Source organism: Neofelis nebulosa, chromosome 10 (assembly GCF_028018385.1).
Source record: "Neofelis nebulosa isolate mNeoNeb1 chromosome 10, mNeoNeb1.pri, whole genome shotgun sequence".
NCBI lineage: Eukaryota > Metazoa > Chordata > Mammalia > Carnivora > Felidae > Neofelis > Neofelis nebulosa.
The window spans coordinates 4,604,548-4,676,636 of record NC_080791.1 but is presented as its reverse complement, the minus strand read 5'-3'; the positions used below and the strand labels follow the sequence as shown (position 1 = coordinate 4,676,636).

At 40.1% G+C, this 72,089-nt stretch overlaps 1 long non-coding RNA gene across 1 annotated transcript; it reads right to left on the bottom strand.

Annotated features, from left to right (window-relative positions):
- Positions 1 to 42,025: 42,025 nt before the first annotated feature.
- Positions 42,026 to 71,384, bottom strand: LOC131488476 (uncharacterized). Its single transcript, XR_009250225.1, has 3 exons — positions 71,277 to 71,384; positions 44,802 to 45,085; positions 42,026 to 42,914 (listed from the first exon to the last, which is right to left on the bottom strand). It is a non-coding gene; the product is annotated as an uncharacterized LOC131488476 (long non-coding RNA).
- Between the last annotated feature and the right edge of the window lie 705 nt (positions 71,385 to 72,089).

The window sequence follows — 72,089 nt, the reverse complement described above, 5'->3', positions numbered from 1 at the left end:
AAATCAACAACAGGAAAAAGTCTGGAAAACCTCCAAAAGCATGGGGGTTAAAGAACACCCTACTAAAGAATGAATGGGTCAAACAGGCAATTAGAGAAGAAATTTAAAAATGTATAGAAACAAACGAAAATGAAAATACAACAATCCAAACACTTTGGGATGCAGCTAAGGCAGTTCAGAGAGGAAAATACATTGCAATCCAGGCCTATCTCAAGAAAGAAGAAAAACACCAAATACAAAATGTAACAGCACACCTAAAGGAAATAGAAGCAGAGCAGCAAAGACACCCCAAACCAAACAGAAGATAAATAAAATAGATCAGAGCAGAAATAAACAATTTAGAAGCTAAAAAAACTGTAGAGCATATCAATGAAACCGAGAGTTGGTTTTTTGAAAAAATAAACAAAATTGATAAACTTCTAGCCAGGCTTCTCAAAAGAAAAGGGAGATGACCCAAGTAGATAAAATCATGAATGAAAATGGAAATATTACAATCAATCCCTCAGAAACACAAGCAATATCAGGGAATACTGTGAAAAATTATATGCCAACAAACTGGACAACCTGGAAGAAATAAACAAATTCCTAAGCACCCACACACTTCCAAAACTCAAACAGGAAGAAAGAGAAAACTTGAATAGACCCATAACCAGGGAAGAAATTGAATCGGTTATCAAAAATCTCCCAACAAATAAGAGTCCAGGAGCAGATGGCTTCCCTGGGGAGTTCTAAAGCAGAGATAATACCTATCCTTCTCAAGCTTCCAAAAAATAGAAAGGGAAGGAAAACTTCCAGACTCCTTTCATGAAGCCAGCATTAATTTGGTTCCTGAACCAGAGACACAGCAAAAAAAAAAAGAGAACTACAGGACAATATCCCTGATGAATATGGATGCAAAAATTCTCAATAAGATACTAGCAAATCGAATTCAACAGCATATAAAAAGAATTATTCACCATGATCAAGTGGGATTCATTCCTGGGATGCAGGGCTGGTTCAACAGTAACAAATCAACGTGATATATCACATCAAAAAATATATATATAAGAACCATATGATCCTGTCAATTGATGCAGAAAAAGCATTTGACAAAATTCAGCATCTTTCTTAATAAAAACCCTCAAGAAAGTCAGGATAGAAGGAACATACTTAAAACATCATAAAAGCCATTTATGAAAAGCCCACAGCTAATATCATCATCGATGGGGAAACACTGAGAGCTTTCTCCCTGAGATCAGGAACACGACAGGGATGCCCACTCTCACCACTGTTGTTTAACATAGTGTTGGAAGTGCTAGCATCAGCAATCAGACAACAAAAGGAAATCAAAGGCATCAAAATTGGCAAAGATGAAGTCAAGCTTTCACTTTTTGCAGATGACATGATCTTATACATGGAAAATCCAATAGACTCCACCAAAAGTCTGCTAAAACTGATACATGAATTCAGCAAAGTTGCAGGATACAAAATCAATATACAGAAATCAGTTGCATTCTTATACACTAATAATGAAGCAACAGAAAGCAAATAAAGAAACTGATCCCATTCACAATTGCACCAAGAAGCATAAAATACCTAGGAATAAATCTAACCAAAGATGTAAAAGATCTGTATGCTGAAAACTATAGAAAGCTTATGAAGGAAATTGAAGAAGATACAAACAAATGGAAAGACATTCCCTGCTCATGGATTGGAAGAATAAACCTTGTTAAAATGTCAATACTACCCAAAGCTGTCTACACATTCAATGCAATCCCAATCAAAATTGCACCAGCATTCTTCTCGAAGCTAGAAAAAGCAATCCTAAAATTCATATGGAACCACAAAAGGCCCCGAATAGCCAAAGTAATTTTGAAGAAGACCAAAGCAGGAGGCATCACAATCCCAGACATCAGCCTCTACTACAAAGCTGTCATCATCAAGGCAGCATGGTATTGGCACAAAAACAGACACACAGACCAATGGAATAGAATAGAAACCCCAGAACTAGACCCATAAAAGTATGGCCAACTAATCTTTGACAAAGCAGGAAAGAATATCCAATGGAAAAAAGACAGTCTCTTTAACAAATGGTGCTGGGAGAACTGGACAGCAACATGCAGAAGGATGAAACTAGACCACTTTCTTACACCAGTCACAAAAATAAACTCAAAATACATAAAGGACCTGAATGTGAGACAGAAAACCGTCAAAACCCTAGAGGAGAAAGCAGGAAAAGACCTCTCTGACCTCAGCCGTAGCAATTTCTTACTTGACACATCCCCAAAGGCAAGGGAATTCAAAGCAAAAATGAACTATTGGGACCTCATGAAGACAAAAAGCTTCTGCACAGCAAAGGAAACAATCAACAAAACTAAAAGGCAACCAACGGAATAGGAAAAGATATTTGCAAATGACATATCAGACAAAGGGCTAGTATCCAAAATCTATAAAGAGCTCACCAAACTCCACACCTGAAAAACAAATAATCCAGTGAAGAAATGGGCAGAAAACATAAATAGATACTTGTCTAAAGAAGACATCCAGATGGCCAATAGGCTCATTAAAGATGCTCAACATCGCTCCTCATCAGGGAAATACAAGTCAAAACCACACTCAGATATCACCTCACACCAGTCAGAGTGGCCAAAATGAACAAATCAGGAGACTATAGATGCTGGAGGGGATGTGGAGAAATGGGAACCCTCTTGCCCTGTTGGTGGGAAGGCAAACTGGTGCAGCCGCTCTGCAAAACAGTGTGGAGTTTCCTCCAAAAATTAAAAATAGACCTATCCTATGACCCAGCAGTAGCACTGCTAGGAATTTACCCGAGGGATACAGGAGTATTGATGCATAGGGGCACTTGTACCCCAATGTTTATAGCAGCACTCTCAACAATAGCCAAATTGTGGAAACAGCCTAAATGTCCATCAACTAATGAATGGATAAAGAAATTGTGGTTTATATACACAATGGAGTACTATGTGGCAATGAGAAAGAATGGAATATGGCCCTTTGTAGCAACGTGGATGGAACTGGAGAGTGTGATGTTAAGTGAAATGAGTCATACAGGGAAAGACAGGTGCCGTATGTTTTCACTCTTATGTGGATCCTGAAAATCTTAACAGAAACCCATGGGGGAGGGGAAGGAAAAAAAAACAGGTTAGAGTGGGAGAGAGCCAAATCATAAGAGACTCTAAAAAACTGAGAACAAACTGAGAGGTGATGGGGGTGGGAGGGAGGAGAGGGTAGGTGATGGGCATTGAAGAGGGCATCTTTTGGGATGAGCACTGGGTGTTGTATGGAAACCAATTTGACAATAAATTTCATTTATTAAAATAAATAAATAAATAAATAAATAAATAGAAAAAAGAAAGAAAGTCAATAAAACATTATGTACAAAACAACTTGGAAAAATTTTAAACTTTGAATATGAAAAAAAATTTTAATTATTAGGCAAATATGAAACAATTTTGAAAGCAATATTGTTATCTGACAAGATACAAGGAAGACAAAAAGTGGCACAAAAGAATATTACATGCTGGCAAAGGGAACAATAGAGCAAGATGACATAGCCCTTATTAACATCATTGCACCTAAGAATGGTGCTTGAAAATACATCAAGCAGCAACTGACATAAGTAAAGATATATATATATATAGATATATAGATATATAGATAGATAGATGGATAGATATCTATAGATATCTATATATAGTTATCTATATCTATATATAGATATATAGATAGATATAGATCTATATATAGATATAGATATAGATAGATATAGATATAGATATAGATATCTATATATAGATATATATCTATATATCTATAGATATCTATCTATCTATCTATATATCTATATATATATAAATGAATAATAGTAATTGGAGATTTAGCACACCCATTTCTGCAAATGATAGATGGAAGAGACAAAAAATAAACATCAGGATTTGAACAGTATTATAAGTATGCGGGTGCTAACACACACACACAGGCACACGCACATAGAAAAAACACACACACAGGCACACGCACATAGACAAACATACACACACACACACACACACACACACACACACACACACACACAAAGAGAAAGAAATCTATACCTAACATAAAGAGTACACCTACCATATGAGCACTGAGTAATGTATAGAATTATTCAATCACTATAATGTATACCTGTAGCTAATAAAACACTGTGTGTTAACTATAATGGAATTAAAATGTAAAACTTAATTTAAAAAAAAGAGAAATCTATACCTAACAAAGTAAGATGCTCATCGAACATTTAAAAAATAGACCGTATGTTAAGAAAAAAAAGAAATCACCAATAAAAGCCAAAGTATTAATATTATGTAGACTATATACACCAACCATAATGCGATAAAATTGAAAAATAAAAACAAAGTAGAGCTTAAAATTTATATATTTGAAAAAACTAAATAGAATATTTCTAAAAAAAAATAAAAACTAAAAAGGAAACCGTATAGGAAATTCAATATGTTGATGTTAATGATTATGGGTTTGTTTGGGTTTTTTTGATGTTTACTTAAATTTGTTTATTTGTAATATCTAAAAAGGCAGGGAGTAACAAGTAAAATGATACACATTCTGATGCTCATGTTAATGATTATAAAAGCAATGTATTAAAATTGGGGGGACAGAACTAAAAAGTAAGATGTCTTACCTCACAGAGCCAATTTTCACCCTTTTAGGGTGATATCACCCGTGTTGAGAATGCACATCCTAAATAATCTACCAATTTACAGGAATTGAAGCACACAGAGGGTCATATTAAAATAACACCACAGGGATATAATCAGCAAAAGCTAGAGAGTGCTTATAAATATATACGTAAATGGAAGGATAAAGCAAGAACATTTTTTAAATTTTTATTTATTTTTGAGAGACAGAGAGAGAGCAGGGGAGGAGCACAGAGAGAGGGAGACACAGAATCTGAAGCAGGCTCCAGGCTCTGGGTGGTCAGCACAGAGCCCAACATGGGGCTTGAACCTATGAACTGGAGGATCGTGAACCAAGCCAAAGTCGGACATTTAACTGACTGAACCACCCAGTCAATTTGTAGAATTGACTCTTTGCAACTATTAATTTTCATAATTAAAAGCAAAGTTAAATTTAAAGATGAATGCCCACAATATGAAAGCAAGAATGAACAAATTAACCTACAAGGCGATTTAAACCATAGGGACTACTCAATTTCTTCAACAAGCATTTGCAAGAAAAAAATCAAAGAGAAATGTTTAGACAATAGTAACTTAAAAGATAGCTCACAAATTGTGGTGTAGGGAACATTTTTTCAATACTGATTCAGAAAAATCAACTGTACCAAAAACTTCCTCATCCAAGGGCAGAAATCTAATATTAAGATATTTAGTTTTGATGCCACAGAAATAAAAGGGATCATAAGAGATTACTGTGAATAATTATATGTCAACAAATTTGATAACTTAGAAGAAATAGACAAACTCCTAGACACATACAAGCTACAAAGACTGAACCATGAAGAAACAAAAAATCCCAACATGTAAAGAAGAATTAACAACAACCTTTCCCAAAAGCTTCCAAAAATTAAAGAGCAAAATATATTCCCAAACTCATTTTATGATATCAGCATTACCATATTAGCAAAGGCATAAAAAGGCTAGAAGAAAAGAAAACTCCTCATCAATATCTTTGATGAGCAGAGATGCAAAAATCCTCAACAAAATAGTAGCAAACCAAATTCAAGAGCACATTAAAAAAAACAATATAGCAGGACCAAGTAGGGTTTTATTCTTGGGAATGCAAGGAATATGGAAACCATTCTATCTGATATGCCACTTAACAGAGTGACAGATGGAAATCACATGATCATCTCAATAGAAAAATTATTTGACAAAATTAAACATCTTTGAAGATAAAAACTCTCAATAAACTTGGAATGAAAGGAAATTGCATCAACATAAGGAAGAGTATATATGAAAACCTACAGTGAACATGATAATACTCAATGGTAAAAAATGGAAAGCTTTTCCCCTTTGGATCAGGAACAAAACAAGGACGTCCACTCTCACCATTCCTATTCATCATAGTATTGGAAGTCCTAGCCACAGAAATTGAGCAAGAAAATGAAATAAAATCAAACAATAGGAAAGGAAAAAGTAAAACTACCTTTGTTTACAAATGACATGATCTTATATGTAGAAAACTCTAAAGATTACACCAAAGGACTGTTAGAACTAATAAATAAATTCCATAAAATTGCAAGATAGAAATCTACATGAAAACAACCAGTTATGTTTTTTGTTATTTTTTTAACATGTCTTTATTTTTGAGAGACAGAGAGTGGGCAGGGGAGGGGGCAGAGAGAGAGGAGACACAGAATCCAAAGCAGGCTCCAGGCTCTGAGCCGTCAGCACAGGACCCAACACTGGCCCGAACCCATGAACTGTGAGATCATGACCTGAGCTGAAGTCAGATGCTCAATCGACTGAGCCACCCAGGCTCCCCATAACCAGTTTTTTAGACTCTAATAATATATTATCCAAAAAAATAATAAATTAAGAAAACAATCTGATGGATCATTCACCAAAACAACAAAATACTTAGAAATACTAACTTAAGAGGTCAAAGACTTGCATATTGAAAAATTACAAGACAATGATGAAATAAATTAAAGACACAAATAAATGGAAAGATATCCAATATTCATAGACTAGAAGACTTTATATTGTTAAAATGTCCAAACTACCCAGATTCTAGATCTGATGCAATACCTATTAAAATTTCAATATTTTTATCTGAAATACAAAAAGCATCCTAAAATTCATATGGAACCCCAAAGGACCTCAAACAGCCAAAACAACCTGGAGAAAGAACAAAGCTGGAGACATCACATTTCCTGATTTCACAATATATTACAAAGCTATGGTACTAAAAAAAATATGGTACTGTTATAAAGACAAACACATAGACAAAGTGAACACACTAGAGAATCTAGAAATAAACCCATCATATTTAGACGACTAATCTTCAAACAGGGGTGCCAAGAATACACAATGAAGAAAGGGTGATGTCTTCAAGAAATGGTGTTGTGGGGTGCCTGGGTGGCTCAGTTGGTTAAGTGTCTGACTTTGGCCCAGGTCATGATCTCCCAGTTTGTGAGTTCGAGCCCTGCATTGGGCTCTGCACTGACAGTTCAGAGCCTGAAGCCTGCTTCAGACTCTGTGTCTCCCTCCCTCTCTGCTCTTCTCCTGCTCATGCTCGCTCGCTCTCTCTCTCTCTCTCTCTCTCTCTCTCCTTCAAAAATAAATAAAAATATTTAAAAATTTTAAAAAAGAAATGGTGTTGTGAAAACTGGATATCCACATGCAAAAAAATGAAATGGGATTCTTATCCTATATCACACACAAAATCAAATCAAAATTGATTAAAGACTTTGATGTAACACCTGAAACTGTAAAACTCCTAAAAAAAAAAAAAGGAGAAAATCACATGACATTGGTCTTGGCAATGATTTCATGGATATAACAACAGAAGCATAGGCAACAAAAGAAAAATGAACAAGTAACACTACATCAAACTAAAAAGCTTCTGCACAGCCAAGGCAACAATCAACATAAAGAAACAGCAACCCATGGGATGCAAGAAAATATTTGCAAACTATATATTTGATAAGGGGTTAATTTCTAAAATATATAGGGAATTCCTACAACTCGCTAGGAAAAATATAACAATTAAAATAGGCAAAGCACTTTTGAATAAACATTTCTAAAAAAGACATACAAATGGCTTAGGATGAATCTTCTGCTATACCAACAGATAGAAGATAAAATGCTCAATATCACTAACCACCAGAGACATACAAATGAAAACAAGGCGATGCTATTTATAAGCATATTAATTGGGTAGATTTCATGCGAAGTATCTTTTCTGAAGTGAAATAATACAATACAATACAATACAAAAGATACTCAGTTTTTAACATTTTAGGTAGGATAATGGCATTGTGGTTATACTTCAAAAAAGAATCCGTATATTTGGAGATTACAGTGTGGATATCTATAAGTTAAATTCTAAAATGTATGGGTTTGCTGCAAAATTATCTCGAGGGAGAGAGAGGTAGACAAGGTAAACGGGAGATGAGATGGTCCAAACTGTACCTGCTAAAGCTGCGTGCAGGCATATGGAACATCACTGTTGCATCCTACTTAAATAAATAAATACACACACACACACACACATAAATATATAATGTTTTATAAACTATTCCATATTTTAAGTTATATGATATATTTCATGTATTTTATTTTAAAAAATACAAAATTGCATATAAAATAATATATTGCTATATAAAATATTCAACATATAAATATTAAATTATATATAAAAAATATGCATGAAAGTTGCAAAATAAAAGTTTTTTTAATGAGTATTATTCATCTCAAAAATTTGGACTTAGAACAACCAATCATAAGTGCCCCCCCCAAAAAAAGAAACAAGCGGGGAGGAAATAATAAAGTTAAGAGCAGAAGATGAGCAAAACTAAATGCTAGTTCTTTGAAAAGATGAACCTAATAAGCAAGAAATACCTATAGTAAGATTAAGAGGAAAGGGGGGAAGGATACGGTTAAATCTAATTTAATTTAAAAAGGAAAATAAAAAGATATCAGTTATTTAAAAATGATTTAAAAAGTTACTCTAAACAGCTTACACTCATAAATTTGAAAACAGACAAAATGAAAAAAGTTCTAGAAATGTACAAAACACAAACATTGATGCAAGAAAGAGAATGGGAAGGGCCCCTGGGTGGCTCTGTCAATTGAGCATCTGACTCTTGATTTCAGTTCAAGGTCATGATTGCACAGTTTGTGAATTCGAGCCCCACATCAGGCTCTGTGCTGACATTACTGAGCGTGCTTGGGATTCTCTCTGTCTCCTTTCTCTCTCTCCCCTTTCCACATGCTCTCCCACTCTTTCTCTTTCTCAAAATAAAAAATAAATGAACTTAAGAAAAACAGAAGTTTTATAGGGCAGTAAGTATCAAAGAAATTAAAATGGTATTAAAGACTATTTCTCCCCCCAAATCCAAGCTATCTTGGCTTTGCAGGACAATTCTACCAATTTTTCAAGGAATAATTCTTTATTATTTTATATAAATTATTTCAGAAAAAATTGAAAAACAGATGCCCAATTCTTTTTATGAGGTTAGTGCAATGTTTTGGGTTTTTTTCTCAAAATTTAATTTAAATTCTAGGGACACCTGGGTGGCTCAGTTGGTTAAGTGTCTGACTTCAGCTCAGGTCATGATCTCACAGTCTATGAGTTTGAGCCCTGCACTGGGCTCTGTGCTGACAGCTCCGAGCCTGGAGCGTGCCTCAGATACTGTGACTCCCCCTCTCTCTCTGCCCCTCCCCTGCTTATGCTCTGTCTCTCTGTCTCAAAAATAAATAAAAACAGAGAGAAGCTTCAGGAAAGATGGCGACGTAGGAGGACTGGGCTCACCATGTCCTGCTGATCACTTAGATTCCCCCCAAACTGCCTAAATAACCCAGAACACTGCCAGAAGACTAGCAAAACGGACCCTCCAGAGCCAAGTGTAGAAAAGAGGCCCACAGAAAAGGGTAGGAAGGGCGGACAGGTGGTGCGCACTACACAGACTGGCAGGAGGGAGCCATGGCAGTGGAGGGGCAGCCCACCCAGCAAGGCATAGCCCCTGAGTCTGGCTTGTAAAAGCAGAGGGGCTGGACTGCATGAGTTCTGACAGCCAGCAGGACTTAACATCTGGAATGTTAAGAGTCAATAGCTCTGCTTTTGGAGAGTGGGGAGGGCGAGAGGACAATGGGAGGGAGAGGTGTAGAGCTCAGGAAGACAGAGATCAGCTCTGCAGGGAACAAAGGTGCTGGACAGCTCCATCTACCTCTCCCATTCCCCAGACAAAACCCCAACGGGAACCAGTTCCCATCACCGAACTTGCTTGCACTGTGCACACACCCAATGTTATGCTTCAGTGGATCCATCCCTCTGACAGGTTGGCCTCCCTGCTGGTGCTGCAGGGCACCTCCTGAAGGGGACCATTGAAGGCAAAGTGAGCGGAACCTGCTCATCCCGCCCATGTGCTCCTTGTGGATCCACCCTGGATAATACGCCCTTGGCCAGATCCCTTCGAGCAGCACCACAAGCTTCACAGTGTGCAAGTAGCCCAGACAGGGGACACACCACTCCATAGTGAGTCCTGCCCCTAGCAGAGGGGAAGATAAGGTACACACCAGTCTGTGGCCCCAGCGGTGGGCTGGGGACAGACATCAGGTCTGACTGCGGTTCCACCAACCAACACAAGTCTCTCCAGACAGTGCAGGGGAAGTGCCCTGCAGTTTGGAGCTACCACAGGGACTGTGGTAATGATGAAATGGAAGAATTCTCACAAGAAACTTCAGGAAATAGCAACAGCTAACAAATTGATCAAAAACGATATAACAGAAAAAGAATTTAGCATAATAGTCATAAAATTAATCACTGGGCTTGAAAAAAGTAGAGAGGACAGCATAGAATCTATTACTACAGAGATCACAGGACTAAGAAACAGTCAGGAGGAGCTAAAAAATGCTATAAATGAGCTGCAAAATAAAATGGAAGTGACCACAGCTCCGATTGAAGAGGCAGAGGAGAGAATAGGTGAATTAGAAGATAACATTATGGAAAAAGAAGCTGAGAAAAAGATTTAAAAAATCCAGGAGTATGAGGGGAGAATTAGAGAACTAACTGAAACAATTAAAGCAATAATATATGCATAATTGGGATTCCAGAGGAGGAAAAGAGAGGGAAAGGTGCTGAAGGTGTACTTGAACAAATCATAGATGAGAACTTTCCTGATAAGGGGAAGGAAAAAGGCATTGAAATCCAAGAGGCACAGAGAACTCCCTTCAGATATAACTTGAATTGATCTTCTGGACAACATATCAGAGTGAAAGTGGCAAAATACAAGGATAAAGAGAAAATTCTGAAAGCAGCTTGGGATAAACGAGCTCTAACATATAAAGGGAGACCAATAGGGGCGCCTGGGTGGCGCAGTCGGTTAAGCGTCCGACTTCAGCCAGGTCACGATCTCGCGGTCCGTGAGTTCGAGCCCCGCGTCAGGCTCTGGGCTGATGGCTCGGAGCCTGGAGCCTGTTTCTGATTCTGTGTCTCCCTCTCTCTGCCCCTCCCCGTTCATGCTCTGTCTCTCTCTGTCCCAAAAATAAATAAAAAACGTTGAAAAAAAAATTTTTTTTTAAAAAAAAGGGAGACCAATAAGACTAGTGATGGATCTATCTACTGAAACTTGGCAGGCCAGAAAGGAATGGCAGGAAATCTTCAAGGTAATGAAAAGAAAAAAATAGGCAGACGAGAATCCTTTATCAAGCAAGTCAGTCATTTAGAATAGAAGGAGAGATAAAGGTCTTCCCAAACAAACAAAAACTGAAGGAATTCATCACCACTAAACCAGCCCTACAAGAGACCCTAAGGATGATTCTATGAGTGAAATGTTGCAAGGACCACAAAGTACCAGAGACATCACTACAAGCATGAAACCTACAGACATCACAATGACTTGAAAACCCATATCTTTCCATAATAACACTGAATGTAAATGGACTAAATGCTCCAACCAAAAGACATAGGGTATCAGAATGGATAAAAAAACAAGACCCATCTATTTGCTGTCTACAAGAGACACATTTTAGACTTGAGGACACCTTCAGATTGAAAGTGAGGGGATGGAGAACTATCTATCATGCTACTGGAACTCAAAAGAAAGCTGGAGTAGCCAAGCTTATATCTGACAAACTAGATGTTAAATTAAAAGCTGTAACAAGAGATGAAGAAGGGCATTATATAATAATTACAGGGGCTATCCATCAGGAAGAACTAACAATTATAAATGTCTATGCGCCAAATACAGAAGCCCCCAAATATATAAAACAATTGATCACAAACATAAGCAACCTTACTGATAAGAATGTGGTAATAGCAGGGGAATTTAATACCCCACTGACAACAATGGATAGATCATCTAGACACAGGATCAATAAAGAAACAAGGACCCTGAATGATATATTGGATCAGATGGACTTGACAGATATATTTAGAACTCTGCATACCAAAGCAACAGAATATACTTTCTTCTCGAGTGCACATGGAACATTCTCCAAGATAGATCACATACTGGGTCAAAAAACAGCCCTTCATAAGTATAAAAGAATTAAGATCATACCATGCACACTTTCAGATCACAATGCGATGAAGCTTGAAATCAACCACAGGAAAAAGTCTGGAAAACCTCCAAAAGCATGAAGGTTAAAGAAAAACCTACTAAACAATAAATGGGTCAACCAGGCAATTAAAGAAGAAATTAAGAAACATATAGAAACAAATTAAAATGAAAATACAACAATCCAAATGCTTTGGGATTCAGCAAAGGCAGTCCTGACAGGAAAATACATTGCAATCCAGGCCAATCTCAAGAAACAAGAAAAACCTCAAATACAAAATCTAACAGCACACCTAAAGGAAATAGAAGCAGAACAGCAAAGACACCCTAAACCCTGCAGAAGAAGAGAAATAATAAAGATCACAACAGAAATAAACAATATAAAATCTAAAAAAACTGTAGAGCAGATGAGTGAAACCAAGAGTTGGTTTTTTGAAACAAACAAAATTGATAAACCTCTAGCCAGGCTTCTCAAAAAGAAAAGGGAGATGACCCAAATAGATAAAATCATGAATGAAAATGGAATTATTACAACCAATCTCTCAGAAATAAAATCAATTATCAGGGAATACTATGAAAAAATACATGCCAACAAACTGGACAACCTGGAAGAAATGGGAAAATTCCTAAGCACCACACACTTCCAAAACTCAAACAGGAAGAAACAGAAAACTTGAACACCCCTAACCAGAGAAGAAATTGAATCAGTTATCAAAAATCTCCTAACAAATAAGAGTTCAGGTCCAGATGGCTTCCCTGGGGAATTCTTTCAGACATTTAAAGCAGAGATAATACCTATCCTTCTCAAGCTGTTCCAAAAAATAGAAAGGGAAGGAAAACTTCCAGACTCCTTTCATGAAGCCAACATTATATTGGTTCCTAAACCAGACAGAGACCCAGCAAAAAAAGAGAACTACAGGACAATATCCCTGATGAATATGGGTGCAAAAATTCTCAACAATATACTAGGAAATTGTATTAAACAGCATATAAAAAGAATTATACACCATGATCAAGTGGGATTCATTCCTAGGATGCAGGGCTCATTCAACATTCCCAAATCGATGTGATACATCACATTAATAAAAGAAAAGATAAGGACCATATGATCCTGTCAATCAATGCAGAAAAATCATTTCACAAAATTCAGCATCCTTTCTAAATAAAAACCGTTAAGAAAGTCGGGATAGAAGGAACATGCTTAAACATCATAGAAACCATTTATGAAAAGCCCACAGCTAGTATCATCCTCAATAGGGAAAAATTAAGAGCTTTTTCCCTGAGATCAGCCACAAAACAGGGATGTCCACTCTCACCCCTGTTGTTTAGCATAGTGTTGTTAGTGCTACCAACAGCAATCAGACAACAAAAGGAAATCAAAGGCATCAAAATTGGCAAAGATGAAGTCAAGCTTTCACTTTTTGCAGATGACATGATATCATTCATGGAAAACCCTATAGACTCTACCAAAAGTCCACTAGAAGTGATACATGAATTCAGCAATGTTGCAGGATACAAAATCAATGTACAGAAATCAGTTGCATTCTTATACACTAATAATGAACCAACAGAAAGACAAATAAAGAAACTGATCCTATTCACAACTGCACCAAGAAACATAAAATATCTAGGAATAAACCTAACCAAAAACGTAAAAGATCTGTATGCTGAAAACTATAGAAAGCTTATGAAGGAAATTGAAGAAGATATAAGGAAATGGAAAAAATTTCCATGCTCATGGATTGGAAGAATAAACCTTGATAAAATGTCAGTACTACCCAAAGCTATCTACACATTCAATGCAATCCCAATCAAAATTGCACCAGCATTATTCTCAAAGCTAGAACAAGCAATTCTAAAATTTGTATGGAACCACAAAAGACCCCGAATAGCCAAAGTAATTTTGAAGAAGACCAAAGCAGGAGGCATCACAATCCCAGACATCAGCCTCTACTACAAAGCTGTCATCATCAAGACAGCATGGTATTGGAACAAAAACAGACACATAGACCAATGGAATAGAATAGAAACCCCAGAACTAGACCCACAAAAGTATGGTCAACTAATCTTTGACAAAGCAGGAAAGAATATCCAATGGAAAAAAGACAGTCTCTTTAACAAATGGTGCTGGGAGAACTGGACAGCAACATGGACAAGGATGAAACTAGACCACTGTCTTACACATTCACAAAAGTAAACTCAAAATGGATGAAGGACCTGAATGTAAGACAAGAAACCATCAAAATCCTGGAGGAGAAAGCAGTAAAAAAAACAAACAAACAAACAAAAAAAAAACCTCTCTAACCTCAGCCACAGCAATTTCTTACTTGACACATCTCCAAAGGCAAGGGAATTAAAAGAAAAAATGAACCTTTGGACCTCATGAAGACAAAAAGCTTATGCACAGCAAAGGAAACAATCAACAAAATTAAAAGGCAACCGACAGAATGAGAAAAGATATTTGCAAATGACATATTGGACAAAGGGCTAGTATCCAAAATCTATTAAGAGCTCACCAAACTCCACACCCAAAAAACAAATAATCCAGTGAAGAAATGGGCAGAAAACATGAATAGACACTTCTCTAAAGGAGACATGAGCTGGACCTTCAAAGTGAGTAAGATTTGGACATATAAAGGTAAGTATGGGACTAAGAGAGGTACTCCAACGGGGGGAAATAATGCGATCATAATGAACAAGAAGAAACAAGTTTCATTTGGTTGACATATAAAAGCACCAAAATGAAGTAGGAAAACTCACAGGACAAAGGAGTTTGAGGAATATTTCGCTGAGAGTTGCAAATGCTTGCAATTAATTCCAGAAGCAAGAGTGACCTACTGAAGTACTCTGAGCTCCAGAATGACACACCAAACCTCTATTTCAGGAAGATTGAAGAGAATTACAGGAAGGACTAGACCTTCAGAATTGTTGTCATCTGCTTCAGTGAAGAAGAAACATCAAAACTGTCTTTCCCAGGCACTTTCTTTAAATGGTGCACCAAATAAGCAAGGCCATAGTTTTTCATGAGACAATCCCTTTTCTTCCCATTGCATCAGTATTTCAGTCGCAGATTCTAATCACCCCTCAAATAGACACTGTTTATAATCAAATTGTATTTTTTAGTAATTAATCTGATCATATACTGTAACCACTAGGAAGAGCACAGGGGTCTCAATCACTGATACAGCCCAAGATCTAGTTAGGGTCAAGAACAAAATGGAGACCCAGAAGAGACAAAACTAGCATCACAAGGAGTCACAAAGGTGATAGAGGAATGGATGAGTAACCATGGTGCCCCCAAACTTGTGGGAGAAAAAAATGTACTATCATGGGTATGCTAGAAAATTGGTAAGTATGTTTCTTAAGTAGGTCACCATTCTTTTATTAATGTAGTGGATAAAAATAAAAATAGACCAAAACAAAATAAAAAAGGACACTCTAATTCAGTGATGATGACACTTCAGTGTCTATGTGTAGTGGTTAGACATACAGTCTCTGGAGTCACATCCAAAATACAACCTGTATTATTTGTCCAAATTTCTGGACAGCTCTATACCTTATTTTTCATTTGCAAAATGGGGTCACTAATTGTATCTGCCTTCAGGGTCTTGTAAACATTAAACGAGTTAATGTACACCCTTACAAAGTGCCTGGAACAAAGTAAGAATCCAATAAATGCTAATGATCATCATCATTACCACCACCCTTATCATCATTATCATCATCATCATCATTACCATCATCACCACTATCATCATTGTCACCATCATCATCACCATCAACACTATCATCAGAACCATCATCAATATCATCATCATCATCTTGCTAATGCAAGATATCTACACATACAAGTTTTTATGCAGATGCATTTACATAGCTTTGAATCACATGGTATATGCATTTCTTACTAGCATTCAGTTATTCAATACAATATCTTGGTCAATTATTTTTCTTTCTTAATAATAACTAATATTATTTTTAAACAATATAACAATGTACACATGAAAATAACTCTTTTTTAATCCCCAAAACCCCTCAGTAGTTGTACTTCTTCAGCAGCATTTTTCCATCTACTTTTGTCTCTCTCCCCTTCCCACACTTTGTTCAGAATTAATACAACAGATTAGGCAGAAGTCATAAAAATTCCTGGATCCCAAAAGAGTTCTGTCCTAATACAAAACCCACAGACAGCATTTAGGCCAACACTATCGCTGCCCTCCTAGCATGGTGCACTCCCGTGAGGTCTGTGCCACCATAAGGGAGATGAAGTTGGGTACAAGGAGGAAGGAAGGTTAGAGTCATCTTTGTCTGTGTGGCCTCCTCTTTCTCATGCTTCCACATAGTATAGTGGTGCAAAAAAAAGCCAAGAAGGACCAGAGAGTCACCCACAGGAAAGGCAAGAATACTCATGCGATTAAGAAGCAAGGGAAAAGTATCACACTCACAAGCTGTCCAGCAGTGTGCCTCCAATCAGGAGAACTACTTAGTGGTTCCATTAGCAAGGCCCAAACTCGCACATCCCCTCTCCTAAGCCCCTTGCCAGGTATGTGGAACCACACATTTTCCCTTCCAAGTGTCTCCAGTCTGCTTCCAGGGCCTGCTCAGTTCTCCTCAGGAGGTCTGGCACAGCTATTTATGCATCATGGACAGAGATTGGATGTGTGGGCCACAGGGTCCACCTCTAGGAATGCAAACCTCCATGTGGTGAATGGCACAACCGAGGGCATGCAGAGGATGGAGAAAGCTACAGGCCTTGGCCAGGGGCTATGGGCTAGCTCCCACATTCCAGCACAGAACTCTGAGGAAGCCAAGAATTCTCAGCTCAAACTTGGCCTTCCAGCCATCATGAAGACAGAAATAGGGTAGACAGCATTTGAACCATTTAGTTTGGTTAATCAATTTTTAGATATTTACACACATGGGTCCTCATTTGTACTCTTGTGCCACATCATGCACATGACAGCACGATCATTTGTCCACCTCCACCTCCACTCCTTAAGAACCACGTGGGAGCCTACAAACATCAATGGCCCAAAAGGCTTTCAGTCATGGACCACGACAGGTTCATCCCAACGAACAGTACTGAGACTGGTAGGAACAGGCACTGTAAAATGCCTAGATGGTTCACTCAAATACCTTTGTAACCCAGCAACCATCAAATACTTGTTGAATGAAAAAGGAAGGAGTGGGTGAGCCCAAACTTTCTCAAAGGGCCAGGAAACTTGAGAAACTTAAATATAGCTTTCCTCTGGGTAGCACCATTACTGCTAATACAGACAGGTGCCTTGTGCATGAGAAACAACAAAGCTGATAAACAATAGCAAGAGCTGTGAAATTTGCATAAAATGCATATAGAAAGAACTATTTTCTGCTTTTTAACAACACACTGAGGTACCCACATGTGTAAACCAGGGATGTTACACTTGGAAGCAGGTGCCACTTCTGCTCAGCTCCTTGATTACATATTCAAATAAATGTACACAGCTTTATTTGAATGTGTAATCCTATGTGAATGGGAACATTCAAATAAACTCATTCGGTCCATTTATTTAGGTCTCTGAAGGCTCATTCTAGGAAAATGCATGTACTTTCCCCATTTTGCTTTCTACACCATTAACTGGAAGAAATACAATTTAACACATTTTGTTAAACTAGCATTAAGGATAGTGGGTTATGTTTTCTTTCTTTGTGGAGCAGTTACACTAAACTGTGATGCATAGAAACATATGTACGCATCTCCAACAAAATGAATATATATTATATATGACCTCAATAACATTCTATAGGATAAAATGTCTTAATGTATAGCAATATAGGTTTTTATGTATAAAGGGAAAAAAATGGATTGCACTAGAAATAAAGGGAAAATCCATTCTTTCTTGCCTCCCCTGCTGTTTCAACGATTGTGGATTGCAGGATTTGGATGGGACAAGATGGAAAGTAGGACTTTATCATTATATAAAGGTGTTTTTTTTAATACTTATAATTATGCTCCAGAGCCACTAACGTGGGGAGTCCTATAAACCTGAGTTTCCAGAAGGTTAATCTGAGAGCAGTGTGTAAAAAAGAAAGAAGAAAGGAGAGGCTGGGAGGGAAGGCATCTGTCCCTTAAGAGGCTCAGAAAGAGTAACAGGGGCATGGAATGGGATGTGGTAAGGGAGACTGGGCTGTTCAGCAAGGACTGGTCATGGAAGGAGGAACAAGAGAACTGGAAATCCAATGGCTATCAATGCCTCTGCCCTTGCCTGAACCAGAGACCCTCATTCCAGTGCATGGATGGACCTAACACACAGGCACCTTTCAGAACTCAAAGTCCTCATGGTCCACCAGGACTTACAATCTTTTCTGCTTGGGTCTTCCACATGGTGTGTGGCTTTGTGAAAATCTCCACACTCCTAATAAACATTCTCTGACACCACTTCTCTGGCAAACCCGGGGTCTCGTTCTTTAGTCGGTCTTTCTGAGTTTGGTCAAAGACAAAATACGAACATGAACGTTTGATGGGAGAGGCAAAAATTATAAACATCTCCCTGCTGCCTGTCTTGTGGGCTTCTCTTGGTTTCTGTCTGGCCCCTTTCAGATAGAAAGATAACACATAAGTAATTTATTTGGGAGGGATTTTTAGGTGTGGGGTTTGAGAGAGCCAGGATGGGCCCAAGGGACTGACTTGGGCCAGTGGAAGAGTGAAAGGGAAAATACGAATTTGAGCCAAGCTCTCAGAAACAAAGTGTGTGTCTGGCTGCACCAGTAGGTAGGCTTACCTCTGAGTATGTGCAGTCTGACGAGACAGGGCCATTATCAACACCAGGCACAGCTGGAAGGAGAGAACCCCACCAGCTGGGAAACCTCATCTCCCCTCATATCTGCCAAATGGAATCTAGCTTCCTTTCCCATTATTTTATGGAAACAGCTCTGGTTAATGGGCTCCATCTTCAACTCATATGGACTCTCTATCTCATGCTGCTTGGCTCTCAGCCATGGCTGCCAGGTGCTCTTGTGTGTCTGCCCTCTGGATGGTGTCTGGCTCACCTCCACTCTCTCTGGCCGCTCCTGAGAAGCCCACCTCACCAGTCTTACCCAACTGACTTGCCTTTGTGTCTCTTCTCTTCTGGGTATTTTCTTCATTAGAAATCTCATTTTATCATATGGCTTCAAACTCCATATTCACCCAGTAGACTCTGAAATCTCTATCTTTTGTTACTGAAATGAAACCTAATCTTCCCTTTCCGGTTGTTTAGGGGTCTCCTAATTTTGGCTGGCTTCTCCAAGTGAGTGCCCCGAAAATGAAACTCATCTACCTCCCTCCCAAACCTGTTTTTTCTCCTGAGTTCCCCTACAACACAATTCTCCCAGACACTCCTACTCAAGGTCTAATTGTTATTTACTCATTCAGTGAAAAACAAAAACCCACTCAAGCATCTGTCGTGCACCAGGCACTGGGGACTGGGACAGCTGCTGGGCATCCGGTCTTGGCACAGTTACCTTTAATGCCTTTTTCCTTGATCATGCAACCCATCGCTAGGTCCAACCAACTCATAATATCTTCCAAATCCATCCTGTCCTATGTGTTCCAGATTCTGCTATCCAAACTCCAATCTTAATGACTTCCGAGATGGATCTTTGCTGTCGCCTCTTAATGGGATGTTTTCGACCCTCCGTTCTAATTCATTTGACAATCCTGCACCAGATTAATCTCAAAGCACATTTATCACTGATCAGAAGCCAACACAGAGAGGTAAAAAGACAGGGCCATCTCAACTGGCTGTGTGAGCCTGGGCAAATCACTTACTTTTCTGACTCTGTTCATTCCTCTGTAAAATGATTCCTTCCTTATTGGGGTGTTGTCAGGATTAAGGAAATGGTAACATTGTTTAAGCACGTTACACATAATACTTCACTAAATCCTTGCCACAACACTATGGAGTATATACTATTATTATCTTCCTTTCATAAGTAAAGAAATTGAGGCACAAAGAAAAAATAACTCAACTAAATTCATAGTGCTAGGAAGAAGTAAAGTCAGGTTTGCTGGGACCCAGACCACTGGATTAAAGCCAGGATTGGGACCTAGACCATTGGATTCTAGAGTACAGGCTTTTCCCAGACACATAGTAGGTACAAAACAAAAGTTAACTCTCATCACCTTCCCAGATACATGAGCTAATTTTTTCCTCTGCATTATCTAGACAGAGTTAGGTTTCTAACACTTAGAAATGAAAGAATCTTAATTAATATGACTGCCAAACTCATGGGGTTTTCACCAATTTATCTTTGGTGAATATTAGGGAGGCACAGGATAGTTTCTACATACCAACAAATCCAACATTATATGCAAAACATGTAACTTTTGAATCATCTCTTTCACATATATACAAAGCATTCTGTTTAATGGAACAAGCATAGAAATCTTACCCAAAGTATACTTCTCCTATGTTTTCAAAGCAAACATTCAGATGTTTACTCAAAAACACATAAAACTTCTAATCCTCATATTTGTAGTTTGCTTAGAGTGCACAGGTCAGATTTTGAGACTCTCTTTATCCTGATTTTGCTAGTATCTCAGCTAAAGTATCAACAGTCATTAAGCAAATAAACTAGAATTTACAGGTTGTTCATTTGTACTTGTTCCTCCATTTCAGGTGACTTACTCATTTAATCATTAGTCAACTATTTGAGCAGGGCTTTATATTCTATTAGATAACAGGTTGAAGAGCACAGCCACCAGCCCAAGAGTTGCTGACCAGGCCTGGGGCGTCTTTGCATCATCAAATATATACTCCATTTATTGAGTGTTGTCTATTTCTCTTCCTACCATCCTAACATCAGACTGTACTTTTACTTCTCAAATCCTCCCCTCTGCAGCTGCAGAAGGGACCCAAGCCTCAGCCCTAGGAATGCTGAGCCCCAGGAATGCTCTCAGTATGTCTTTCTGGCACAGGACTTAGTCTAGGAGACAGCACTTAGGCTTAGCTCAGGTTTACCTTTAACTTTACATCTTCAGGCTTTGCATATACATAATTTCTCTTTGAAGCATATATTTTGTTAAACAGTTTCAGCTATGCTTGGTATTTTAAGCACTGAATCCATCACAGGAGAAATGACTATTGAATAATTTCTCATAGAGTAATTGTAAATAGAGCTAATGAATGCTGGGCTAGCTTTACAAAAATGTACATAGGGACACCTCGGTGGCTCAGTTGGTTGACGGTCCAGCTCTTGATTTTGGCTCAGGTCATGATCCCAGAGTCATGGGATCAAGCCCCACACTGGGCTCCACACTGAGTGCAGACCTACTTAAGATTCTATCTTCCTCTCTCTCTGTCCCACCCCCATTAGTGCACACACTCTCCCTCTCAAAATAAAAAAAAAAATTTAAACGCTGTACAAAAATAAACCAAGTAAATGAATACAAATCAGATAAAACAACAATACACTTGGCTGTATCTAATTTCATAAGGTCTTTATACTTCACACTGCGTTTTTAATGCTCAAGACAAAATCAATCACTCAATTAATTAGATAGATTAAACAAACATAAGTCCTAAAGTTTGTGCATTAATGTATAACCAATGTCGTTATATGTTCTTTGTGGCTCCATAAAGCTGAACTGGATGCATTGTTTGGATTAGAATTATTCTTTGGGCAGGCAGACAGCTTTTCATTTTCATACATTTTTTTTGAACTTTTTTCATCTCTCAAGGCAGCCTTGATAAGATTTAAGAGCTCTGTAAATACTTCCAAAGGTTTTTATTGAGCCACAGAGGTGTCCAAGGAACACTCAATCCCAAATTTAGGGAAAACAATAAACAGGTAACTCGGTCCCTTCCATAAAATCTGACAGTGAGAGAGTGAATGTGTCAATAAATAAGCCCATCCTCTTTTTTAAGATATCTGCTATTTTTAAATTTGCCTAGCTGCTGATAATAAACAAACACATCAGAAGGAGGAAGTATCTGATTGAATGGTTCCATTAAATCTCCCTTTTGACTCATAGGAGACTCACGCAAATTTTGAAAGGGGGGGGCTTTTAAGTAATAATACACTGTTTATTAAACATCAAAGTCATTCACTGCTAAAATCCTTCCCAACAGCTTCTAATAATGTATAGAATAAAATTCAAATCACTTCCATAATAAATTATTGCTGAACACCCCTACCCACACTCACATCCCATTGTGGCCCTCCTTGCGGCCAACCTGTGAACCTTAGAAACTATTATTCTTCCACCTAATCCACCTACAACCAACACAGACAGTGAATGTTCCATGGAAAACTGAAAACCTGAGCAGGTCAATAATGAGTAAGGAAACCAAATCACTAATCAAAAATATCCCAATAAAGAAAAGCCCAGGACCAGACGGCTTCACTGGTTAATTCTACCAAACATTTAAAGAAGAATTAGTATCAACCCTTCTTGACCTCTTCCAAAAAAAAAAAAAAAAAAAAGGAAAGAGAGAAAAGGAGAGGACACACTCAAATTCATTTTATAAAGCCAGCATTACCCTTACACCAAAAACAAACAAGGCCTCTGTACAAAAATAAAATTATACGCTAACATCCTTAATGAACAAAGATGCGAAAATTCTAACTGAAATATGAACTGGGACACCAGGGTGGCTCAGTCGGATGAGGGTCCAACTCTCGATTCTGGCTCTGATAATGATTCTAGGGTCATGGGATTGAGCCCCACATTGGGCTCCGTGCGAGTGTGGAGCCTGCTGGAGATTCTCTCTCCCTCTGCCCCTCTCCTACTAATGCTTTCTCTCTCTCTCTCTCTCTCTCTCTCTCTCTCTCTCTCTCTCACTAAATTAAAGGAAATAAAAATTTACATATATATATATATATATATATATATATATATATATATATATATATATAAATAAATTGAATTTAACAACACATTAAAAGATCGTACACCACGATTAAGTAGAGATCTGTTCCAGGGATGCAAAGATGGTTCAACATAACAAATCAATAAATGTGATACATCATAAAAAATGAAAGATAAAAATCATAGAATTATCTCAATAGATGCAAAATAACATTCAAAACTCTCAATAAATTTGGTATAAAAGGAATTGATTTCAACATAATAAAAACCATATATGACAAAACCACAGTGAATATCACATTCAGTAGTCAAAGCTGAAAGCTTTTGCTTTAAGATAAGGAGCAAGACAAGGGTGTCCACTCTCACCACATCTATTCAACATAGTATTGGAAGTCCTACCAGAGGAATCAGGCAAGAAACAGGAATAAAAATCTTCCTAATCAAGAAGGAAGAAGTAAAATCACCCATTTGCAAATAACATGATCTTATTGTATAGAGAAACCCAAAAGACTCCACCAAAAAAAAAGAAGAAGAAAAGAAAGAAAAGAAGAGAAGAGAAGAGAAGAGAAGAGAAAAGAAAAGAAAAGAAAAGAAAAGAAAAGAAAAGAAAAGAAAAGAAAAGAAAAGAAAAGAAAGAGAACCAATCATAGGACATGCTGTTACTATATTTACCAAGTAAAATACCAAGTATTTTCAGGGAAAATCCTGGCAATATACCATTCCATCCATTCCAAGGCTCTACAGTAGCTGCACTTAATCTGCTGTATCTACTGCAGAGTCAGTTGCTAAGGCTTATACCTGGGCTAGGGATCAGCCTCCTGATTGCCAGGGGGGTATCAATGCCTTATAGCCTTGAAGGAGAGGTAGACCAGCAACTTTAGGAACTTCACCTGATTGTGCATGTCATATATGTTGGCAGGAGAAGCAGCACTGTCAGGCATGAGGAGATAGACTGGAGCAGAATATGCCAGACCAGGACCCCTATGTTCTCCCCTCTTTTGATGTGGTGTGCTCCATTCCAGGTATAATGGATTTCAACAGGTCTGACTTTAAGCAGAACAACAGGATCCCAGTAGAAATTGTAGATCCCCCTCACCCAAGGGTACAAAGTAACTCACCTATCCTATGGGACATCCCATGGCAAATTCCAGTAGACAACACCTTTGGTGCTCCCAGCAGCATAGCATATTCATCCACAGTGAGAGTTGGGGCCATATGGATCTCCCTATAATTCTGTACCTTTATAGCATTGGGTGCCTCAGCAGGGGTCCCCAGTCTGGCATCTGGGGCCAGAGACCCTACTACTTGATCATTAAAATGCATTAAAGCCTGTGACAGCACATTAGTACACCTGGCCAAGGTGGTTTTCCCTGTTAATAATTTAATCTGCTGCTTTAATATTCCATTTTTCCTTTCTACAAATCAGTGTTTTATGATCCAGGACATGGAAAACAGTGATGATCACCTCAGGCTCTTGCAGGTGAGCCCAAATGTCCTGATACAGTATCCTGATACCACAGGGCTTAATTATGTTAATCTGCCCTTTGGTGTCCCAGTGTCTAAATTCTAGGTTAATCTCTTTAGAACAGCCCACCTGTCAGTGCAAAGGGTTAATGGCTAGAGCTCATGAGTGATCACCAGTGAAATTGTTCTGAGTTCAGCCCAGTGGCTGCTTAGCTTATTCCTGTTTCCATCCAGATGGCACCAGTATTGGGCTAAATAGCAACTTGAATTCCTCTGTGTTGGGTTTCCCCAACTAGACCCATGTGTATATTAGGCATCAGAGGGAATTTTTCCCCATTTCCTCTATAGGCCGCAGAGGCCATAACACGGATAAAAGTGGGGGCATTTGAAGGATCTACATATTCTATAGGACCCATTTGCACCTACATTTCTGGATACAATGAGCTGTACATGGCAAATTATAAACTTTGATGAAAAATTAAAGAAAACAGAAACAAATGAAAAGATATCCTATGTTCATGGATCAGAAGAATTAATATCATCGAAACTCCCATATTACCTAAAGCTATCTATAGGCCAATGCAATCTCTATCAAGATTCCAATGGCACTTTCACAGAAGTAGAAAAAAACAACCCTAAAATTTGTATGGAACCACAAAGGATTCCAAATAGCCAAAGCAATCTGAGGAAGTATATAAAGCTAGAGGAATCATATGTCCTGATTCATATTATATCACAAAGTTATAGCAATCAAAACATTATGGTACTGGCATAAAAAAAAGACACATAGGCCAACAGAATAAAGAACCCAAAAATAAACCCATGCATGTGTGGTCAATTAATTTATAACAAACAATGTGAGAATATACAATGGGTAAAGGACAGTCTTTTCCATAAATGGTGCTGGAAAAACTGAGTAGCTACATGCAGAAAAATGATAATGAATTCATAGTTTTTACTAGTCACAAAAATTAACTCAGAATAAAGACTTAAATGTACATGAAACTGTAAAACTCCTAGAAGAAAACCAACAGGAAAATCCCCTTAACATTGGACTTGACAACATATTTGGATATTACACCAAAAGCACAGGCATTAAAAATTAAATAAACAAGTGGAACTACATGAAATTAAGAAGCATCTCACAGCAAAGGAAATTGTTAACAAAATCAAATGTGAACCTAAAGAATGAGAGAAAACATTTGTAAATCATATACCTGCTAAGGGGTTAATATCCAAGATATATAAAGAACTCATATCGCTCAATAGCAGGACCCACAAATAATCCAATTTAAAAATGGGCAAAGAACTTAAATAGACATTTTTCCAAAGATTTTTCCAAAGAGCCACAATGGCCTACAGGTACACGAAAGGTGCTCAATATTACTAACATCAGGAAAGTGTAAATCAAAATCATAATGAGCAAACCACCAGAAGACTAGCAGAACGGACTCTTTGGAGTCAAGAGTAGACAAAAGGCCCACAGAAGACGATAGGATGGGCTAAGGGGTGGTGTGCAGTACACAGACTGGTGGGAGGGAGCCGGGGCAGTGGAGGGGCAGCCCACTGGGCAAGGCACAGCCCCCAAAATCTGGCTTGCAAAACCTAGAGGGGCTGGACTGCATGAGTTCTGACAGCCAGCGGGACTTAACATCTGGAATGTTATAAGTCAACATCTCTGCTCCAAAAGCGGGAGGGCGAGAGGACAATGGGAGGGAGAGGTGTTAAACCCCAGAAGACAGAGTTCAGCTCAGCAGGAAACAAAGGCACTGGCCAGCACCATCTCTCTCACCATCCCTCTGCCAAAATCCCAGAAGGAACCAGTTTCTGTCACCGAACTTGCTTGCATCACGCAAACACCCAACACTGTGCTTCTGTGGGTCCATCCCTCCAACAGGCCTGCCTCCATTCTGGTGCCACAGGGCCCTTCCCAAAGCAGACTACTGAAGGCAAAGCGAGCTGAGTCTGCCCCTCCTACCCTGGTGCACCTTGCGGATCCACCAGGCTAATACACCAGATCCTATCCAAGCAGCACCACAAGCCTGGAAGTGTGCAAGTAGTCCAGACAGGGGCCACACCACTCCACAGTGAATCCTGCCCCTGGGAGAGGGGAAGGTAAGGTACACACCACGCTGACTATGGCCCCAGCAGTGGGCTGGGGGCAGACATCCGGTCTGACTGCGGCACCACCCACCAACACAAGTTACTCCAGACAGCACAGAGGAAGATCCTGGCAGTTCCATTCCACTCTAGGGACTATCCAAAGTGATGAAATGGAAGAATTATCCTCAAAAGAAACTCCAGGAAGTACCGACAGCTAACGAACTCATCAAAAATGATTTAAGCAATGTAACGGAAAAAGAATTTAGAATAATAGTCATAAAATTAATCACTGGGCTTGAAAAAAATAGAGAGGACAGCAGAGAATATATTACTACAGAGATCAAGGGACTAAGAAACAGTCAGGAGGAGCTAAAAAATGCTATAAATGAGCTGCAAAATAAAATGGAGGTGACCACAACTCGGATTGAAGAGGCAGAGGAGAGAATAGGTGAACTAGAAGATAAAATGATGGAAAAAGAGGAAGCTGAGAAAAAGAGAGATAAAAAAAAAATCCAGGAGTATGAGGGGAGAATTAGAGAACTAAGTGACACAATTAAAGCAATAATATACGCATAATTGGGATTCCAGAGGAGGAAGAGAGAGGGAAAGGTACTGAAGGTGTACTTGAACAAATCATAGCTGAGAACTTCTCTGATCTGGGGAAGGAAAGAGGCACTGAAAACCAAGAGGCACAGAGAACTCCCTTCAGATGTAAATTGAACCAATCTTCTGCATGACATATCATAGTAAAACTGGCAAAATAGAAGGATAAAGAGAAAATTCTGAAAGCAGCTTGGGAAAAACGTGCTCTAACATATAAAGGGAGACCAATAAGACTAGTGATGGATCTATCTATCTACTGAAACTTGGCAGGCCAGAAAGGAATGGCAGGATATCTTCAATGTGATGAAAAGAAAAAAATAGGCAGATGAGAATCCTTTATCCAGCAAGTCTGTCATTTAGAATAGAAGGAGAGATAAAGGTCTTCCCAAACAAACAAAAACTGAAGGAATTCATCACCACTAAACCAGCCCTACAAGAGATCCTAAGGGTGATTCTATGAGTGAAATGTTGCAAGGACCACAAAGTACCAGAGACATCACTACAAGCATGAAGCCTACAGACATCACAATGACTTGAAAACCCATATCTTTGCATAATAACACTGAGTGTAAATGGACTAAATGCTCCAACCCATATCTTTCCATAACAACACTGAATGTAAATGGACTAAATGCTCCAACCAAAAGACATAGGGTATCAGAATGGATTAAAAAAATACCCATCTATTTACTGTCTACAAGAGACTCATTTTATACCTGGGGACACCTTCAGATTGAAATTGGGGGGATGGAGAACCATTTATCATGCTACTGGAACTCAAAAGAAAGCTGGAGTAGCCATACTTATATCAGACAAACTAGACTTTAAATTAAAGGCTGTAACAAGAGACAAAGAAGGGAATTATAAATAATTACAGGGTCTATCCATCAGGAAGAGCTAACAATTATAAATGTCTATGTGCTGAATATGGAAGCCCCCAAATATACGAAACAATTAATCACAAACATAAGCAACCTTATTGATAAGAATGTGGTAATTGCAGGGGACTTTAATTCTCCACTTACAACAATGGATAAATCATCTAGACACAGGATCAATAAAGAAACCAAGGGCCCTGAATGATACATTAGATCAGAAGGACTTGACAGATATATTTAGAACTCTGTACCCCAAAGCAACAGAATATACTTTCTTCTCGAGTACACATGGAACATTTTCCAAGGTATATTACGTACTGGGTCACAAAACAGCCCTTCATAAGTATAAAAGAATTAAGATCATACCATGCACTTTCACACCACAATGCTATGAAGCTTGAAATCAACCACAGGAAAAAGTCTGGAAAACCTCCAAAAGCATGGAGGTTAAAGAACACCCTACTAAAGAATGAATGGGTCAACCAGGCAATTAGAGAAGAAATTAAAAAATATATGGAAACAAGTGAAAATGAAAATACAATAATCCAAACGCTTTGGGATTCAGCAAAGGCAGTCCTGACAGGAAAATACATTGCAATCCAGGCCAATCTCAAGAAACAAGAAAAACCCCAAATACAAAATCTAACAGCACACCTAAGGAAACAGAAACTGAACAGCAAAGACACCCCAAGCCCAGCAGAAGAAGAGAAATAATAAAGATCAGAGAGGAAATAAACAATATAGAATCTAAAAAAAAAACTGTAGAGCAGATCAATGAAACCAAGAGTTGTTTTTTTGAAAAAATAAACAGAATTCATAAACCTCTACCCAGACTTCTCAAAAAGAAAAGGGAGATGACCCAAATAGATAAAATCATGAAGGAAAATGGAATTATTACAACCAACCCCTCAGAAATACAAGCAATTATCAGAGAATACTATGAAAAATTATATGCCAACAAACTAGACAACCTGGAAGTAATGGACAAATTCCTAAACACCCACACACTTCCAAAACTCAAACAGGAAGAAACAGAAAACTTGAACAGACACATAACCAGCGAAGAAATTGAATCAGTTATCAACAACCTCCCAACAAATAAGAGTCCAGGATCAGATGGCTTCTCAGGGGATTTCTACAAGACATTTTAAGCAGAGATAATACCTATTCTTCTCAAGCTATTCCAAAAAATAGAAAGGGAAGGAAAACTTCCAGACTCCTTTCATGAAGCCAGCATTACTTTGGTTCCTAAACCAGACAGAGACCCAGCAAAAAAAAAGAGAACCATAGGCCAATATCCCTGATGAATATGGATGCAAAAATTCTCAAGAAGATACTGGCAAATCGAATTCAACAGCATATAAAATAATTATACACCATGATCAAGTGGGATTCATTCCTGGGCTACAGGGCTGGTTCAACATTCGCAAATCAATCAATGTGATACATCACGTTAATAAAAGAAAAGATAAGAACGATATGATCCTGTCAATCGATGCAGAAAAAGGATTTGACAAAATTCTACATCCTTTCTTAATAAAAACCCTCGAGAAAGTCGGGATAGAAGGAACATACTTAAACATCATAAAAGCCATTTATGAAAGGCCCATAGCTAATATCACCCTCAATGGGGAAAAACAGAGAGCTTTCTCCCTGAGATCAGGAACATGACAGGGATGTCCACTCTCACCGCTGTTGTTTAACATAGTATTGGAAGTGCTAGCATCAGCAATCAGACAACAAAAGGAAATCAAAGGCATCAAAACTGGCAAAGATGAAGTCAAGCTTTCGCTTTTTGCAGATGACATGATATTATACATGGAAAACCTGATAAACTCCACCAAAAGTCTGCTATAACTAATACATGAATTCAGCAAAGTTGCAGGATCCAAAATCAATGTACAGAAATCAGTTGCATTCTTATACACTAATAATGAAGCAACAGAAAGACAAATAAAGAAATTGATCCCATTTACAATTGCACGAGGAAGCATAAAATACCTAGGAATAAACCTAACCAAAGATGTAAAAGATCTGTATGCTGAAAACTATAGAAAGCTTATGAAGGAAATTGAAGAAGATATAAAGAAATGGAAAAACATTCCATGCTCATGGATTGGAAGAATAAATATTGTTAAAAAGTCAATACTACCCAAAGCTATCTACACATTCAATGTAATCCTAATCAAAATTGCACCAGCATTCTTCTCGAAGCTAGAAAAAGCAATCCTAAAATTCATATGGAACCACAAAAGGCCCCGAATAACCAAAATAATTTTGAAGAAGAAGACCAAAGCAGGAGGAATCACAATCCCAGACTTTAGCCTCTACTACAAAGCTGTCATCATCAAGGCAGCATGGTATTGGCACAAAAACAGACACATAGACCAATGGAATAGAATAGAAACCCCAGAATTAGACCCACAAAAATATGGCCAACCAATCTTTGACAAGCAGGGAAGAATATCCAATGGAAAAAAGATAGTCTCTGTAACAAATGGTGCTGAGAGAACTGGACAGCAACATGCAGAAGGATGAAACTAGACCACTTTCTTACACCATTCACAGAAATAAACTCAAAATGGATAAAAGACCTGAATGTGAGACAGAAAACCATCAAAATCCTAGAGGGGAAAGCAGGAAAAGACCTCTCTGACCTCGGCCACAGCAATTTCTTACTTGACAAATCCCCAAAGGCAAGGGAATTCAAAGCAAAAATGAACTATTGGGACCTCATGAAGATAAAAAGGTTCTGCACAGCAAAGGAAACAATCAACAAAACTAAAAGGCAACCAACGGAATAGGAAAAGATATTTGCAAATGACATATTGGACAAAGAGCTAGTGTCCAAAATGTATAAAGAACTCACCAAACTCCACACCTGGAAAGCAAATAACCCAGTGAAGAAATGGGAGAAGACATGAATAGACACTTCTCTAAAGAAGACATCCAGATGGCCAACAGGCACATGAGAAGATGCTCAGCGTCACTCCTCATCAGGGAAATACAAATTAAAACCACACTCAGATATCACCTCACACCAGTCAGAGGGGCTAAAATGAACAAATCAGGAGACTATAGATGCTGGAGAGGATGTGGAGAAACGGGAACCCTCTTGCACTGTTGGTGGGAATGCAAACTGGTGCAGCCCCTCTGGAAAGCAGTGTGGAAGTTCCTCAGAAAATTAAAAATAGACCTACCCTATGACCCAGCAATAGCACTGCTAGGAATTTACCCAAGGGATATAGGAGTACTGATGCATAGGGGCACTTGTACCCCAATGTTTATAGCAGCACTCTCCACAATAGCCAAATTATGGAAAGAGCCTAAATGTTCATCAACTGATGAATGGATAAAGAAATTGTGGTTTATATACACAATGGAATACTACTTGGCAATGAGAAAGAATGAAATATGGCGTTTTGTAGCAGCGTGGATGGAACTGGAGAGTGTGATGCTAAGTGAAATAAGCCATACAGAGAAAGACAGATACCGTATGTTTTCACTCTTATGTGGATCCTGAGAAACTTAACAGAAACCCATGGGGGAGGGGAAGAAAAAAAAAAAAAAGAGGTTAGAGTGGGAGAGAGCCAAAGCATAAGAGACTGTTAAAAACTGAGAACAAACTGAGGGTTGATGGGGGTGGGAGGGAGGGGTGGGTGGGTGATGGGTATTGAGGAGGGCACCTTTTGGGATGAGCACTGGGTGTTGTATGGAAACCAATTGGACAATAAACTTCATATATTGAAAAAAAATTAAAAAAAAAATAAAGCCCTCCAAATCAGACAATAGATTATGCTACAATTTTATTGTTGGTCTCATGGAACATTTCCAACAATCTATGAAGTATTCTGAAGGTGTTAAAATTACATCCATTTGAACAACAGAAAGTATATGGGTTTTGATTTATATCTATCATGAGTCAAATGTTCAAACAATAGCCTTTTCTGAGATTAGTGCCACAACTGCAAAATAATCCATAACCAATGCAGCCTAACAGAAAATTCCTTACATTATTTTCTTATCAGAGAAGTAGGCTCTGCTTTGAGGGGGGCTGGGTGTTTTTATCTGCTTTTTCACTAATTTTACTAGGAAATAAATGTATAGTTTACTTCCACATATAAATTCACAAAGCCGTATAACCAAAGAGCAAGAAGGGACTTAAGTCAACCTCCTTGTTCAAGGTCAGTGGCAAAAATGGGACTATAAGCAGATCTGCTCTTCCTACTGTTCCATAAATCCAATTCAGTTTATTTAACACATGAATATTAGATACCAACTTTGTATAAAGGAAACATCTTTTGAAGCATAATGTTTGTAAAGAACAATTGTCCCAAAATATCTGCCACAAATCTCTACTTCAATATGACACCATCTCTTGATAAAGTTTTTGTTAAAACAAAATTTATATCCAGTACCAATAACATAATCTGAAAAGAGAAATTCTTTGTCCGCCCATGACTCATTCATTTGTCCAATCAATTATCAAGTATATAGCAAGAGTCTTACCATGTCAGGCACAACTAAGTCTAAGGGTAAGTATATCAACAAGAGATGGATCCTACCCTTGAGGAATTTACTGGCTAGTGGGGAGAGACAGAGATATCAACTAATGGCTAACAGCATACAAATTAGGATCAAGGCAAGGAAATGTGGAAACAGTGGTTTAACATTTAGCCTGAAGGAAGTCAATAAGATAACATTTGTGATGGATTTGGAAGTACACCTGGTCATCTTTCTTTAAGGTATGAGTGCAATTAATGGGACACTATCTCTGCTATGCTTGGAGTTACCAACCATCAGGTACTGTAACAGAAAGTTCACTCATTCTGAATCTCTCAGATTCTCTTCTCTTTCATACATCAAAACAGCAGTGAGTTTCAGCTTTGCCCTAACCCTGTTTCCAAGTGGAGATTTAAAACCTAGCATCAGCAGGCTGTGTTGGAAGCATGGTACTGGGGGTTCAGAAGTTATCTCAAGGAGTAAGGCAGCATCTATTCACAGCCATAAAGATTCTGAGGATGGAAGAACATATTCCCCAGCATTATGCTCAGAGAAGGGGCCAGGACTCTGAGGATCAATGCTCTGTCATTCCCTCACCTATGCATATTCATAAGGCATGAGGCAGTCCCAGAGTGGTGAGGTCAAGTCAGGTTTTTACAGAGTTTCTGTCACCTCAGGGGTTAGTGATTATGGAGTTCTCGCTGTGAAGGGAAACTTTTTAGGAATAATAGCAAAAACTGACCAGAAGACTGTAGGGGGCTGTGCTCCTGCAGAGGAAACTTTTCCCAAAGGCCCTAAGAGGACAGCTTAGGGTTCAGTTGAGATGATGTCTTGCCCTAATGAGCCCAGTTTTCAAGCTTCCCTGAGCCAGCTTTTCAGTTCACCTGCCCAGTTGCTTACAGGAGAGCTAGCTAGCTGCATTAGTACTAGTTCCAGGGTTTGCCACGTCACAGGAACAGAGCACTCTCATTGCTTCTTGCCACAACTCAGAACTATTTCTGATCCCATGTCTCACTATGGCAATAAGAGTTGTCACCTTCTCCAGTACCATTATGCACCAGAAATGAAATCATAATTCAACCTTTCTTCCTGAAATAACCACAGATTCTTTTATGCAAATTTATCCAATCACTTTCAAGAACACTCGGATGCCATCACTAAGAGAAACTGGCTTCCATAAGTCAAATGAAAGTCTCTATTCACCTTTTCTGCAGACCTCCTTAACACAACTTCTGTCTCTAAGCAGCACAACACAATGGTTGAAAGTGCTTCCTTTAGAGCCGTATTCCTTGAGTTTACAATATTCTGGCTCCACCACTTACTACCTGTGTAAATTTAAATGTCCTGCGCCAACTCATTTGGAAAATAGATGTTACAACAGCTCCTGCTTCATGGGGTTGTTTTGGTACCTACAAAATAGATAAAGCATTTAGATCAGAGTCAGCATAATATAACTGCTAGTGATTATTATTATTTTAGTAAGAGCAACTAGAAGCTGTTTTCATAAGAGAGGGAAAACTGTCTGATAGGATGCTGTATTACAAAAAAGATTAAAAAATTGAAAAACAAACAACATCCAAGACATCTCAGAGGAAAGAGTTACTATAAAGATATGAATGTATTTGAACTTCCAACATGTATTTATTGAAGCCCTGTTTAAAAAAAAAACAAGGGGCGCCTGGGTGGCTCAGTCAGTTAAGCGTCTGACTTCGGCTCAGGTCACGATCTCACGGTCCGTGAGTTCGAGCCCCGCGTCGGGCTCTGGGCTGACTGCTCAGAGCCTGGAGCCGGTTTCAGATTCTGTGTCTCCCTCTCTCTCTGACCCTCCCCCGTTCATGCTTTGTCTCTCTCTGTCTCAAAAATAAATAAACGTTAAAAAAAAATAAAAATAAAAATAAAAAAATAAAAAATAAAAAATAAAACAAAACAGGGATACAGTCACTCACAAACAGACCACAATCTCTGCCCTCATGGAGCTAATACTCAATGGGGGAATTGGGGAACAGATAATTTACCAAAAACATAAGCAAAATGATATAATATATGAGCTCGGGATGAGTAGTATGGAAAAAAATAAATGGGCATGGTAATTCAAAGTTAGGAAAGAAGGTGTAATTTAGTTAGGGTGGTTGTGAAAGCCTTATTGACAAGATAGTATTTGCTCCAGGATCAGAAGGAGGGAAGGCTACAATCCATGCGTATAGCTGAGGAAATATTTCCAAGTTGCTTGCAAAGTTTGTGAGATAAAAACTTGGTGTGTTTGAAAAACAGCAAAGAGGTCAATATAGGTGGAGCAGGGTAAGAGAAGGAGAAACTGGTAGAAGATAAGGTCAAAGACTAGCAAGGATGGGGGCAGATAATATAAGACCTCATTAGCCATGGGGTAATGACTTTGGGTTTTACTCTGAGAGAGCTGGAAGACAAGCATAATTGTGACTCTAAGAGTCACAAAGTCATACTTCAGTTTTTAAAGGACGATTTTGGCTTCTGTATTAAAATAATAATAATAATAATAATAATAATAATAAAATTATGAGTTAGAGATGGAGAAAGCAGGATACCAATGAGAAGGTGGCTACAATGTTCCAGATGAAGAATGATGGTATCTTGGACCTGGGTGGTAATTTCAGAGAGGATGAAAAGGAGTCTGATTTAGATATGTTTTAAAGGCAAGGCCAACAGTACCTGCTGACATACTTGATATGAGGGTAGGGTATAAAACAAAGTGGGGACTCAAAAAACACTCCAAAATTTTAAAACCCAAGACCTGAAAAAATAGAATTTATATTTATTATGGGAAGAGGACTGTGGAATGAGAAGGTTGTAAGAGGATCACAATTTTGGTTTTGAATATAATGTGTTTGAGACATTTCTTAGACATACCAGCAAAGGCATCAAGTGGAGAAATAGGAGACAGGAATTCAGGGGGAGGTCTGGGCTGGTGATTTAAATTTGAGGATCATCAGGGGAAAAGGTATTTAGGAGAGTGATAAGGGCAAAAAGAAGAGATGTAAGGATTGAGACATGGAGCCTCCAATATTTAGGGTTTGGGGAGACAACAGAAACCAGCAAGAAAACACTGAGGAAGAAGAGACTTGATCGATGTGGTATATTGCAAACTAAGTGAAGAAGATGTATCAAGGAAAGTGTCTTAGTTCTGGTTAGTATAACAGAATACCACACATGAGTGGCTTATAAACAATACAAATTTATTTCTCAAAGTTCTGGAGTCTGCAAGTCCAAGATCAGGGAGCATTATGGTCAGGTTCTGGTGAGAACTCTCTTCTGGGGTGCAGATTTTTCTTTGTATTCTCTTGTGGCAGAAGCAGAAAAAGGAAGCAGGCTCTCTCATGACTCATTACAAGGGCACTAATCCCATCCCTCAGGATATCATCCTCATGATCACATCTAATCCTAACTACTTCCCGAATGTCCCACCTCCTAAAACCATCATAATGGGGAGTAGAGTTTTAACGTATAAATTTAGGGCATGATACAAACATTTACTCCCCAACAGTGAACATTTGCACTGATCTAAATATTATTCATAGGTCAAGTAAGATGAAGACAAAGAATAAAGAAAGAAGTCTAGTATTGCCCAAGGGGCTTAGCAATATGGAGGTGTTAGGTGAGCTTGAAAAAAAGAAGCCTGATTTGAGTAGCTTCTTGAGGTCATGGATGAGAGAAACTGGAAATAATGAATGTATCCCCGGTTTCGGCAGAAAAGGGAACAGAAACATGGAATGGTATCTAAGAATGAGGAATGGGATCAAGAGAGGTATAATTTTCTTAGGGGAAAAGCAATAACATGTTTATACGCTTTGGGAGATGATGCAGTCAAGAGGGGGAAATTGACACGCCAAGGAGGTGAGAGTCGCCAACATCCTAAGGAAGGGGGAAGGAAGTGAACCTAGTGAATCTAATGGGATCTAATGTAAGGCTGGGGGAGCTGGCTTCAGGCAGGAGCATGGACAATTCCTCTCTAGGAGCAGCAAGATATATCTGCTAACTAATTCTGCTTTTTCGTGCAATAGGGAACAAAGGAATCTGCTGAGATGAAGGATCAAGACTGATGTATTAGAGACTTGAGGAGTGAAGGAAAGCTACGGAGCAGTCATGTAGGGGAGTGGACCAGGAAATACAGTAGGATGGCAGGGTGGCACTACTACCCATTTAATATTAGCACTTAGGGATTTCAATGAGACCAAGCAGCTGGAAAAGGTGGGGAAGGAAGAGGCAGAGAGTGAACAGTTGGAGGGTTTGGTGAACAGTATAAAAACCCTGGTAAGGATTTTATACTCCAACCTACAAGATAAAGGGAAGCTAATCCTGTTTGTCAAGCAGGGCAGTGGCATAATTTAACGTGGCTTGTTAGAGAGAAAATTCTGGTCAGTAAGAACATGATGGGCTAAAAGTTTTTAGTGGAGACATGGGCTTTGTGGTATCTAAAACTCCTCCTTACAACCAAGAAAATATATAGTTTGCTCTGTAAAACTAACTCAGTAAATAAAAGATTTCCCAACAGAATATTGTTGAAAACTCCACGTCAGTCATGAGGCCCCACTAAACTTTGTAACTAAATGGCTTTCTTAATTTGCCTAGTTTCTCATAAATATAGACCACGTGTTCTGGCACAAATCTGCTCTTGCCCTGCCTCAAGGTTAGCAGAAAGAAAATATTCTCCTATGACTTTGCTTGTTAAAAAGAAAAGAGCAAAGAAAATTCATTTGAGATAAACCAACTATTTCTCATGATTGAAAATCTGCATGATTATTTTGGACTTAATGTATTGCATTTGTTTCTGGCTGACTTTGCCTAAATTAGCGAAGCCTTTTAAATGACCAAATACTGCACATTTCACTTATTCACATACACACACGTGTACAAACACACACACACACACACACACACACACACACAGCATGAAAGTGAATAGGATATAACATAAATGCACTAGGGACATAAAAGTTTAATTTTCCTGTAAAATAGAAAATAACTGCTTTGGGAACAGTTTTCCATTTGATAACTTCGCAAACAAATTTATGTTGACGTCTATTTATTAACCGTTTTTAGAAATACTATTTTTAATGATAACTGTAAATACAAATGTGATTATGGTTCAGAAAGAGGAAAACATTTTTTTTCTCTTTGGTAAATTAATCATGCCGAAAACTGAAAGGATATCAGTTTTGCAAATTCCATGAGACAACATTGTTGATATCTGAACCATCATTTCAGTGAAAGTAGAGTCAGTAAGTCTGTATCCTTGACTCAAAATCATGTACCATTGTTGGAGGGAACCCCAGAAACTCTCCTTCAACATGGTGATTGTCATCTGGGAACTGTACTTCTTTTTTTACTGATGAAAAGGAATGTTCGAACTATCTTTATCATGACTCCAGGATCTGACTTTTGTAGTCCAGCTCAGTTCTAAAATGGTCTTAATTCATTTGTCTCAGGTTACTTATCTTAGTCCTGAATACCCAAATAAAAGACACCACACATTAATTCTTTGATCATTAAAGAAAATAGATATAGAGAATATATATATATATATATATATATATATATATATATATATATATATATATATATATAATAGAATGATATATACCAAACTTTACTAGCTAAGATAGTAAGCTTATCTCTTCCAAGTTACTAAAAGATTAATGCTTTCATTCAGCTTAATGGTCAACATGATATATGATGGGTTCCTAGAGAAAGAACAGTAATTTATGCTTGGATATTCAGGATATTTCTTTGTTTTAATCACCAGTCGTTATAAGCATGTTACTGTCTATTGATTTATTCTAGAATGTTTTTTTGTTTTTTTATGTTTTATATTATTTTTTTATGTTTTACACTATATTTGAGAGAGAGAGACAGAGCATGAGTAGGGGAAGGGTAGAGAGAGGGAGACAAAAAATCTGAAGCCAGCCCCAGGCTCCCAGCTGTCAGCACAGAGGCTGATATGGGGCTTGAACTCACAAGCAGTGAGATCATGACCCGAGCCAAAGTCAGACACTTTAACAAATTGAGCCCCCCAGACACCCCTAGACTTATTTTAAACTTGCAAATTAATATCAGACTCCAAAAGTACTAATTATTATGTAAGCCTTTATCTCATTCACAAGGTACATTTATTTTAAACAAAATTTATTTTGATAAAATGCTCTAGTCTTCTGTTTTCAGGAGCTACATAGAAGTAGAGAACCAACAGCTTCCTCATACACAACTTAAGAACCTGATGCCAATTTAAAACAACAATTACATGGCCACTTGATCAACATCCATAAGCTCAGGGCAGTGGTTTGGAAATGCCAAATGAAACCAGAGCTCAACAAGTTTAAGTGGTCACACCGTGACCTATCAGTATTTCCATCTACATGTCCAAATGACAACTATTAACAGCTACTTTCCTATCAATTTAATGACTGCACAACTTGCATGAATGCAAATACAACATACTCTTTAAAGCACAGCTCATTCTAAAATATAAAATCTACGGAGAAAAATTCTAATTTCCATTTTAAACAATCAGCTGCACTCAAAGAGAGAATGATATTCTCCTAACTATAAGTAACTGACTTTCAAAGTCTACAATAGTTTTTCACCAATAGAGCTCAGGCGTGTTATCAAGAACACATGGTAAAGTCTTACAACAAAGGCAAAACCTTTTCCTCTATATTTTAGGATAAAATAATGGCTATTGCCTTGACATGATGAATTCATTGTATAATTCTGACCTCTTAAAAAGGAAACAAACTTTCTTAGTATTCTTAGTGGCTAAATTTTGCAAAGGGAAAAATACATTTAGATAAATCTAAGAAATCTAAGGATTATCTAAGAAATTGCAGCAGGAAAAAAAAAAAAAGGGACATGACATTCAAATTCAAACTGTTCCTGAAATGTGACACCAGCTTTACAGGTAACATTACTTATAATATGTCAGGCTGAGTATGGCTTTTCCCCATTCATCTTGGGGACAGTGTGTTAGATGAAAGTACGTGGGCTTTGGAGCCCATGGGAACCAAGTTATCAAAATGACAGCACTTACTAGTACTGTGATCTCAGAAACATGACCCACTCTCTTTTGAGACTCAGATTTTTGAAATGAGAGTAAGCATACTTACCTCACCTGGAGGTTATGATGTGCATGATGCTAAGGATGTAATTCCAGTGCCAGCCAGGAACATGGAGTATAGAGGTAGAGGGCAGATGCAAGCCTATATCAATAAATAAATAGAGTTATAACTTGGGCTAAGGGCAAACTGGGATTAGCACTGGGTGAGCAAATAATGGGACAAGGACATACAGGAAAGAAAAAAAAACCCATGTGAGTAGTGACTAGGTACTACAGACAGAAACCTGTTATTGAATGGATTTTCCCCCAAAATCCATACTTTGAAGTCCTAACTACCCATGTGACTGTACTTGGATACCAGCTCTTGAAAGGTAAACTGGAGGTTGAGTGAGCTCATTTGGGGGGAGGGACCCTAATCTGATAACTGGTGTCCCATAAGAAGAGAGTGGACACCTACATACACAGAAGGAAGACTACGTCAAGACAGTGGGAAGGAGGTCATCCACCAGCCACGGAGAGAGGAGACCCACCCTGCCCACACCTTGATCTAAAGTATGAGAAAATAAATAAATCAATTTCTGTTGCTTAAGCCACCCAGTCTGTGGTACTCTGTGATGGCGGACCCAACAAACTAATACGAAATCCCAACACTTACTCAGCAAGTGGTGTCTGAGCCTTTGTAGGAGTTAGGCACTGTTGTAGAGGCATAAGGAAACAGCCCTAAACAAAGCTAGTTTGGTATTTGGACCCCATAGAGCTGACATTCTGGCAGGGACTGCAGTAGGCGACAGACAGCAAGGAAGTAAGAAAAACAGACGATGCCCACGGCCAGGAAGAAAAATAATGCGGGGAAGGGAGATCAGGTGTTTGGGTTGGAGAAGGAGCAGTATTGTTTTAGATAGAGAGCTAGCAGAGGCTCCACTGAGCAGGTGACGTCAGAGCAAAGATATGACAGAAATGAGGAGTATGTCATCTGGGCACATGGGAGAACATTCCGGACAGAGAGAGGCAAAGCCAGCACAAAGGCCTGAAGCAGGAGTGTGTGCCTGACATGCTCAGGGAGCAGAGAGGGGGCCGATGTGGCCGCAGCCCAGTAAACAAGGGGAGGGGAAGAGGAGAAGCCTTCAGGGAGGTAGCAGAGGCTGGGGAGGGTAGCACCTGTGTGGTGCGCAGACGGAGTCAGGCGTCTGGAGACATGAAGAGCTGGGGGCAGAGCTTAAAGACTTGGAGGCCCCAGCTGCTTGTAGATAGAAGCCTGAGGCTGGCTGCGATCGCCCCAGAGTAAGGACGGGCGGAAAGCTGATGGGAGGTGGGAAGAAGATGAGGACAGACCAACACGGACACTGGTGAGCAGCGGCCCGGGTGGTGGGAGGAGGAAGGAAGGAATTTTTAAAGAAAGGGAGTAATTACGTGTGTCTAGAATGGTGCCACGTAGTCCGCAAACTGGGGGTTGAGACTTCACCGTGAGCTTCAGCGAGGTGTGGTTCATTAATGAGATGAGAACTAAAGCCGAGTGGGAGAGGAAGCCGGCTCAGGCTCAGCTGACAGAGGGAAGATCTGCAGGTGCTGGCACGTGCAACGCTAGGACGTAGGAAGACAAATAGGTGGTGGTGGATGGGAAGCGATTGCCCCCCGTGGGCCGGGAGAAACAGCCGCAGGTGCACAGGATGGCCGTCCCGAGGAAACCCCCAGGTGTGCAGGAGAGAGTGAAACGGTGCAGGAGCCGCGTTAGCGAGATGGCTTCCTCCCTTAGGACCACGGCTCAACTGTGGCAACGGGACACCAGCCAGAGCCGTGGGGACAGATGTAGCAAGGTGGGCGGCTGTGGGGTTGCTGGGACTGTGTGTGATTGGCAAACACCGTGAAGATGCCCTACGTTCTCTCTGCCTGTAGGACGGGATCACGGCCGGGATTTCAAAAGCGATGCACATGAGAAACAGAGCATCGGGCCCTCCACAGGGACCCCTGTGTTGTCCTCTTAGAGCAGACATTCCCACCTCCTTCTTGCCCCCGTCATCTTCGTGATGCCTGGCAATCCCTCATCTGCTCTCCATTTCTATGATTTTGTTGCCTCGAGAGTATTACACAAGTGGAATCGAAAAGCGTGTGACCCTTTCAGGATTCGCTTTTTCCCCTCTGGGCATAATTCCCTGGAGATTCAGTCCTGCTGCAGTGTCTATCAGCAGTGCATGCCCTGGCACTGGTCACAGGTGAGCACCCCACCGCACGGGGCTAGCATGGTTTGGCTGTCTCCCTATGGAAGGACACGTTGTACTAGGCTGGACAATGGCCCTCAAAGAAATCAAGCCCTGATACCTGGGATCTAACTCCCATCAATGGGATCTAGGTTAAGGATCTTGAGTCCTGGGTTTTCCGAGTGAGCCCCACATGGAATCACAAGCACCCTTAGAGAAGCAAAGGGAGACTTGACAAAAGAGGAGGCACTGTGTCCATGGAAACAGACTGGGGTGATGTGGGCACAAGCCAAGGGAGGTTGGTGGCCACCGGGAGCTACCAGAGGGAAGGGATACACTGTTCCCTGGAGCCCTGGGATCTCCAGAGGGAGTACAGCCCTGCTGACACCTTAGTCTCTGTGAAATGAATTTTGGGTTCCTGGCCTCCAGAACCATGAGAGAACATGATTTTGTTCTCATAAGCCACCAACTTTGTGGTAAACGAGCAGGTGTGCACACAACAGGTCCCCATTCCCATCTCCCTCGGACCTTGGAGTCTTCCTTCCCTGAGAAAGTCAGGGAAGCTCTGGTATTTCAACCTAGTTGACTGAAGGCAGCCACTGAGTCATTATTATGACCATTCTCAGTTCTCAAGGCAACATGTTAAATCACATTTCCTGCAGGAGGAACCCTGTATCCATGTCTGGCCTATCGTACGCCACTCTCTTTTGTTTAATACTCTGTAAATCCACACCCATACTTGTTCCCCAGTCTGCTACCAGTGTGAAGTGGTAATACTCTGCTACTCCCCTGCATGGGCACCTAATCCTGTATGGACCTGATCCCATACTTCCATTTGGAGTACACTGGCATTCCGTTATTTTCCAGGAAGTAAACACAGCAGACGTGGAGGCTGAAGATCACTGCTCTCTGTCACGATGGTATTGTCTTATGTGAAGCCATTGAAACCTTTTCTTGAGGGGTCCTGGGGGTGGGGTAAGACTATTTCCCTCAAACGGTGGGGGAGCTGCTTCTCCTGGCAACAAAACACAAGATAATCCACTCATGAGGCCCTATGTTTCGCCCTTGCTTTCAATCTATCCTATTTCCTGCATATACCCCAGATACCCAAAACTGACCCTGAACAATCTCTGTAACTGCCCCCCATGGCCACAGTGATGACTCCACCTGCAATCCTCCAGCGTGCTGTCCTCCATCACTCCACACCTGCACCAGTGGTAACATGAGCAAATGTGAAATCGCCTCTTGCCACCAATGATCAATATTCTCTTCTGCCAACAAGGAAGCTACTTATTTGTATGTCCACCAGAGAGCAGAGTAGTCCAGTCTGAGAGTCCCATCTTGAGGCAGTTTCCTGAGGCCACTCCAGGTACAAATTACCATTTGTGCATGACTGCGACAGGAGACAGACTGCACACCCTAAAGCAGTGAGTGGAGAGCACTGCAAGGGTAAGAGAACCTCCAGGAGATGGCAGAGAGGGCAAAGTGGCCACGCTAAGCAAAGGCAAGATGTTTCCACTAAGAAGAAAGTGCAAGGAAAAGTGGTTCCTGATCCTGTGAGATTTATCTAGAGACGAGGGTCATGTGGGGAGATGTGATACAAAGGAAAAAGACTACAATAGCACCCCACCCAACCCTGTTATCCATGGGGATATGTCCAGAGACCCCAGGTGGGTACCTGAAACTACAGATAGTACAAATACTGTAGTGGCCATGAGGGGTGCAGGCAGCATGCTCCCACAACACTGATGAAGGGGTACAAGTTGCCGATTAAGGGGGCAGGCAGCATATTCCCACATCGCCGATGAAGGGGTGCAGGACGCCCATACGCAGTTGCAGTCAGCACACCCCACTACGCCGATGGAAGGATACAAGACACCAATGTGGGGGTGCAGGCAGCAAATCCCTTCATTGCTGATGAAGGGGTGCTGGTGGCTCTCCCCCACATAGCCCATGAAGGGGCAGAGACGGCTCACTCCTCCATGGCCCATGTAGGTGTGACATCACTACATAGCCCATGAAGGGGCTCAGGTGGCTTACCCCTCCATGGCCCATGATGGGGCACAAGTGGGACACCCTTACATGGCCAATGGTAGGAATGCAAGCATGACACCACTTCATCACAGATGAAGGGATTGCAAGTGTGACACCCCTCCATCGCTGATGGGGGAGTGCAAGAGCGTCCATCGCCGATGGAAGGGTGTAAGGAATTGAAATGAGGCTGTTAGAAAGGACAAGAATATGATTCATGGACTGTAAGAGCTGTTAGGGATGTGGTGATGACAGTTATTAGTAGGGCTCACCCATTGGCATACGATCTTAAGATCTTAATGCCAAAACTATGCAACCAACTCCTAACTTAATACTGGGTTAATTTAACAATAGAAGCAATAATGCTAGTATGAGTAACAAGAAATTGTTCTCCTTGCACAAGGTTATATCAGAGCAGACAACCCGATAGTTAACACTAAGATAAAAATAACCTATGAACTAAATATCAAACCAATTTTTGACCCAACACAGGTATACAATCAAGGAAATATTAAAAGAAGCAAAAGGGACTCAACAAACACAATCCTGACTGTTTACCAAAATCATCACCTCTAGCATTTCTAGTATTAGAGGAACTGCCTGCCCAGTGACATTCATTAAACAGCTGTGATATCCTGACCTTGCAAAGGTAGCATAATCACTTGTTCCCTAAATAGTGACTCCTATGAATGGCCATATGAGGGTTTTACTGTCTCTTCCAATTGGTGAAATGGACCTTCTCATGAAGAGGCCCGAAGAGACTACACCAATACAACCAATAGGGACAACAAATCTTCCCTGGGCCAACAATATAGATTGGGGTGACTTCAGAGAATAAAATCACCTCCGAGTGGTTTAGATTTAGACTTACCAGTCAAAAGTACAACATCACTTATTGATGCAAATTACTTGATCAATGCTGTATGTAGTATACATGTACCCTGTCGGAGTTTCCTTTGGGGGTGGGTGGTTGCTTTCTCCACATTTAGGGCAGGGTTATTAAATGGTGGTGGTGGTGGTGGTGGTGGTGGTATTTTCTCCTCTTCTATAAAGAGTCTCAAGGTGACCATTTTGTGGGAGCCAAGTGGTAGCTGGGCTTCTCCTGGGATCCCTCCCTGCTTCGGGTTCCCTGTCAGGCTTCCTAGCAGTGGCCTACTGGAAAAATAAGAGAAGGTGTCAGAAGATACTCGGGTAACCCAAAATGATAATGACGAGCCCATTGAAATACCATCAGAAGACAATGGGACAGTGCTGCTGTCCACAGTTACAGCCCAGTTTCTGGGAGCTTGTGGGATGTGCTATAGGAATCCAGTGTCTCAGTGGATGAGAGGTGTCAGCTGATAGAAGAAATTCTGCATGTCTGTAATAATGGCTGGGGAAATCTGGTGTATGTGTTCAACTATCCCAAAGATAACAAAAGAAAAATGGACTAGACAGAAGCCTGCTCCTTCAGCAGTCAAAGTGAAAAGAGCCATTCAGGAAACGTCTGATTTAAGAGTGGCAACACACACACACACACACACACACACACACACACACACACAAATAAAATAATAAAAAATAATAAGAGTGGCAACACTCCTCCATCACAGTTGGGGGGTGCAAGCATGACACCCCTCCATCGCCGATGCGGGTATGTAGGATGGTACCCCTCCATACTTGAATGGGGGGGGTGCAAGCATGACCTATCCCTACCCTAACCCTAACCCTAACAGATGCCTGGTTCTTATGCTGTGAAAGTTTAAAAAGGCATTCAGGAAACTTCTGATTTAATTAGCGACATCACTACTCCATTGCCGATGGGGGGGGTGGGTGTAAGCGTGACACCCCTCCATCGCCGCTGGGGAGTGCAAGATGACCTACCCCTACCCCTACCCCCTATCCTAATCCTAACCCTTACCCTTAACAGATGTCTGCTTCCTCAGCTGTGAAAGTGAAAAGAGCCATTCAGATAATGTCAGATTTAACAGTGCCATCACTACTCCATCGCTGATGGGGGTGCCAATGTGACACCCCTGCATCACCGATAGGGTGCAACAGCGACACCCCTCCATCACCCATGGGGGGTGCAAGTGTGACACCCCTGCATCACCAATGAATGGGTGCAATTGTGACACTGTGCATCGCAGATGAAAGGGTGCAAGCTTTACACCCCTGCATCGCCGATGAAGGGGTGCTAGTGTGACACCAATGCATTGCCGATGAAGAGGTGCAAGCATGACACCTAATGCCATTAGTCTCAAACTATTCCAGAACAGAGGAAACTAAGCTTTCAAATTCATTATAGGAGGCCACCATTACCCTGATAACAAGACCAGTAAGGACACTACACAAAAGGAGAACTACAGGCCCATATCTTTGATGAACACAGATGGGAAAACCCTCAACAAAATATTAGCAAACCAAACCAAAACAACATTTAAAAACATCATTCACCATGATTGAGTGGGATTTCTTCCAAGGATGCAAGGGTGATTCAGTATTCACAAATCAATGTGATACATCACGTCAGTAAGAGAAAGGATAAAAATAAAACTGTATGGTCATTTCAACAGATTTACCTGACACCTGTCAAAATGGCTATTATCAAAAACAAAACAAAAAACAAAACAAAATCAAAGTGTCGCCTGGGTGGTTCAGTTGGTTAAGCATCCAACTCTTGATATCAGTTCATGTCATGGTCTCACGGTTATGGAATGAAGCCCCGCACTGGGCTCCATGGAGCCTGCTTAGGATTCTCTCTCCCTCTCTCACTACCCCTTCCCCTTCTTGTTCTCACTCTCTCTCAAAATAAATAAGTAATAAAAACATTTTAATTTTTTTTAATAAAAACATTTTTAAAAAGACAAGTAATTGTTGGGGAGGATGTGGAGAAAAAGGATCCCTCGTTACACACTCACTGTTAGGAATGCAAACTGGCACAGTCACTGTGTAAGACAGTATGGAGTTTCCTCAAAAAGGTACAAATAAAAGTACCCTATGATCCAATAATCCCACTATTGAGTGCCCAAAGAATACAAAAACACTAATTCAAAAAGATATATGCGCCCTTATGTTTATTGCAGCATGATTTAAAATAGCCAAGATATGGAAGCAATCCAAGTATCCATTTGTAGACAAATGGATAAAGTATAGGATGGAATATCACTCAGCCATAAAAAAATGAAATCTTGCCATTTGCAACACGGATGGACCCATAGGGCATAAAGTTAAGTGAAAGAAGTCAGAGAAAGAAATACCATAGAATTTCACTCATACATGGAATTTAAGAAACAAAATAAATGAACATAGATGAGAAGAGAAACAAAACAGAGTGTGGTCGCCAGAGGGGAGGTGGATGGGGGGAGGGGTAAAACAGGTGAAGGGAATTAAGAGAACACTTACCATGGTGAGCACCGAGTAATATATAGCAATGCTGAATCACTGTACACCTGACACTAATCTAACACTAAGTAAATTACACTTGAATAAAAAAACATAAATGATACAAACTGAAGCAGAGAGAAGAAAACCACCTCGGTGACCCGTGAGAGAGTATCAAGTGATCTAACATGTGCAATGGGAGCATCAGGAGAACAAAGATGCAGGCAGCTTCCATTCAAAAACAGGGCTCAGATGGAGACCTATACCTTGAGATGAAATTTGTGAAATGATTTAAGTCTTCATTTTAAGTTTAACAAAAAGAGTAAAGTAAAGCCAAAGCCAGCAGAAAGAAGGAAACTATAATGGAAATCAATTAAACAGCAAACACAATAGGGAAAGATTTTTAAGTTGATTCTTTGAAAAAGTTTACACTAATATGCCACCAGCTTAGAAAGTTAGCAGTCTAAAGGGAATATTACAAACTAAAACACATCACTACAGTCCATAGACATTAAAAATAATTTTATGAACAGTTGTTTAATAAGTTTGACAAGTTTTTTTTTTAGGTCAATACATTCCTGGAATGAAACGAATTACCAAAACTGACCAGGAAGAAATGTAAAGTCTGAAGAGATTTTTTATGTATTAAAGTAACTGAATCCATAATTCAAAAGCATCCCACAAAGAAAATTCCATGCCAAGAGGATTTTACTGGTGAATTTTGGCCATAATTTAAGGAATTTGATCAGACAAAAAGGATGCTACACCAACTCATTCATGAAAAAATATTCCCAACTCATTTTAAGAAGGCAGCATCATTCCAACACAAAACCAAGCAAAGACATTACAAGAAACAGACACTATAGACCACTACTGCTGAGGAACATATACACAAACATTCTCAACAAAATATTCAGAAAGTTAAATCTCACAATCAGATGAAGTTTGATCCTGGAATGCAATATTGGTTTAACATCTAAAAATTAACTCAGTTCACCACATTAAGAGATAAAGGAGTAAGACCACAGAATGATTTCAGTAGATGCATAAAAACTTCAAAAAATATCAACACACACTTAGGACAACTCTCAGAAAACCTGTTAAAGTGTACCCACAAAAAAAACCTACAGCTATCATAATGGTGAAAAGACTGTGCCCCCTAAAATTGGGAACAAGGAAAAGAGGTCTGTTCTGGCCAGTTGTATTTAACATCTCACTAGAGGTCATAGCTAATGCAATAAAAAGAGAAGTACATCCAAGTCACAAAAGTTAGCAAGAGCTAAAACTTTATTTATAAGTTATGATAACTGTTTATGCAAAAACTCCTAAGCAATTTACCAGAAACAGAACAAAACCTGACTAGATCTAATAATCAAATTTAGCAACACTGCATGATAGAAGGTCAACAGAGAAAAATCCATTTTTTCTATAATATCAGCAATCAATAGTTGAAAAATGAAACTTAATATCATTTAAAATAGCATCAAAAAAAGAAAACACTCAGAAAAATTTCAAGAGGTAGAAGAAGCTTCACTGAAAATTATATCCCATCACTAGAGAAGATCTAAATGAAGAGATCTCTTCTGCTCATGGATTGGAGGATTCAATGTTAAAGGTCAGTTTCTTCTCCAATTGACCTGCAGATCTAAAACAATCTCAAAAAGTACAGCAAGATTTTATTGTAGAAAATGACAAGATGAATTTAAGTTTTATAGGGAGAGACAGGTGACCTAAAGCAGCCAAAACAGTTTTGGAAATCATAGTTCTGACATAACAACCAATAGACCAACAGAATAACAAGCCATGAAGTAGACCCACACATACAAAATAAAGTTCCAAAAAGAAGTTGCCGGACAATTTAATGTGGAAAGGACAATTAACAAGCGATGCAGGGACAACCAGGTATTTCTATAGAACAGAAGTGAACTTTGAATTCATAGATTACTTCCTACACAAGAGTTAGACCAAGATGGATCAAAGACCATCCACAGAGATTCTAGAAAACATAGGAACATAACTCCATGATCTTGAGAAAAAGATTTCTTAGCCAAGAGGCAAAGAGACATAATCACTAAAGTTGTAAAATGTTAAAATATACCTCATCAAAAAACTGTAACATATACACCTATCTATGCATTAAAGGACACCAGTAAAAAAATAAAAGGGTAAGGCATTAACTGGAAAAGAAAGTCATAGCACATATACCTGACAAAGGACTTACATCTGTGGTGTATAAACAAATAGCACATATGAATAAAAAGACAAAAAAAGAAATGAACAGAAGACCTGAAGGCCACTTCGCAAAGGAAGATCTAGGACCATCAACATCATATGTGGGCAGACATGTGGAGCCATTCACCTCTCACATCACCAGTGGATGTGTGGAAAATGAACAGCAGTAACCTTCTGTAGGACCAGAGAGTCACTCTAAAATGAAGATCTGTATCCAAAACCAGTCTTGTATAAGAAAGGAATAAAGGTGCTGTGTCCAAATAGCTCAAAGCTGAGAACAACTCAAATGTCCAAGAAATGGTAAATAAATTATGTTCACAGACTGAAATACCCTTTGGCAATTAGAGCAGGAGCTGGGTGGCTCCGTGAGTTGAGCATCTGACTCCTGATTTTGGCTCAGGTCATGATCTCCTGAGATTGAGCCCTGCATCAGACTCTGCTCTGACAGCAAGAAACCTGCTTGGGATTCTCTCTCTGCCCCTCCCCCACTTGTGCTCGCTTACCCTCAAAATAAACTTTTAAGTGGAAAAAAACATGCTGTTCCCACTTGTAAGATTTCAGGTCATCTCGAGCAGAGATTCCTATGCAGAGAGTGCACCAGATCCCAGGCTCCTCGTCACAGCAAGTCACCCTTACTGAGCACTCACTATGTACCAGGCACTATTCTAAGTGCCTCAGGTAGATTAACCACCCAATATTGATAAATAGTCTCTGTAACATTCACTTTCCTTTTACAGATGGAGAAAGCTGACCCACACATTCACACTGAGGGCCTCACCTAGGAGTCCCTTAATGAAGGCATTCAGTTAGTGACAGTGATCGTAGTTACTCGCAGGACATGGCTTTGCCACTGGCAGGGTGATATCATGCTTTGTATTATACATCAGGTTCCTGAATGAAGGCTATGGACTTACAGCCGATCAAGCCCAGAGTGAAACACAGGTTTTATGGAGCCCATGCTGTGTGGATCCCTTAGGGAGAGGGACGTGGCGGGATCCCTTGCTTGGTGAGGAAGTTTCCTCCTTGCCTGGGGACCCCACAGGACATGTTCAGGCCATAACGAGTTCTCCCACAACCCCACCCAGCCCCGTGAGGCACAAACCCTACACAGCAGGCTGTCATGGAAGGAATTCAGGAGAACCCTCATGTCTGGGAACATTGGTATGTAAATTTCCCATTTCTCTTTGGAAATCAATTATGGACAGAACTCATTATTTTTTTAATGTTTATTTATTTTTGAGAGAGAGAGAGAGAGAGAGAGCCAGCAGGGGAGGGGCAGAGAGAGAGAGAGAGGGAGACACAAAATCCGAAGCAGGCTCCAGGCTCTGAGCTGTCAGCACAGATCCCAATGCAGAGCTTGAACCCAGAAGCTGTGAGATCATGACCTGAGCCAAAGTTGGACACTCAACCGACTGAGACACCCAGGCGCCCCATGAGAGTCCATTATTTTTAAGCATATCAATGTCTGTGTCCATTGCTACATGTGACCAAAATTAAGAACCACAATGGTTTAGGGTCCCTGCCTGTGTAGATGTAGGACAGGATTGCTTTCTAGGTTTCTGCTGGACATTGGGGGAAACTTGCTGTGCTATCATACATGCATGGAGAGCTTCAGTTGCCTATAATATGCCTTTGTGCAAAGGAGAAGGAAGGATTCCTTCCCCTGGGCAGAGGAAGCCCCATACACCTGTGCACTGGCCTGGCGAGTGGAAAAGGGCTTGGATTCCATCTCCCACCTGTCGCACTGACAAGGCATCCTAGAGCTACAGGTCAGTTTCCCAACCACACGTGACAGCCTTTACAGAGGCCACAGATTTCCACCCGAGGGGAGCTAATAAAAGACATCAGAATTCCGTCTTCCATGTAGAGCTTGGCTATGGCAAGCAAGCCTCTTTGAAACTGTACTTTGGATGAAAACCCTATTCAGACAACAAAAATCCACCCCCAGCTAATGGTTAAGGGGTTGTTGCTGTGTGGAGGACATTACTGATATGTAACTGTCTCGGCTCCAAGGGTCACAACACTTCATCCCTTCATGTGGAAGATCAAGGTAACACCAAGCCCAGGCAGAGGGCTGGGCCTTGGTTTTGTGGGGTTCTCAGAAGTGTGATGGCTTAGCTCAGTCACCTTCTGCCCTCATTCTCACGCACAAGACTCCAATTTGATCCTGCTCATGTTCCCTGGTTCAGCTAAGTCAGTTAAAGACACACTTCTTAAAACAACTCTGAGGGGACAAGAGAGACTCAGTACGCATAGGTCTGTGGCCACGCAGCTCATCAATCCAAACTCAAATGCAGGGCTTTCAACTGCACATCTGTTTTCTTCCCACATATTCCTGCATGGGATCCAAGCCAGGAAGACACCCCAAATGTCAACAACACTTAAGTGTGGTATTGCTGCCTCTAAACCCAAAACATGCCTCCAGCAAATCCAAGTTAAGAAGATCCACTTCATGCATGCCAGGCTGGCAAAAGTTAAGTCAAATAACAAATTACGATAGGTGTAAAACCGGTTCCTCAAGATACCCATGTCTTCATCCCCAAACGGGAGGGGTGGGAGTAGGTCCTGCATGTGGTGAGGGGGAAGGAAGTGCACAGATGGAATTACTGTGCCCACCATAATCCCAGGGTCCTGTAGAACAGAAGGGGGAGACTGAAGGGGACAGAGAGGCCCAGTGAAGATTCTACCTGCGGGTACCTGCAGGCTTCGGAGGAGGAAAGGCCGCATGCCAAAAAATACAGGTGGCTTCTAGAAGCAGGGAAAGGCCAGGAAATGAATCACCCCCTAGAGCCTTGAGAAAAGAATGTGGCCCTGTGAACACCTTTACTTTTAGCGCAGAGGGACCTCATTTCAAGCTTGTGACCAACAGAGCTGGAAGAGAAGTTTGTGGAGTTTTTAAGCTGCTATGAAGGTGGTACTGTATTCCAGCAGCAACAGGACATGACTGCACACAGAACCTTCCTAGGCTCCCTGGTGCTGGATGCTATGGGAACAGGAGATCCCAGACAGCGTGATGGAGATGGCAGGGGAGCAGCAGGGGACTTCCTGGAGCCAGTGGTGTTGGATGCCAGCAACAGGAGAGACTGGCTGTCAGAGGTCCACTGCCAGCCAAGCCACCACACGGCACCAGGAGAAAGGTGGGCTGTGGGTTCGCTGCAGCTGGAAACAGAAGCAGGTCTGGGGCACTGTGGCAGCCACACTGAGGGCCTTGGACCTTGTTCCCAGGCAGTAGGGAGTGGGTAGGGGGTTAGCCAGGTCATCCTCAGGGTCCTCAAATCTGCCTTGGGGAGCCCACCCTGGCTGCACTGCAGGTAGCAGATGGGGGGGATGCTGGCAGCAGGCAGACCACAGAGGAGGCCACCACAGCATCCAAGCAGAAGGGGACAGGCCAGTACAGATGTCGGCAGAGGACGAGACTCACGGACAGACCAAGGGGACAGTTGTGGTAGCTGCTCACAAGGGCTTTGGGTTGGCAGAGGAATGAAAGGGGCAGGTGGGGTCTTGTTTAAGGTTCTTGGCACATCCCTTTTACCACAGTTGCTTCACCTGGTCATACCCAGAGTCTCTTAAAAGCTGTTCTATACTCCTTAAAGCTGCTGCATATCCCTGTCCCTAGAGGCACATGTGACAGGGCACAGGGGTTGTCATTTACCATCTGCAGAGTGAGGCACCAGTGAGGGAAGAGGTATGTTAATTATGAGGAGCACAGGTGAGGGAGAAAATGACCACCATCTGCTCTGGTGCTTTGGGGGAAGGGGCAGGACAAGGACGGGGACATGGACTTGGTGACCCCAATTTAGTTGGAAGATGAGCAGTCTCAAGGATGGAGCTTAAGGGATCCTGGTGTCCTTGGCAATGCCCTTACACTGTCAGCTTGTAAGGGCATGGGCCTGAAAGAGCCACATTTGGCCTGCTCACTGAGTGGCTTTTTGGGTGTTGAGTTTAGTAACTTCTTTATAGATTTTGGATACTAGCTCTTTGTCTGATATGTCATTTGCAAATATCTTCTCCCATTCAGTCAGTTGCCTTTTAGTTTTGTTGATTGTTTCCTTTGCAGTGCAGAAGCTTTTTACCTTCATAACGTCCCAATAGTTCATTTATGCTTTTAAACCCCTTGTCTTTGGAGATGTGTCAAATAAGAAATTACTGCGGCTGAGATCAAAGAGGTTGTTGCCTGTTTTCTCCTCTAGGGTTTTGATGGTTTTCTGTCTCCCATTCAGGTCCTTCATCCATTTTGAGTTTATTTTTGTGAATGGTGTAAGAAAGTGGTCTACCTTCCTTCTTATGCATGTTGCTGTCCAGTTCTCCCAGCATCATTTGCTAAAGAGACTGTCTTTTTTCCATTGGATACTCTTTGCTGCTTTGTTAATGATTAGTTGGCCATACATTTGTGGGTCCAATTTTGGGTTCTCTATTCTATTCAATTGGTCTATGTGTCTGTTTTTGTGCCAATACCATGCTGTCTTGATGATGACAGCTTTGTAGTAGAGGCTAAAGTCTGGGATAGTGATGCTTCCCACTTTGGTTTCTTCTTCAATATTATTTTGGCTATTTGAGGTCTTTTGTGGTTCCTTACAAATTTTAGGATTGTTTGTTTTATATTTGAGAAGAATGCTGGTGCAATTTATATTGGGATTGCATTGAATGTGTAGCTTGCTTTGGGGAGTGTTGACATTTTAGCAATGTTTATTCTTGCAATCCATGAGCATGGAATGTTTTTCCATTTCTTTGTGTCTTTCTTCAATTTCCTTCATAAGCTTTCTATGTTTTTCAGCCTACAGATCTTTTCATCTCTTTGGTTAGGTTTATTACTAGGTATTTTATGATTCTTAGTGCAATTGTAAGTGGGATCAGTTTCTTTATTTCTCTTTCAGTTGCTTCATTATTGGTATATAAAAATGCAACCGATTTCTGTACACTGATTTTGTACCCTGTGACTTTGCTGAATTCATGTATCAGTTCTAGCACTATCTTGGTGGACTCTTAGGGGTTTTCCATGTAGAGTATCATGTCATCTGCAAAAAGGAAAGTTTGACTTCATCATTGCCAATTTTGATCCCTTTTATTTCATTTTGTTGTCTAATTGCTGATGCTAGAACTTCCAACACTTTATTAAACAACAGAGGTGAGAGTGGACATCCCTGTCATGTTCTTGATCTCAGAGGAAATCTCTCAGTTGTTCCCCATTGAGGATGGTATTATGGTGGGCTTTCCATATATGGCTTTTATGATGTTTAAGTATGTTCCTTCTATCCTAACTTTCTTGATGGTTTTTATTAAGAAAGGATGCTGTATTTTGTAAAATACTTTTTCTGCATCGACTGACAGGATCATATGGTTCTTCTTTCTTTTATTAATGTGATGTATCACATTGACTGATTTGTGAATATTGACCCAGGCTTGCATCCCAGGAATGAATCCCACTTGATCATGGTGAATACTTCTTTTTATATGCTGTTGAATTCGATTTGCTAGTATCTTGTTGAGAATTTTTGCATCCATGTTCATCAGGGATATTGGTTTGTAATTCTCCTTTTTTTGTGAGGTCTTTGTGTGGTTTGGGAATCAAGGGACGGCTGGCTTCATAGAATGAGTCTGGAAGTTTTCCTCCCATTTCTATTTTTTGGAGCAGCTTGAGACCGATTGGTATTAACTCTGCTTTAAATGTTTGGTAGAATTCCCCAGGGAAGCCATCTGGTACAGAACTCTTATTTCTTGGGAGATTTTTGATAATGGATTCAATTTCTACACTTGTTATGGGTCTGTTCAAATTTTCTAGTTCTTCCCATTTGAGTATTGGTAGTGTGTGGATGCCTAGGAATTTGTCCATTGGTTCCAGGTTGTCCAATTTGTTGGCATATAATTTTTCATAGTATTCTCTGATAATCGCTTGTATTTCTGAGGAACTGGTTGTGATAAATCCTTTTTAATTCATGATATTATCTATTTGGGCCCTCTCTCTTTTCTTTTTGAGAAGTCTGGCTAGGGGGTTATCAATTTTGTTTATTTTATTTTATTTTTTTCAAAAAACCAGCTCTTAGTTTCATTGATGTGTTCTGGTCTTTTTTGTTTTTTGTGGGTTTTTTTGTTTGTTTGTTGTTGTTGTCGTTGTTTGATTCTACATTGTTTACTTCTGCTCTGATCTTTATTATTTCTATTCTTTTGCTGGATTTGGGGTTTCTTTGCTGTTCTACTTCTAGTTCCTTTAGGTGTGCAGTTAGATTTTGTATTTGGGATTTTTCTCATTTCTTGAGATAGGCCTGGATTGCAATGTATTTTCCTCTAAGAACTGCCTTTGCTGCATCCCAAAGGGTTTGGATTGTTGTGTTTTCATTTTCATTTGTTTCCATATATTTTTTAATTTCTTCTTTAATTGCCTGGTTGACCCATTCATTCTTTACTAGGATGTTCTTTAACCTCCCTGTATTTGTAGGTTTTCCAAACTTTTTGCTGTGGTTGATTTCAAGTTTCATAGCATTGTGACCTGAAAGTGTGTATGGTATGATCTCAATTCTTTTATATTTATTGAGGTCTGTTTTGTGACCCAGTATGTGATCTATCTTGAAGAATGTTCCCTGTGCACTCAAGAAGAATGTGTATTCTGCAGTTTTAGGATGAAAAGTTCTAAATATATCTGTCAAGTCCATCTGGTCCAGTGTATCATTCAGGGCCATTGTTTCTTTATTGATTTTCTGTCTAAATGATCTGTCCATTGCTGTAAGTGGAGTATTAAAGGCCCCTGCAATTACTGTATTCTTACCAATAAGATTGCTTTTGTCTGTGATTGTTTTATGTATTTGGGTGCTTTCAAATTTGGTGCATAACATTTATGATTGTTAGCTCTTCTTGATGGATAGATCCTACAATTATTATATAATGCCTTTCTTCACTTCTTGTTACAGACTTTAGATTAAAATCTAGTCTAAGTATGGCTACTCCAGCCTTTTTTTTTTTTTTTTTTTTGACTTTGTAGGGTACTTTTAACTTCCAAATGTAGAACAGGGGTTTTAAAAAAATGCATCTTGTCTAGATCATAAAGGGCAAGAAGCCCTCCAGCTGACTTCAGGGTCCACACTGCAATATTTGAAGTTGACAAGGGGGCTGCTATAGTGGAGGTGGGAACAGACAGACCCAAGGAGATCCCCCAAAAGTCACTGGCTAGATGGCACATGAGGTTCAAGTCTCTTAACCTTGAGATTTGGTAATTAGAGTACAAGGTGTACCTTAGATGAACATCACCCTCGAGCCAGAGAGGCAAGATCGCTTTGGGGCCTTTTGGTGAAGATCAAAGGAAGCCAGAGAGGCAGGAAACCAGGAATGTCATTCTCCTAAGAGGAACAGTGTAGACCAGGAGGGGTTAGTTCTGTAACCTAGCGCACACTTGGGTCTCTGTGCCCTTGACCTCAAGGACAGACAGGATCCTTCCTTATGTTCTTTCTACACCCCACACCACCGCTGGCTCTTCAGAAACCTTCCTGTGGCCTCTGTGTCTGGTGTATGCAACACACAGAGAGACTTCAAAGCATCGTGGTACCTCAGGAGCAAAGGTGCAGCCACACTCAGCAGTTTTATTCTGGGGCACACCCGTGGGTTGTGGTAAGATTGTGAAATACCAGTCTGTAGCCACAGATGTGGGAGAACCCAGATTCTGAAATCTCAAGCATGTTAGTGTGGACTGGGATCTGTGGATGTGTGAGCCCCAGTATCTCAGGGACACAGTTCACATTTCCTGGCCAACTTTGTCTCCTTTCAGCAGAAAACAGTCCATGACCATGGTCTTCATCTTCAACAACCCAAGTTATCTAACACACACAAGTAACTTCACAATCCATGTGGGAGGTTATCCAACAGGAGATACCTAGATACTCAATGGAGAAAGACTTGCAAAAGGGGGTAAGTGGTCCAAACGTGATTTACTTATTTCTGGCCCAAAAGATGGAATAAATAATGACAATAGCTAGAATAACTAAAAGTGGCCCAAATGTATTGGGCACATCCAGTATGCAGGTTCTCATTTTCCTGGAGGCTGCAAGTCCAAGATCAAGGTGTTAGATAGCTGCTTCCTAGAGAAGCACTGTGCCCACGCGGCCCTTCCCTTGTGCAGTGTGGTCCTAGTCTCTTCTTAAAGGAACACCAGTTGTATTGAGTGGAGCCACACCTTCAGGACATCATGTAACTTTAAGTACCTCCTTAAAGGCCTGTGTCCAAAAGTGGTCACACTGGGGTTAGGAATTTATATTGTGGGAGGACTGTTCAGTCCTACAGCACATGGATTCATCTACTCCTTACCATATCGTGAGGAGGTACTATTATTTTATATCTCACAGACATGGAAATGGAGGCTCGAGGTATACAGTGAGCACTCAGGGTCCAGAACCTGTGTTCCTGACCACCAAGTAATCCAGCCTTTCCTGGGTACCAGTAAGCACACTGGAGGAATATTCTCTGGCAAGGATATTTTGAATTGTCTGGGCATCTTCCTAAATTATCAGCCAAGTTGAGAACAAGAGTTAAGAAGCCTATCCTCTGCCTTCACCTTGAAGTTGTTACACCTCCAGATGCCACACATGATCCTTAGTTCACCTTGTGTAAACAGGGAGGGGACTCCTTCAATGCAGGACCATGGTGACTCAGCAGATATAGCACAGAGCCCTCAAACCATTAAAGATATGCAAATAGATTCCACAGTCCTCAATCTTAGTTTTTAGAGGTTCGTGGCACTGAAGAAAACCTTAAATCTTTCTTGCCTAAATAGAGCCATGCCTGGAGAGTCCCTCATTACAGCAGAGGGGAACTGAAGGGGTTCAGTGAACCCATAGCATGGTGGTCACCATCAGAGTTGGTGTTAGTTCATTTATCCAAAAAAGAGAAAAGGGTCAAAGGCCAGAAAGCAAAGGAGATAACAAACAAGGAAGAAATTAGAATGGGTCCTAGAATGAATGGTTTTCCCAAGAAACTAAAAAAACTCCTAGTTGAGGCAATTATTTGGCATTGAAAGTATTCTTCAAGTTTCCAGGTTAGAAGGCTAAATTCTGGAAACATCCATGAAGATAAAATAAATGTTAACCACAATAGGCCACAGATTTTTCTCAAAGAAAAATTAAGAATAACACAAAATCTGAAGGATTTTGAGAGCAGAAGCCCTTAGTTAACAATTTTCACCCAGCCAAGCTGTAATTTGTGTGTAAAACAGAGGAAAAGACATTATTGGAAGATTAAGGCAATAGTAAAGAAAAACAATAACAAGTGGGGTCTAAACCATCATATTAAAACACAATATAAAGCTGCAATAGATAGAGCAGTGGGAAGTCAAACTAAGAATTAACTCTCCAATCAATGGAACTGAAGAGCTTTAAAATGGGCCCCAGGTATAAATTTGTACAAGTTACATACAAAGATTCATGGGATCACTATTTTTCAGGCTTGTACTGGAGGTTGTAACACACATAAAAAGAACTACAAGGATCAGAAACAGACACAAAGTATACAACATTGAATATGATGCAACCTAGACAATTCTAAGAAGAGATTTATGTACCATTTATAAATGAGAGCAAAGTAGGAAGATGGTAGACACACCCAAAAAAGACGCAATAGGAAATCTAAGAATTACATAGCAATAAAACTTAAAAAAATAGAGGTTAAAGAGATCAGGATCAATCCTTCCTGGTTAAAAGAAGCCTCATTAATGGGATGTTATGTGTTCATCAAGGAGATAATTACAAACATGGAAGTCCTTTCTTCTCAAGTCATTTCATAAATGTAATACAGTCCCTGTCAAAGTCCCTGTAAGACTTTTCATGGAGTTTGACAAGATTATTCTGAAATTCAAAACAAGAGCCAGGACCAATTTTGGGAAAACAGAAACAAATGAGACTGGTCTCACCAGATACCAAAAAGAGATGACAAAGGAGAAATATATATAACTATGAAAGACAACACAGACCCAGGTGGACCGGGGAGGTGGAGAGTATTGTTTTAAAGGGGGATTTCACAGAAGTAGAGAAAGACTTTTCCATAACTTGTGTAGAAACATTTGGGTGTACTTATTAAAAAAAAAAAAAAAAGGTTGGAGCCCTACCTCATGACCCACAGAACTATGTTTTAGTAAAAACTAAAACTATTACAATAAAATGAACAAATGTTTAAGACTTTAGGGTTTTAAAGGACTTTACAAATAAAAGGTTTTAAAAGCCACAGAAGAGAAGACTGGTATATGTGAGCATATGAAGACATTAGGGTTCCATGGAAGAAAAGCGCAGTTCAAGGGTCCCTGCCTGGCTTAGTCAATGCAATGTATGAATATTGATCTCAGGGTTTTGGGTTCAAGCACCATGTTGGGTGGAGAGATTACTTAAAAGTAAAATCTTAAAAAAGTTTTAAAAAACGTTCAAAGGCAAGGAACATTCCCCAGAAATTATTAACACATGTGACAAGTTATCCAAAATCATTATATACACACACACACACATACACATACACACACACACACACACACACACACACACACACATTCATTTGAGGGTGGGGAGGGGATAAAGCCTCTTATGTTGAAAAATTATTTCACCTAGGTGTACCTCAGTGGTTCCATTGATTGAGCATCCCAACTTTTGATTTTGGCTCAGGTTATTATCTCATGGTTTGTGAGCTTGAGCCCCACATCAGGCTCTCTGATGTCAGTAGAGAGCCCTCTTTGAATCGTCTGTCCCACTCTCTCTGTCCCTCCTTGTTTGTGTTCTCTCTTGCTTAGTCTCAAAAACAAACATTAAAAAATATTCTTAAATGATTTCACACATATATGGAATTTAAGACAAAAAACAGATGAACATAGGGGAAGAGAAGGAAAAAGAAGATAAAAAGAGAGGGAGGCAAATGATAAGACACTTTGTTTTTTAAAAAACATTTGTTTTGGGGAGAGGAGCCAAGATGGCTCAACAGCATGGGGCTTTTTTTTTTTTTTTTGAGTCTCATATCCATGAATTACAGCCAGATTAACACTAAACCATCCTGCAAACCTAGAAAACTGATTTGATAATTAACACAACAATCTGCATACCTGAACCACAGAATTCACCAGGTATGTGGCACAGAGAGGTGAACTGGGGGAGAGAGAAGCCACAGAGGGCAGGGAGCTGTTTTTGCTTGCAGACGGAGGACAGAGATAGGGGGAGAGTATGGGAAAAGCACCCCCCACAAAAGTATTTGGAGATAAAGGGGAAAAGTAGAAACATCCACAGGGACTGAACTAAAAATGGAATAAAGGAGAAAGGAGAGAGTTTAAATTCCATTAAGACTCTATAAAGAGGGAGTGCAGAGTCTGAAACTCTGCAGTTCGGTAGCTGGTGGTGCTCTGGTGAGAAAGGTGAATCCTCAGGAGCAGAGTGAAGTCTGGGGGTCTTTGGGACACACTGGAAGAGGTTATTCCCCTGTTAGGAGAGTCAGTGTGGCACCCTCACAAGCAAAGATGCTAGTGGACCCCAGAGAACAACCACATTTACTGGTGCTGGAACAAGGTCATTAAGGGTGAAGCCTGGTGCCAGATGAGTGTTGTGATTTCCCATAATCCCTGAAATGCTGCTGCTACACGATTGCCTGAACTTTTTCTGAGGTAGGCTGGTATTCAGCCACAGTCTCTGGGCATCAGCAGCAGCATGGTCCCAGAAACATTCCTGGGTGTGGTCGTCACCTGGCCATTGCTCAGTGACACACTCCCACAGAAGGTCTGAGTGGATAAAAGCCCTGGTCCCTCAAAAGTGAGGGTTTGAAAAACACAACTGCATTTGAGACAAATCTCAGGAGGGAAGTGTCACTTGGCAACCTGATGGCTTGGTCATGGACAGTGTGAAAGTGGGGAGAGGACAGAAGCCAGAAACAAAAGACGGGTGCTTGATTACTGGTACAGGAGAGCACAGAGTTCAAATACCACAGACTGGGTGGCTGGGTGACACCATTTTAACCCCTCCCACACATGCACATACACACCTACAAGTGCCACAACAATCCACCCCAGTAAGCTAAGCAGTGTCATCTAGTGGAGAACAGAGCCATTACACTAAGCCCACCCAACTGGGCCAACCTCGCTCTTCAGGAACACGAGTCTCTCCACCTGCTTAGTACATGGACTACAAAATACTTCAGGGTTGGACTTCTAGGGGAAAACAACGTAATTTCAATCGTATTTCAGTCTGTTCGCTGTCCATCTACTCAATTTTCTTTTATTTTTTAGTTTTAATTTCTTTTCTTGCTCTTGAATACAGAAAGAGAAAAAATGTATTTTTATTTTCAATTTTTATTAAAAATATTTTTCTTTAATTTTTCTACTATATTTTACTTTTTTGTAGATTTTTCAAATTCTATTTCACTTCCATTTCATTTTATTCTATTTCATTGTATACATTTCTTTCAAATTTTCAAACATTTTCCTTTTTCCCCCTTTTTTCTCTAATCTGTCAAACTCCTTTCAACACCCAGACCACAACACACCTAGGATATAGCATCATTTATTTGATTTTGTTTGTGTGTGTGTGTTAATTTCTTATTTTTTTTTTACTTTATTAATTCTTTTTCTTCCTTCAAAATAATAAAACAAAGGAATTCACTCTAAAAGAAAGAGCAGGAAGAAACAACAGCCAGGGACTTAATCAACATATACAAGCAAGATATCTGAAACAGATTTAGAATCACAAAATAAGAATACTAGCTGGGGCCAAAAATAGTTTAGAATCCCTTTCTGTAGAGATAAAAGAAGTTAAATCTAGTCAGGATGAAATAAAAATTGCTATAACTGAGCTGCAATCTCGAATGGATGCGGCAGAGCAGTGAATTAGCGTTACAGAGGACAAACTTATGGAGAATAATGAAGCAGAAAAAAAAAGAGGGAGACTAAGGCAAAAGAGGATGATTTAAGAATTAGAGAAATCAGTGAATTACCAAAAAGGAACAACATCAGAATCATAGGGGTCCCAGAAGAGGAAGAGAAAGAAAAAGAGGTAGAAGGGTTATGTGAGCAAATCATAGCAAAAAACTCGCCTGAGCTGGGGAAAGACAGACATCAAAATCCAGGAAGCAGAGAGGACTCCCATTAGATGCAACAAAAACCGACCATAAACAAGGCATATCAGAGTCATATTCACAAAATATTCAGGCAAGGGGAGAATCATGAAAGGAGCAAGGGGGAAAAAAAGTCCCTAACCTACAAGAGAAGACAGGTCAGGTTTGCAGCAGACCTATCCACAGAAACTTGGCAGGCCAGAAATGAGTGCCAAGATATATCCAATGTGCTGAATCAGAAAAATATTCAGCCAAGAATTCTGTATCTAGCAAGGCTGTCATTCAAAGTAGAAGGAGAGATTAAATTTCCCAGATAAACAAAAATTAAAGAAGTTCCTGACCACTAAATGAACCCTGCAAAAATGCTGACAGGAGAAAAGTTGAAAAGAAAAAAAAAAGAAAAGACCAAAAGCAAAAAAGACTAGAAAGGACCAGAGAACACCTTCAGAAACTCCAGCTCTACAAGAAACATAATGTCAATAAATTCATATCTTTCAGTACTCACTCTAAATGTCAATGGACTTAATGTTCCATTCAAATGACATAGGGTAACAGAATAGACAAGAAAACAAGATCCATCTATATGATATTTACAAGAGACCCCTTTAGACCTAAAGACACCTTCAGATTGAAAATAAGGGGATAGAGAACCATCTATCATGCAATTGGTCGACAAAAGAAAGCGGAAGTTGCCATACTTATATCAAACAATCTAGACTTCAACATAAAGACTGTAACAAGAGATGAATAAGGGCATTATATCATAATCAAGGGGTCTATCCACCAAGAAGACCTAACAATTGTAAACATTTATGCGCCAAATGTGGAAGTACCCAAATATATAAATCAATTAATCACAAAACATAAGGAAACCCATTGATAATAATACCATAATAATAGGGGATTTCAACACCCCACTTACAACAATGGACAGATCATCTAAACATAAAATCAACAAGGAAACAATGGCTTTGAATGACACACCAGACCGGATGTACTTAACATATATATTCAGAACATGTCATCCAAAAGCAGAATATACATTCTTCTCCAATACACATGGAACATTCTCCAGAATAGATCACATTCTGGGACAGAAATCATCCCTCACCAAGTACAAAAAGATCAAGATCATACCGTGCATATTTTCAGACCACAATGCTATGGAACTCAAAATCAACCACAAGAAAAAGTTTGGAGGGGCGCCTGGATTGCTCAGTTGGTTAGGGGACTGACTACAGATCAGGTCATGATCTCACAGTTTGTGAGTTTGAGCCCCGTGTTGGGCTCTGTGCTGACAGCTCAGAGCCTGGAGCCTGCTTCAGATTCTGGGTCTTCTCCTCTCTCAACCCCTCCCATGCTCATTTTCTGCGTCTCTCTGTCTCTCAATAATAAACATTAAAAAAATTTTTTTAGGGGCTCCTGGGTGGCTTGGTCGGTTAAGCGTCTGACTTCGGCTCAGGTCACGATCTCACGATCCGTGAGTTCGAGCCCCGCGTCGGGCTCAGTGCTGACAGCTCAGAGCCTGGAGTCTGTTTCAGATTCTGTGTCTCCCTTTCTCTCTGCCCCTCCCCTGTTCATGCTCTGTCTCTCTCTGTCTCAAAAATAAATAAACGTTAAAAAATTTTTTTAATTTTTTTTAAAGTAAAAGTTTGGAAAGGTAACAAATACTTGTAGACTAAAGAACATCCTACTAAAGAATGAATGGGCTAACCAAGAAGTTAAAGAGGAAATTAAAAAGGACATGGAAATGAAATGATGACACCACAGCCCAAAACCTCTAGGATGCAGCAAAGGCGGTCATAAGAGGAAAGGATATAGCAATACAGGCCTTCCTTTTTTTATTACTCTTTTTAACATTTATTATTACTAAAAGAAAGAGAGACACAGAGCATGAGCAGGGGAGGGGTAGACAGAGGGGGAGATACAGAATCTGAAGCAGGCTCCAGGCTCTGAGCCATCCGCACAGAGCCCAATGTGGGTCTCAAACTCACAAACTGTGAGATCATGACCTGAGCCGAAGTCAGTCGCCCAACCAACTGAGCCACCCAGGCCCCACACACTCCAGGCATTCCTGAAGAAGAAACATAGGTCTCAGATACAAAACCTAACCTTACACCTTAAAGAGCTGGAAAAATAACAGCAAATGAAACCCAAAACCAGCAGAAGACAGGAAATAATAAATATTAGAGCAGAAATCAATGCTATCAAAATCAAAACGAAATAAAAAAAAAAAGCAGTAGAAGAGATCATTGAAACCAGAACCTGGTTCTTTGAAGGAATTAACAAAATTGATAAACCACTAGTCAGTTTGATCAAAAAGAAAAAGGAAAGGACCCAAATAAATAAAATCAAGAATGAAAGAGGAGAGATCACAACCAACACAGCAGAAATACAAATAATAAGAGGATATTATGAGCAATTATATGCCAATAAAATGAGCAATCTGGAAGAAATGGACAAATTCCTAGAAACATATAAACTATCAAAACTGAAACAGGATGAAATAAAAAACTGAACAGACCCATAACTAGCAAATAAATCGAATTAGTAATCAAAAATCTCCCAAACAACAGGAGTCCAGGGCTGGATCGCTTTCCAAAGTAATTCTACCAAACATTTATGGAAGAGTTAACACCTATTCTCTTGAAGCTGTTTCAAAAAATAGAAATGGAAGGAAAACTTCCAAACTCTTTCTATGAAGCCAGCATTACCTTGATTCCAAAACCACACAGAGACCGCACAAAAAAGGAGTACTATAGACCATTTTCCCTGAGGAAAATGGATGCAAAAATCCTCAGCAAGATATTAGCCAACCGGCTCCAACAATATATTAAAAAATTATTCACCATGACTGAGTGGGATTTATACCAGGGAGGCAGGGCTGTTTCAATATCTGCAAAACAATCAATGTGATTCATCACGTCAATAAAACAAAGGACAAGAACCACATGATCCTCTCAACGTTTTTTGGGTTTTTTTTTTTTTTTTTTTTTTTTTGGGACAGAGAGAGACAGAACATGAACGGGGGAGGGGCAGAGAGAGAGGGAGACACAGAATCGGAAACAGGCTCCAGGCTCCGAGCCATCAGCCCAGAGCCCGACGCGGGGCTCGAACTCACAGACCGTGAGATCGTGACCTGTCTGAAGTCGGACGCTTAACCGACTGCGCCATCCAGGCGCCCCCCACATGATCCTCTCAATAGATGCAGAGAAAGCATTTGACAAAATACAGCATCCTTTCTTGATAAAAACACTCAAGAAAGTAGGGATAGAAGGAGCATACCTTGAGATCATGAAAGGCATATATGAAAGACCCGATGCCAATATCATCCTCAATGGGGAAAAACTGAGAGCTTTACCCCTAAGGTCAGGAACAAGACAGGGATGTCTACTCTCACCACTGTTATTCAACATAGTATTGGAAGTCGTAGCCTCTGCAATCAGACAATACAAAGAAATAAAAGGCATCCAAATTGGCCAGGTCAAACTTTCACTCTTCCCAGATGACATGATACTCTATATGGAAAACCCAAAAGATTCCACCAAAAAACTGCTAGATCTGATCCATGAATTCAGCAAAGTGGCAGGATATAAAATCAATGCACAGAAGTCAGTTGCATTCCTATTCATCAGCAATGAAGCAACAGAAAGAGAAATCAAGAAATCGATCCCATTTACAATAGCTTCAAAACCCATAAAATACCTAGGAATAAATCTAACCAAAAAGGTGAAAAAGCTATACACTGAAAAGTATAGAAAGCTTACAAAAGAAATTGAAGAAGATACAAAAATTGGAAAAATATTCCATGCTCCAAGATAGGAAGAAGAAATATTGTTAAAATGTAAGTACTACCCAAATAAGTCTACATATTCAATGCAATACCTATCAAAATAACACCAGCATTCTTTTCAGAGCTAGAACAAACAATCCTAAAATTTGTATGGAACCAGAAAAGACCCCAAATAGCCAAAGCCATCTTGAAAAAGAAACCAAAGCAGGAAGTATCGCAATCCCAGACCTCAAGCTGTATTACAAAGGTGTAATCATCAAGACAGTATGATACTGGGACAAAAACAGACACTGAGATCAATGGAACAGAAGAGAGAACCCAGAAATGGAACCACATACATGTGGCCAACTAATCTTTGACAAAGCAGGAAAGAATATCCAATGGAATAAAGACTGTCTCTTCAGAACACGGTGCTGAGAAAAGCGGAAAGTGAAATGCAGAAAAATGAACCTGGACCACTTTCTTACACCATACACAAAAATAAACTCAAAATGGATGAAAGACTTAAATGTAAGACAGGAAGCCAACAAAATCCTCAAGGAGAAAACAGGCAAATACCTCTTTGACCATGGCCGCAGCAACTTCTCACTCAACACATCTCCAGAGGCAAGGGAAATGAAAGCAAAAATGAATATTGGGACCTCATCAAAATTAAAAGCTTCTGCAGTGAAGGAAATAATCAGCAAAACTAAAAGGCAACTAGTGGAATGGGAGAAGATATTTTCCAATGATGTATCAGATAAAGGGTTAGTATCCAAAATCTATCAAGGACTTATCAAACTCAACACCCAAAACAAACAAATTTCCAGTGAAGAAATGGGGAAAAGACATGAATAGACACTTCCCCAAAGAAGACATCCAGATAGGCAACCGACACATGAAAACATGCTCAACATCACTCATCATCAGGGAAATACAAATCAAAACCACAATGAGATACCACCTCACACCTGTAACAATGGCTAATATTAAAAATAGGCAACAACAGATGTTGGTGAGGATGTGGAAAGAGAGTATCTCTTTTGCACTGACGGTGGGAATGTAAACTGGTGCAGCCACTCTGGGAAATATTATGGAGATTCTACAGAAAATTAAAAACAGAACTACTCTATGACCCATCAATTGTACTACTAGGTATTTATCCAAGGGATACAGGTGTCCTGTTTCAAAGAGACACATGCACCCTAATGTTTACAGCAACACTATCTACAATAGCCAAAGTATGGAAAGAGCCCAAATGTCCATCAAAGAATGAATGGATAAAGAAGATATGGTGTGTGTGTGTGTGTGTGTGTGTGTGTGTGTGTGTGTATGATTACTCAGTAATAGAAAAGAATGAAACCTTGCCATTTGCAACTACATGGATGGAGCTGGAAGGTATTATGCTAAGCGAAATTAGTCAGAGAAAGACAAATATCATAGGACTTCACTCATATGAGGACTTTAACATACAAAACAGATGAACATAAGCGAAGCGAAGCAAAAAATAACATAAAAACAGGGGGGATGGGGACAAAACATAAGAGACTCTTAAATATGGAGAACAAACAGAGGGTTACTGGAGGGGTTGTGGGAGGGGGGACAGGCTATATGGGTAAGGGACATTACGGAATCTAATACTGAAATCACTGTTGCACTATATGCTAACTTGGATGTAAATTTAAAAAAAAAATTATTTGGTTTTGAGAGTGCACTAGCAGGGGGGGTGCAGAGAGAAGGGGGCCAGAGAGATGGGGCCAGAGGATTCAAAGCAGCTTGTGCACTGACAGGAGTGAGCCCGATGTGGGGCTCAAACTCACAAACCATGAAATCATGACCTGAGCCGAAGTCGATCGCTCAACCAACTGAGACACCCAGGCATGCACATAAGTGACTCTTTCAATAGAGCAAACTGAGGGTTGCTGGAGGGATAATGGGTGTGGGCATGGGCAAAATGGGTGATGGGCATTAAGGAGGGCACTTGTTGGGATGAGCACTAATGAGGGATGAGTCACTAAGTTCTACTCCTGAGGCCATTACTACACTAGATGTTTGGAATTAAATATTTAAAAAATTAAAAGTACAAAAAATGAGCCAATAGAGAAGTGTACAGTAGTGATAAGCAAGCAGTTCAAAGAGCAAATGCAAGTGTCCAACCATCACATGAAAAAGCATTCAACCTACTTAGCTATCAGAAAACACAAATTTAAATGAAATAACATTTCTACCTATTAAATTGCTAAACCCTGAAATACAGTAGTTTCGTGCATGGCTGGTCGTCAATTGCTAGAACCACACTGGAGATCATGTCAGCAGTAATGTTGTGTGCCCACCTAGGATGGAGTCATTCTATTTTTCACGGTCTCCCCTGGAAGGACATTTGCCTGCATCAGCCAGAAAGCCTGAAACACACTGTTCATCGCATCATGTATAAAAGTGAGTTAGAGGACAACCCAAATGTCCAGGGCTGGGTGAATGGCTGGATAAACCTTGGTGTATCTGTACCATTATCCACAGCACAGCAGTTGCAAAGAAGGAAATTAAGCATACTGGTATACTGGTATACCTCAGATATAAGTGTTGAAAGAAATTTAACAATACATTCAGGATGGTACTGTTGACAACAGGATCCTGTGGATTTTTGCCCACACAAAGATGTTTGGAAAGCCACACACTTAACCAGGAAAAGAGAAAGGAAACATGGGAGGTCTGAATGGTGGCTAGTGGTCAGAGAGGACTTTGGCTCCAAGAGAACTTTAGAACATCCAGGTTGTAAAGAACATAGTTGTCAAAAAGGATTCAAAACTCACACTTGCTCAGGAGGTTTAAGATCTTGACAGGGATCTTCAGAAATATATGCTGTTCTACTAGGAATTTATCTAAAGTATACAGGAGTGCTGATTCACAGGGACACAGGTACCCCAATGTTTATAGCAGTGCTGTCAACAACAGCCACAATTATGGAAAAAGCCCAAATGTCCATCAACTGATGAAGTGGATAAAGAAGATATGTTTTATACATACAATGGAATACTACTCGACAAAAATGAAATCTTGCCATTTGCAACAATGTGGATGGACCTGGAAGGTATTATGCTAAGTGAAATAAGTAGTCAGAGAAAGACAGAGATCACATGTTTTTACTCCTACGTGGAATTTGAGAAACCTAACAGAAGACCATGAGGGAAGGAAAGGGCAAAAATAGTTTCCAACAGAGGGGGAGGCAAACCAAAAGACACTCTTAAGTACAGAGAACAAACTGGGCTTTATGGGAGGAGTGGGGGAGAGGAGAAAGTGGGCCATGAGCATTGAGGATGGCACTTGTTGGGATGAACACTGGGTGTTGTATGTAAGCACTGAATCATGGGAATCTACTCCTGAAGCCGAGAGCACACTGTATACGCTGTTAGCTAACTTGACAATAAATTATATTTAAAAAAAAAAAAAGTATCTGCTTGTGCCCTAGAAGAATGGGCAAGGGATGGGAGCAGGGAAGTGGACTTGGAGATGTGGGAGGTTGGCTCTGTTTAAGTCCAGTAAAGCAAGGTCAGGAGTAAAACATGCTTCTTTTTCAAGGTCATGATCTAAGAAAGTGTCATTTCTTCTTGTCCCCAGTGACACAGAAGGTGTCTGGTTACAAAAATCAGAATCCCATATTCAAGTCCCACTTCTAAACAGGTGATCTCTGGGTGAGCCATTTATATCGCCGAGTCTATCATTACTATATACATTAGGAAAGTCATTCCCCACCACCCCGTCTCCTTTATGGTCACTTTGAGTCAGACACAACATGAGCACAAGTTCCCTGAAAGCTATAAAAAACAACACAGAGAACAGTTGACTCCCTCCCAAACACACACCAGGATAATGTATATACCCACTGAGTAATTAAAGACATAGTTAAAATAGTTTTCTCCCTAAAATTTCCCAGGAGTTCAATACCTCACACCATTTTCTAAAAGAAAGCACAGATGAAATAATCAAGCACTAAACATGAAACAATAAAAAGATACAAATCCAAACAGTATCTTCTTTACATCAAGTAATAGAGGCAAAATAAGGCCAACAACAAACCTCAAAAGCAACAGACAGCATATTTAGTGCAGAAAGGACTTCCACAAACCAATGTGAGAAACAAATTCTCTAACAGAAAAAGAGTTGCCAGAATTCTAAGCCAATAAAGTCCAAAAATATGGAAAGTGAAAAATCAAGAAAAGAACAAATTAGATACTTTTTTTTACCTACCAAAGTCAAAATACCAGTAATACTTAATACTGCCCCAAAATCAAGCAAGACAGATGCCTACAGTAATGACATCCCAGGAGACACCTGCCATCCAGATATGGGATTCAACACTTTCCAGGAACCATGTTAAAAGCAAAAATAGCCAAGTAAAATTTTAATATCTTTAACCCAATATACCAAAAGTGTTATTTTAACTCACTATGAAATTAAGATTTTTATGTCCCCACCTCCTTTTTTTTTTCTTTTTGGAAAAGTACTCCTTCTTTGAAATTTAGTACTTCAGACTTACAGCATCTCTCAATCCAGATGCTAAACTTTTGATGGGAAGGTTTTGTGTTTCCTATGATTTTCTGTAGAAAAAGATTCACATACCCATTTTGTCCCAAATATATTTAAGTCTTCCAGTAACTAGATTGAGTGTCAGGTTTTAAAATTAATTCTAGATTAATCAAAATTCAAACTATTCCTCAGTCCCACTAGCCACATTTCAAGTGCCTGAAAACGAGGCATGCTGGTGGGTACCTTACTAGAGGACATCGCTCTGTAGAAAATCTGTCCAACTAGCTTCCTGTCCTGGCAGTAGGAAAAGGCAGCTCTTCATTCAGCCTCCTGAAATGCCACACAGGGAATCCGATCACCATAAATAATGCAAGACTTCCCCCTCCTGCCCTCCCACAGAGGTACCTTCCCCTCCGTGAACAGATCCATCCCATTGTCCTTTTCTGTTCCTGCAGGGACAGTTTTCCAGTGGTCCCCCAGTCCAGTCCTTAGTTGGTGGGCACATCTTCAGTTCTCATGCTATAAACAGGAAATAATGATGGCAATAGGAAGGATAAGAATACAAACTGATAGGTTCCATCTACTGAGCGGTCCATGGTACAAAATCCTTTCTATTCATCATCAATCCGCACCCCTCCAGTTTACAGACAGGAAACTGACCCAGGAAAGCAACATGTACAGGTCATGCTGGAAAAACCTCAGTACTAGTGGAGCCACCTGCTGTTGCAACCAGAGCTAATGGTTCCCAAACCCTTCCCAGGCTGTTCCCTGTTCAGCATTCAAGCTCTCTCCCCCAGTCACCAACAGGGGCTCCCAGCTCTCCATGCAGGATCAGGGACACCGGGATGCCCTCTGGGGCACTACTTTTTTCCAGAATAGCATTAGGCCCAAATAAAGAAGAAAACCACCACGTGAGAACCTACTAGGTGTTAGGCACAGTGAAGCCCTCTGCACAGACAATGCTCACAGCAACCTCTGAACTAGGGATGGTCATTTCTACCATTTTACAGAGAAGAGACTTGTCCAAGGGCAAGAAGCAAGCAGGAGGGCCAGGATTTCAGTGTGGCACATGTGTCCCATGTTCTCCCCAGGTGACTGGTGCTGTGTGCATGCAAGATTACCAGGGTGGGGGGGCACGGAGTTCCCTATACCTCAGTCCACACCTCTGACATGATCACATACTGATCTCAGTGGTGTGCGGTCACAGGCAAGTAAGAC